The sequence below is a fragment of the Beta vulgaris genome, chromosome 1 (genome assembly GCF_026745355.1).
Source record: "Beta vulgaris subsp. vulgaris cultivar EL10 chromosome 1, EL10.2, whole genome shotgun sequence".
Classification (NCBI taxonomy): Eukaryota; Viridiplantae; Streptophyta; class Magnoliopsida; order Caryophyllales; family Amaranthaceae; genus Beta; species Beta vulgaris.
This window is the reverse complement of record NC_079202.1, coordinates 59687274-59743129: the sequence shown is the minus strand read 5'-3', so window position 1 is coordinate 59743129 and position 55856 is coordinate 59687274. Positions and strand designations below refer to the sequence as shown.

The window sequence follows — 55856 nt, the reverse complement described above, 5'->3', positions numbered from 1 at the left end:
GAACGAAGAGGGGGTAGGGGTGGTGAACGAACAGGCGGTGGGGGACGGGGAGGGGGAGGGGCTGGGGTTTGGGTGGAGGGGTGGTGGGCTGGGTGGGTTAGGGTAAAGGTAAGGGTAAGGTTTAAGATTAGGGTAAGGGGAAGGGTTAGATTCGGGTTAGAATTAGGGATTAGGGGTTAATGATGGCAATATTGTAAATAATGCTACGGTGAGATAACGGCAGTTAAGAAAAAGGGTATTTGGTGAACGTTTTTGAAAACTTAGGGGTATATGGTGCATTTCTGGAACATTGAGGGTATATTGTGAATTTGTTGATTTGTCAGGGGTATTTGGTGAAATAACCGTTTTTTTTTTGGTTTTTTACTCCTATTGTTTTTCAAAATTCATGGGGTATCCTTCTTTTCTTTTAATGCACCAGATACTCTTATTTTGGGGGTAAAATATACGAAATGTCCTTGATAACTAACGCGGTCAAGTTTCCATTAGTTAGTAGGGTTAATTAACCCCTTTAATCCTAATTAACTAACTAAACCCTAACTTCTAACCCTACCCTATCCCCATAACTTCAAACCCTAACCTCACCACCACCACTCTTTGACCACCCAACCACCACCACCACTCCCTCACGCCCTGCAGCACCCCTCCCCCGTCGATTTTCCCAACCCACCCCCACGGCCCCACCACCACCCTCGGTAGCATCCCCCCTCCCCTGTCAATTTTCTCAAAACCCCACTACCTCACCTCCTCTCACACTCCCGTCGCATCAGACCGTCACTACTGCGCTGTTCATCGACATCACGACACCATACCATCCACTATCTCACCTCCTCTCACCTTCCCCAATCAATTTTCGAAGATAATTTTCCAAATCATTTTCGGAAATAATTTTCGAAATTCATGAAATCACTTTTCGAAATCCATGAAGGAGGAGAGAGAGATTAAGAACAACAACAAAGGGAAAGGGAAATCGACGGGGGTGGGGGTGGGGAGGGGGAATTCGACGGGGGTAGGGGTGGGGGTGGGGAATTCGACGGGGGTGGTGGGGGAGGGGTGGGGGAAGGTGGTGGTTGGGTGGTTAAGGTTGGGGTTAGATGTTAGGTGTTAGGGTGTTAAGATTAGGGTTAGAGAGTTAATTAGGATTATAGGATTAATTAGGGTTAATGACTAACGAAAAGTTAACATCGTTAGTCATCAAGAGCATTTCGTGATTTTTATTGAAATAGTAAGGGTACTTGATGCATTAAAAAAAAAAGGAGGAGTACCCCATGAATTTTGAAAAACCACAGGGGTACCTGATGAAAAAACCTTTTTTTAAAAAAATTTGGCGATATAGTTGTACATGTACCTAGTTGAGTCCGTGAGTACTGTCCGTCGTTATAGGGATGACAATGCTTGTTGGACGGCTCATGACAAAACGTTTAGCCTAATATTGGGGGAAGAGTTCGATCCAATCTAAATTTGATAATTAGGTTTGAACTCAACATATTAAAAATTTGATACGTGTTGTCTTCCTTTGAAGAAATGCAATTATATATTTACGAAGATTTTTACAATTGAAATCGAACTACTATTACAAGGATAGAAGAAAAGGTATTCAACTAACTTAATCCGTTTTTATTCTTTCTAGGGGTCCTATTGTTGATGCTACTTGAGTATAAAGATTATTAATACATTTAATTACTTTAAATGGCTTACAAGAAAAAACCTATAATTCTAATGTTCACAACAAATGTTAGTTTTTACTTTTATTTTTGAGGGAAGCTAGTTGTGTTGGTTTTAGTTGTATGTTTGTAGAAGCTAAGGCAACCATGGAGAAAAAACATTGAAGGCATCAAGATGATTAAAACAGTTCATCATTTTTTTTCTATTTTAGTTCGATGAATTTAGTTGATGGTAAATAACCAATGCTTTTTTACAATTTCAATAAATCGCATAATCATCATCTTAAAAGGATTAAATTTGTAGAATTATCTTCTAATAATTTAATAATAAAAAAGTTATCAAATAATATAATTGACTCAATCCAATCCATATGGATCGAATAGCTAAACCTCCTAGACCTAAGCCCAAACTTCCTTCTCTCACATCCTTGTTGCTCCTAGAGATGGCAATATCCAGTGGATCACCCGACCACCCGCTCCACCCGTTTTATTAAGTGGGTGAAAAACCCGGTTTAAATGGATGATAGCCGGGTGACGGATAATCGGGTGATGGATGCGGGTCGGGTTCGGGTGATATTTTTTCATCCATCATCCGTTTACCACCCGACCCGTCACCCGTTTAAAGTAAAAAGTATATAATTTTTTTAATTTTTGGCTTTTAAAAATATTTTTATGTTAATAATGCGGATAAGAGTTAATTTGGAGACGATTTTACATAGTAAGTAGAATTATATAAATTGATTAGTGGTTCTTGTTAGTAATTTTTCTTTCTTCTCCTAATATTTGATTTCACCCGTTAATCACCCGATCCATCCGTTAACCCGGTTACAAATGGATGGATGGATTCGGGTGGAGATGGATGCGGGTGATGGATGGATCGGGTGAAGTGGGTGGATGCGGGTGATGGATGCGGGTGACGCTCCACCCGCCCCGAACCCGATCCATTTACATCTCTAGTTGCTCCCAAGGATGGAACACATGATTGCCCTTGGAAGACAACAAGGGATTTCACTGGAGCAAAACTCATGTGGCTATTGGTGCTAGTTGTTTTAAAAAAATTGATTTATACCTAAAAACACACAAAAAAAAATCACAAATGACACTTTAGGCATCTTTGTCATATTAGATATTTATACCGCAAAACAAATGTACATAATAAATTAACCAAATTAATTGAGACAATAAAGTACTACTTATTTGGAACTCAAACCTATATCAATCTATTCAAAGATTACTTCCTAATGTCTAAACTCTCAATAGTCTATATACCCACACGACCACACCATCCCTATTTGTATACATTCACAACATTAACTCTTATACGTATACCCAATACAACAAATAATAAGATTTGGCAATGCATATCGTTTCACTAAGAGTTGGGATTGACTCATATGGCGAGCTTTTTCATCTTTTCTACCAAATTTAGGTTTCTATTTCTACCCAAATATTTATTTGAAATTTGGGGGGGTTGGGAGTGCATGGTTATAATGGGTCTTTGGGTGAAGGCCCTGTGCAAGGACAGCTCATATAATTTTTTTATGAGTTAAGTATTCTATTGAGTATTGAACTTTTACTAAAATTGCAAATAAAGTACCTAGTTGTAAAAGTACAAATAAGTTACTCGACATAAGTACATAACTTTTGTTAACTTATCCGTTTAAGCCTTAGTATTCAATATCATGTTTTTCACTTCTTTTTCTTTCTCACTTAAGCCAGTTAGAGTATATTACCAAAAGCATAGGTGCATTACAAGTGAGATCTAAGTATTTTATAGAAAATCTATTAGAGTTGTGCATTTATAGTTACATGCAATTTATCGTGGAATCTAATACTTCCTCCGATCTTTTTTAATTACAAGATTTACATTTTCCCACTTGTCGGCTAGTAATTTTGACCATTTATAACATTAATCATGTATTTGTTTATCCTTGTGTATAGATCATCACACATACACGCTGTCAAAGTCTAGACCGTGAATCGTAGAAAAGTTAAAACGTTGTAATTAAAAAAGAATAGAGAAGGTAACTTATTGTGTTTCACCAAAAATATTTTTTTTTACTAGTATATCCTTTTTCCTTTCTATTATAAAAACATAATTATTAAACAAGGATTTTAATTAAAGCTTTTTTTTACAAATGATTCACAAAGGCAATAAAAATTATAAATAGAAAACTGAGGATTCGAACTTGTCACATGTCCTTCATAAGACGATAGTCTTAATCAATAGGCTATCTGTTTTAAACCATTAGATCAAGATTTCAATTATAGGATTATAAATCTATAGTTAAAACTTAAAACGGGACAGGAAGTATATGGTTTCACACTTTCATTGTTTTCATTCTTTTGAATTTACTTAAATATTTTTTTGAGGAGAATTAGCATTTTTTTTCTTGGTAAGAAGAAGTGGTCCGGACCTTATTCTTACTCTTCTCCTTTACTCTCAAAATGTCTGGCCCATTAAGATCCGAGCCTCTAGTGTAGGGATGGCAATGGGTCCAGGACCCGACCCATTTATATAAGGGTCTGGGTCCAGAAATTTTAGACCCAATGGGTCCGGGTCGGGTCTAGGTCCCGAAGAACGTGGGTCGGGCCTGGGTCCGGGTCCACATATGCTAGACCCAGACCCGCCCCGCGGACCCATTTACATATTAGAATTTTTTTTTTTACCTAAACTCTAACTTTATAAGTTGTAACATTTTAATATTTTCTGAGTTAATTCTTAAAATTTTATTTAGAGAATGCTTTAACCATGGATACAAAAACCTATATATATTAGGGCGAAATTTTTTAATTACATATATTAAAAAATGTGATGAAAACTTAAAACTAAGAAGGACCCATTTAGGACCCAGTAAGGACCCATGGACCCGGATCTGGGCGGGTCTGGGTCTATGAAAAATAAACGGGTCTGGGTCCAGGTGGACCCGACCCAGACCCACCCAATTGTCATCCCTACTCTAGTGGGGATTAGACCCCAACCTTGAAGTTGGAAGTCTGGAAAGGTGCTCTCTTTACCACTAAATCAATTACTACTTGGTTTTGAGAGAATTACATGAGATATCGGATTATTAACAATAACCAGAAAATAAAGCATTATTATCCTATACATATGAGTCGATGACCAATCAGCAACTCTGATCTATGTTACGCAACTTCTCCCTAAACTCAAACACCTGATATAAAATCTCCCTAGATTTCTGCGCTTTCATTCTCTCTCTCTCCATATCTCTTCTTCTCATCTTCTATCTTTCTTTTCCTCCCAACTGAAGAGAGAGAAAACAATGCCATTCTTTTCTCCTTAATAAATCTCCCCTTCTTTCTCCTCCTCAACCAAAAAAAAAAAAAAGCAGCCATGAAACAACACTCAAAAGACTACTACTCAGATTCCACCTTCATCAACTATATCCCAAAACTCACTTTCTCTCTCTTCATTTGTCTACTAATCTCTCTCTTCCTCACTCTTTTCTCTCTTAAATCTTTGTATTACTCTCCTAATATTACTCTCCAAACCCAAAATCACATCTCTCTACCCGAACCTGCTCCCCAACCTCATCCCGAACCTACAAATCTTCGACACGTCGTATTCGGTATCGGTGCGGCCGCCAACAAGTGGGGCCGCCGTAAAGACTTTATTAAGCTATGGTGGCGCCCTAATATCACACGTGGCTTCGTCTTCCTTGACCGCCACGTTAACCTCTCGGAAAACGAGGGTCTTGATGATTACCCGATCCTAGAGGTGTCCGAGGACACCTCTAGGTTCGGGTACTCGTATCGAAGGGGATCTAGGTCCGCCCTTCGAATGACGAGGATTGTATCGGAGATGGTTCGGATGGACCTAGAGGATGTACGGTGGTTCGTCATGGGAGACGATGACACCGTATTTTTTCCGGATAATTTGGTGAAAGTTTTACAAAAATATGACCATAATAACATGTATTATATTGGTAGTAATTCCGAGACACATATACAAAATATTTATTTTACATATGATATGGCTTTTGGAGGTGGTGGTTTTGCTATAAGTTATCCTTTAGCTTTGGCTATTGAAAAAATGCAAGATACTTGTATCCAAAGGTATACGGGTTTATACGGGTCGGATGATCGGATTCAAGCTTGTTTGGCGGAGCTTGGTGTTCCTCTCACTAAAGAACCCGGTTTTCATCAGGTTCGATTTCGTATTATACCACCCCTTTTATTTTATTCGGATTTAGTTGTTACATTACTAAGGGTCTGTTTTTCTCAGCATAAAACATTTGAACTGAAATGAATAGTATTGTCCCCTAAGTTTATTCGGATTTAGTAGAGATTCGAACATGTGACCTATCATTCATAACACTTAAATCTTAACTATTAGGTCAAAACATCCTTGATTTATTCGAATTTAGTTGTTACATTACTAAGTTTATTTACATGTTGTTAATGGTAATCAATAATAATGATTGTCATTAATGTACTATCTTCTCAACACAGTGCATGTTTATTATTTTTGAATGAAATTACAAATTGTCACGTTATCTTTGCAAGTTTCTTTTTCTGAAAATTGTTACTGTTATTCTTTTCTCAGTTTCACGTTCTAGGGTGTTTATATGATCAATATCTATTAAAGGTAAAAATATGTTACAAAAGTGAGTGCAATTCAGTTTCTGTTTGGATTTTATGGTGTTTAATAAATGAGCGCAATGCTGTAAATATCGCACTTTTAGATAGTATGAATGAATGTTGGTTTCTAAAAATCCTACCATAACAACTCAACTTTAGTGGAATTGTATTTTGTTACTAACTAGTCAAAATTTGTAGTCCGTCAAATTCAATCCTTAACACTTTACTAGTAAGTTATGTTTTTTTAACAAACTTTCCCGGGTCAAATGAATTTCCGAAGTGAATACATAATTTCTCCTAAATAATAGGAGTGATTAGTGCTAACAATATAGGAACAGAATAGAAATGTTTTTTTTGGTGCTATAGTAGAATAGAAATATCAATTGTTAATTATTTGAATAGATTAAAAGTTGTAATCGAAATACCCTAACGGCCCATTTGGTAGTTAGTTAACAAATTGTGGTAATGAGAATGCATTTTAAGTTCAATTTTATTAGGGAACCAACCTTAAAATCTCCATGGGATGGCATCTTTTCTCTATTAGCAATCAATCTCACCTCTAAACTTGTGTTTTTGTCTCCAAGGGGAAGCAATTTTCATTACCACTCATTACCACCTGTGGTATTGGATGGGAATGAAAATTCAAGAAGGAAAGTGGACACTTTACGATAAATTAGCATTACCATGAGAATGGATAATGATATTTTTCACAAATTTACACACAAATTCATTCCCATTACCACCATTTATAACCAACTACCAAACGAGCTGTAAATGTTGTTTTTTTGGTGGTTAAGGTTAAGGATCATGTGTAACCTCATGTGTGTGAGAGCGACATGATACACTTATTTATAAATTAAGGATATTCGCTCTTCATTTGCATAGGAGTTGTGCACGCACTCTGAATAAATTTAATTTTAGATATATGTATAAAATAAATTTGAAGTTTCAGTATAACTTTAATCACCCTATTTTCTCTTTATTAATCGGTTACGAATTGTTTCATCTCCTATATGCAAATAGTGTGAGATTTATTCCTTAGTGAATATTTGGATTAATTAACTCATCTCATTTTTATTGTTTTTTTGAAATTAACATTAATTCATTGATTCAAAGTCATACGACATCTACAATAAAAGTCAAAACTAAACAAATACATATCAAAATGAAATAAATACAATTCTAATATGATAAAATCACGATCGTTGAGTAGATCTAACACTTCTAAAAAATTAACTCATCCCATTTACTTGTGAAGGAATTTGGTGATCTAAGCTTTGTCACTTCATTCATTAAACAAAATTAAAAAGCTTTCATTTTACAATTTTTAAGGTTTTTTTTTCCTGCTTGTGTAATTTATTAATTTACCACCCTATATATTTTTTTTTTATGAATGTAGCTAGACGCTAGTTGCGCACATGTGAATATGTGATACATACGTACACAATGTTATATAAGGGGCTAAGGCCCAATTACAAACAAATTTTGCAGTGTTAGGCACAAATTTTTTTTTGATAAGTTTTCTCATTCATTCAACAAGAGAATCAATACAGCTTTATCTCAGAATCTCAACAAAATTCCACTAAACCTAAGGCTAGCAAAAGATGAGGTTAAAACCAAGCGACAAATTCTGAATTCCTGTTAAGCCCTTGTTTTGCAAGTGCATCTGCCACTGCATTTGAGTTTCTGCTTCTGTGATGAATTTGGATTTTTAGTCCTCTCATTGATGCAGATCTGATGAAGTTGAGAATGAAGGATAAATTCCATGGACCCCCTTTATTGCTGTTGCACCATAGGACTGCATTTCTTGAGTCTGATTCTATTTCAATGGGGTGGGATTTGAAGGTTGGGTTGTTGAGAGATATTTGAATTGCCCTATGTATTGCCAAGACTTCGGCCTTATTGATATCCATAGGGGGAATGGGGCAGGAGAAGATGCAAAGAAAGTTCCCGGAATTGTTTCTTAGGACTCCTCCGATGGCGGCGCGAGCGGTTGCGGGGTTAAGTGATGCATCAACGTTCCATTTTAGTGTGGATTGGGGAGGTGGAGACCAGTTTTGCGGAGGTATTCGGGATGAAGGGTTTGGGGTTTTCAATTGATTCCATTTGAGGCATAATGGGTTCCTTCTGACTTCATCTGATGAAAAGGGGAAGTTACATTCCCAAGTTTTAATCCACCACGACATTCTCAAGGATATCATCTCTTTGATTTCGTTCATGGAGCTAGGGGCATTCTTGAATACTCTTGAGTTCCTTTCTTTCCAGATCGACCAAGAGATAATGAGAAAGCTTGAGGCCCACACTTTCTTGAAGAATTCGTTCTTAGTGGGATAGAACCATTGTACAAAAGATGCCTCTAGTGAAGATGCACAGACCCAGTTTAGTCCCCAGGTCCTGCACCACCAAGACCAAATGGACCATGAGAGCGGGCAGTGGAGGAGAAGGTGGTTCGAGCTTTCCGGGGCTGCAGTGCATAGTGGGCAAATGTTTTCAGATTGGGCAATTATGTTGAGGTGGGCTAGTTTCGCCCTTGTGTTTAGTTTTTCTAATATTGCTAGCCATGTGAATATCTCAACTCTATGGGGGACCAAGTTCTTCCATAGTTTTTTTGCAGCTTCCAGAAGGATTGGGGAGGCGCATTTTGAGAGCTCTTGATAGAAGGATCTGACAGTGAAGACACCTGCAGAGCTGGGAGTCCAGACCATGCGGTCTTCTTTTGCCGGGTCAATATGGACTTGCCGGAGCAGATTTTCCATTTCGGCCCATTCTTCGATGTCTCGTGGTCTGAAATTTCTAGCCCAATAGAAGTTCCATTTCCACGAATTACCTAGCCAGTAGCCCAATGATTCCACCGTGGCCAAAGGTGACGATGAGATTGAGAATAACCTGGGAAATGAAATTTTTAAAGGGGAGTTAGTCAACCAAATATCAAACCAAAATAATGTACCTGCACCATTGCCAATATCTTTTCTTAAGGCTGAATTAGCTAACGCTTTTGCCTCTTTGTTTCTTATAATTGAGTTACATATATTCTTCCAGGGCCCTCCTTTTTTTGTAACCATGAAATCTGAAACAGTGAGATAGGAAGGGTAGTTGTATTTTGATTGGATGATTTGACGCCAAAGGGATTTTGGTTCAGTTAGGAATCTCCACCACCACTTGAATAATAGGCCCACATTTCGCCGGGAGAGGTTGCTGACATTCAACCCCCCAAGCGATTTTGGTAACAAGATTGAGTCCCATTTGATCAAGGGAAAGGCTTTTTTTCCCCCTTCATCTGACCAAAGAAAGTTTCGTTGTATTTTGTTAATCTTTTCTATGACCCCTTGGGGTATTGGGAAGAGTGACATGAAATAGAGGGGGAGGTTAGAGAGGGAGGATTTAATTAAGGTGAGCCTTCCACCGATTGACAAGAGTTTACTTTTCCAAGTTGCCAGTTTAGATTGGATGCGTGTGATTATGGGTTCCCAAGTAATGAGTCGGGAGGGGCTACCCCCGATTGGCAGACCAAGATAAACAAATGGGAAGTGTCCGACCTTGCATTGGATTTCTTTGGCTGCCATGGACAGCCAATTTGAGCATACATTAATACCATAGAGGGCACTTTTATGGAAGTTGACTTTAAGGCCGGATGCAAGGTTGAAGAGGATGAGAGTGTTTCGGATATTTGTGAGGGATTGGAGGGAGGGATGGCAGAAGATTATAGTATCATCTGCATACTGGAGGTGAGAGAGGGTTGGGCCATTTTGTGATGTTTGGAGTCCTTCCCATAGTTTAAGAGAGGTAGCTTTTTTCATAAGGAGGTTTAGGGCTTCCACCACTAGAACGAAGAGAAAGGGGGATAGAGGGTCTCCTTGCCGGAGGCCTTTATGTAGTTTGAATGGTGGGGATGGTGAACCATTTAGCAAGATGGAAGCGGCTGCCGAGGATACACAAGATGAAATCCACATTCTCCATCTATCCGGAAATCCCATTTGAGAAAGAATCCAATCAAGAAATTTCCAAGAGATGCTATCAAAAGCTTTATGGAAGTCAATTTTCATGAAAATTGCACCTTTATTTCTTTTTTTAACTGTGTCTAACAACTCCCCCGCAATAAGGGCGCCATCAAGAATTTGGCGTCCTTGGATGAACGCGGATTGGTAGGGTCCGACTAGATCATCCATCACCGATTTTAATCGATTGACAAGTAATTTCGCAATGATCTTGTATATACTACCGACCATGCTAATGGGCCGGTAGTCTTTGAAACCACAAGGATTTTCAATTTTGGCAATGAGGGCAATGAAGGCAACATTGCTGCCTTTTGGTAATTTTCCGGATTTCCAAAACTCATCAATTATTGTGTAGACGTCAGATCTGATGGTCTCCCACGCAGCTTTGATATAAGAACCCAAATTAAACTACTCATATAAGAACCCAACGTGATTTATAAGCCTTAGTTCGTTTTGTAGGGGTTATGATGTAACATCATCCTTTGAGCTTGTCGTACAAGTTGTTCTTGCATGTGAGACAACTAACTTTTCTAAGTTTCCAATGTACAAAACAAAGTACAGTGACTTCCATGGAAATAACGAAATCTAAGTCAAAGAAATACCAAGATTGACGGACTCCATTAGAACTTTATCAGGGCCTACTAGATTGTACTAAGTGAACTTCTGATTCACTTCAAATAATAAGTTTGGTTTGCATAGACTAAATTCTTGTTAAGGTCTTCAAATTCCAAAATTCAGTTGCAAATCATGGATCTTGTGACATAATACCTAATTTCTTTGGACATGTGGCTTGAAACATTGGAAGTATGCCCTTAGTTTGTGTTTGAAATTCTAATAGACCAAAATAAGTGCCAAAGAAGATTTTATCATTGCCTTACTATTCAAAAGATTTGGTACTTGGAGAATTTTTATATTGACTCAAGTCTCCCACACCTTTGTCATGGTTGTTTTGTCTACCTACTTAAGTCTCTAATAATCAAGCATACTACACATTCTACTTCACTACATAAAATTGGACTCACAGTACAAATAGTGAGAAGAAGAAAATACTAATATTATGACATGGATATATTTATGAGTAATACAACATAAAAAATTGGGCATCTGGTAGGGGCTCTGTGCGAGGTCTGCCCAGAGGAATTCTTCTTACCATTTTTTTTTAAAAATAATATATTTATGAGTAATACAACACATATCGTATAACTAATTCATCTACACTCACAATGGTAAAATGGTAAGTTTTTATGATCTAATCGAATATGATTGTACATCAATTATAAGATACTTGTTTGCTATTACATTTATGGTCTAAACATAGATTGCTTAAGCCTTGATGATCATATATTTTCACAATATGAGCAAATTACATGTCAATCAATTTTTCATGTTTTCAAAATTCTTCGACTCGCTATAACTTCCGTTGACTAATAATAAAAGGCTTACTCCATTACAATACTACTATATACTTTATTGGTACTGAAAGCAGTGAAACACTTCTAGCTATTATGTGAGAACTTTTTAAGAGAAGTGTTTCACTTATTTTATGATGAAGAAAGTACATTATTACAATATATCATCTTTGAACACCGTACCTCATATTGTCATATTGGTCTAAGACTTCTTGACTTGTTCCACTCGTGTGTGAATTGCTAGCTACTAAGGATAACTGTTATATCAAGGATGTTTTGGCCTAATGGTTATGATTGAGGTGATGTGAACTATAAGTCATAGGTTCGAATCCCTTCTCCCCTTCTTTAAACTTTGTACAGCATTCGTGGCTCATATGTTATGTGATTTATATCTATTTTGGCAGTGTGATGTCTATGGCAGCCTATTTGGACTCTTAACAGCACATCCAGTGGCACCATTAGTTTCACTACACCACATAGAAATAGTGGATCCTTTATTTCCCTACATGGGGCGCCTAGAATCCCTTCAACATCTTGAAGCTCCCATGAAACTGGACTCGGAAGCTCTAATGCAACAATCCATTTGCTACGACCGGAGCCGAAATTGGACCATCTCCGTCTCCTGGGGTTACGCGGTCCAAATAATCCGTGGTTTCGTTACACCCCGAGACATGCAACGAGCAACTCGAACATTTCTCAATTGGCACAAGAGAGATGAGCCTACAGGGTTTTCTTTCAATACAAGATCATTTAGCAAGCACCCTTGTCAAAAGCCCTACATTTATTATCTTTCTAATGTGCTGCTTAATTCCAACGCAAATGTTACCGTGAGTGATTATGTGCACCAACGAATGCCTCATCCTTGGTGCTGGTGGAAGGTTGAGAATCCTGAGAAAATTCATAGGGTTGAGGTTTATAAGAAGCTTAATCCTCACAAGTGGGATCAGGTAAACTTTGACTTTTTTATATACGACTTTCATTTTACATTTGTCTTTTGGTACGTAAGTATATTAAAATAATCAAATATAAAGGAAGTACTATATTTAGACGTAAAAAAAAAAACTCTAGGTTTGGTGCTCAGTGTTGTATTTAAAATGATTTTTTTATTGTCGTGTTTAATGTGACAGGCTCCAAGGAGGGACTGTTGTAAGGTGCTAAATACAGACAAGGAAAGTACAGTGGCAATTGATGTAGGGGAATGCACAGAAGGGGAAGTCATTGAACCACATTACAATAATAAAACTCCATAAAAGTTGCAGATTTGTAATTTTTTGTGAGCATTTTTCTCATGCTTATTAGTTCCATCCTAATGTAGTGAAGAGGTAATTATAGACGGGGCAAATAGAAGCAAATTTAGTCATTTACCCTTTTAGAAGTTCAACTTTTGGCGTTTTACCAATGTATATATGAGATTAATAGATAGCATTTCACACCCCAAAATATGGTCTTGTTACTTTTCATTGTTGATACCATTGATTTTTTTTTTTTCTTTTAATCTATTAGTTTGTTTCATACATGTAATCTTATTTCATTATAATCTATAGTACTCGTTTATAGCTAGACTCCAAAAATTAATTAGCCTAAAAACGAGTAATATACTATAGTACTAGTAGATTATCATGTAGTGAAAATAAACGCTCCGAACTTTTATCTTATATTACGCCCAACCTCAACAATGAACAGGTGTGAAAGGAAAACAATCAATCTCTTCACTTGATTACAAATATGCAGTATGAAACAAAGTAATTGATTGAATCCAATGAGTTAAGATAGATTATAGATTTTCTCAGAAAGACTCTTTTTTTATATATAAAAAAAATAATCAAAATACAAACTATATAATAGATGGAAATCATATTGGAATTTCATAGTTTTCATTCAGTTTAGACAAATTAAATTAAGAGTCAGTTTGATTCAGACAAATTCAATTCAGTCCAAAAGAACAAAGCCTTAATTAATTAGTCACAGTCTCATGTGTCTTTTTAAGTTTGACTCTGAAATTGTAATATTACACTATTTGAGTTGTTTGATGGAAAAAAAAAACTGAAGGGACGAGATCACGAGACTAATGTATTATTCTATTAGGCAACTCAAAACTGATAGAGTATAAATCTATTCTTGGGGCCTCAACCATCAGCTTAAACTTTTGGTTGAATTGGTCCTAACATAGTACCAGAACCAGCGTGACAAAAAGGTCACGGGTTAGAATCTCATCCACCCCTCCTTTCTCATTGGAATATTGGCTCTTGCGTGAGGGAGTGTATAGAGTATAGATCTATTCCTAGGGCTTCAACCATCAGCTTAAACTTTTGGTGTGACATAAAGGTCACGGGTTCAAATCTCATCCACCCCTCATTTCTAAGTGGAATATTTAGTGTCAGGTATGAAGGAGCTTGTGCTGCATCCACACCTCAAGCCCAAATGGGCTCTCGCGTGAGGGGGCGTGATAGAGTATAAATCTATTCTTGGGGCCTCAACCATCAGCTTAAACTTTTGTCTCGAAAAGCCTCTAAACCCCCCCTTTGTTCATTTCTCATGAAATCCAAAATTGCATCGAAATGAATGTAAAGACATCCATATATTCATTCCAAGCCACATGACTCCTTTACAATGACCTCCCATGGCCCTAGGAGACATCCCGTGGCGTTCGGAGCTCGGTCCCCGAGAAAGTGCAATATCGTGTATTATAACCTTTCATTTTTGCTGTTTTTGGGATATTTTTGGACTTTTTCGGGCCTGGTCATATTTTCTCCCGAATTATTCCTTGGAGTGGCAACGTGATTTGAAACGTTGCACAAGTCATTGGCACAATTTGCATTGCATCGAAAAGCCTCTAACACCCCATTCATTCATTTCTCGTGAATCCCAAAGTGCCTCGAATAGAGCGTAAAGCCATCAACATATTCGTTCCAAGCCACATGACTCCTTTCAAATGACCTACCATGTCTCTAGGAGGAATCCCGTGGCGTTCGGAGCTCGGACCCCGGGAAAGTCCAAAAGCGTGTATTATAACCTTCCATTTTTGCTGTTTTTGGGATATTTTTGGACTTTTTCGGGCCTGGTCATATTTTCTCCGGAAATGTTCAGAGGAAAGCCGAAGTGATTTGTAATGTTGCACGGGTGCTTGGCACCATTTGTGTTGCCTCGAAAAGCCTCTAAAGACCCCATTTGTTCATTTCTTATTGTGAAACCTAAAATTGCCTCGAAATGAACGTAAATTCATCCATATATTCGTTCCAATCCGCATGACTCCTTTCCAATGACATCCCATGGCCCTAGGAGACATCCCCTGGCGTTTGGAGCTTGGACCTCGGGAAAGTCCGAAAGCATGTATTATAACCTTCAATTTTGACTGTTTTCGGGACATTTTTTTGACTTCTCCGGACCTGGTCATATTTTCTCCCGAAACATTCCTAGGAGTGCCGAGGTGACTTGTAACATTGCACGGGTTCTCGGCACAATTTGCATTGCCTCGAAAAGTCTCTAAATACCTCATTTGTTCATTTCTCGTGAAACCCAAATTGTCTCGAAATGAACTTAAAGACACCCACATAATCGTTCCAGGTCAAATGACTCCTTTCCAATGACCTACAATGTCTCTAGGAGGAATCCCATGGCGTTCATAGCTTAGACCCAGGAAAAGTCCGAAATCGTGTATTATAACCTTCAATTTTGGCTGTTTTTGAGACATTTTTGGACATCTTCGGGCCTGATGATCTTTTCTCCCGAAATGTTCCTAGGAAAGCCGATGTGACTTGTAACATTGCGCGGGTACTTAGCAACATTTGCATTGCCTCGAAAAGCATATGAACACCGCATTTGTTCATTTCTCGTGAAATCCAAAATTGTCTCAAAATGAACGTAAAAACATCCATATATTCATTCCAAGCCACTTGACTCCTTTACAATGATCTCTTATGTCCCTAGGAGGCACCCCGTGGCGTTCGGAGCTTGGTCCCCGGGAAAGTCCGAAAGCGTGTAGAATAACCTTCAATTTTGTTGTTTTTGGGACATTTTTGGATTTCTACGAGGTTGGTCACATTTTCTCCCGAAAAGTTCCCTAGAAAGCCGACGTGACTTGTATCGTTGCGCGGGTGCTTGGCACCATTTGTGTTGCCTGGAAAAGCCTCTGTACACCAATATGTTCATTTCTCGTGAAATCCATAATTGTCATGAAATGAACATAAAGGGATCCACATATTTGTTCCAAGTTATATGACTCCTTTCCAATGATCTCCCATGTCCCAAGGAGGCATCCTATGGCATTCAAAGCTCGGGCACCAGGAAAGTCTAAAAGCGTGTATTATAACCTTCAATTTTGGCTATTTTTGGGACATTTTAAGAATTTTCGGACTTGGTCATATTTTCTCCCTAAACGTTCCTAGGAAACCTGATGTGACTTGTAGTGTTGTGCGGGTACTTGGCACTATTTGCATTGCCTCGAAAAGACTAGGAACACCGCATTTTTTCATTTCTCGTGAAACCCAAAGTTGCCTCAAAAATAAACGTAAAAGCATCCATATATTCATTCTTAGCCACTTATCTCCTTTCCAATGACCTCCTATGTCCCTAGGAGGCACCCCGTAGCGTTCGGAGCTTGGTCCCCGGGAAAGTCTGAAAGCGCGTATTATACTTTCAATTTTGGCTATGTTTGGGACATTTTTGGATTTCTCTGAGTCTGGTCATTATTTTCTCCAGAAACGTTCCTAGGAGTGTCGACATCACTTGTAACATTGCCCGGTCCGAGTGCTTGACACCATTAGTGTTGCCTCGAAAAGCCTCTGAACATGCCATTTGTTCATTTCTCGTGAAACCTAAAATTTCCTCGAAATGAACGTAAAGGCATCCATATATTTGTTCCAAGCCACATGACTCATTTCCAATGACCTCCCATGTCCCTAGGAGGCATCCTGCTGCATTCGGAGCTTGGACCCCGAGAAAGTCTGAAAGCGCGTATTATAAACTTCAATTTTGGTTGTTTTTTTTTTTTGGAGATTTTCGGACTTCTCTAGGCCTGACCATATTTTCTCCCGAAACATTCCTATGAGTGTCGACGTGACTTGTAACGTTGCGCGGGTGTTTGGCACCATTAGTGTTGCCTCGAAAAGCCTTAAAACACCCTATTTGTACGTTCATTTCTCGTGAAACCTAAAACTGTCTCAAAATTACCGTAAAGGCATCCACATATTCGTTCCAAGACACATGACTCCTTTCTAATGACCTCCCATGCTTCTAAGAGTCATCCTGCGGCGTTCGGAGCTTGGGCCCTGGAAAAGTCTGAAAGCGTGTATTATAACCTTGAATTTTGGCTGTTTATGAGACATTTTTTTACTTCTTTAGGCCTGGTCATATTTTATCCCGAAACATTCCTAGGATTGCTGACATGACTTGTAACGTTGCGCGGGTGCTTGACACCATTAGTGTTGCCTCGAAAAGCCTTTAAACGTCCCATTTGTTCATTTCTCGTAAAATCTAAAATTTTTCTCAAAATGAACGTAAAGGCATCCACATATTCGTTACAAGCCACATGACTCCTTTCCAATGACCTCCCATGTCCCTTGGAGGCATCCCGTGGCGTTAGGAGCTCAAGCTCCGGGAAAGTCCAAAAGCGTGTATAATAACCTTCAATTATTGCTATTTTTGGAACATTTATGGACTTCTCCGGGCCTAGCCATATTTTCTCCCGAAACATTTCTAGGAAAGCCAATGTGACTTGTAACATTGCGCGGGTGCTTGGCACATTTGTGTTGCATCGAAAAAATCTCTAAACAGCCTATTTGATCATTTCTGGTGAAATCCAAAATTTAGGATTAAATAACCATTGTTGCATTAAAAAAATGTTGTAATTTTGTTTATTACTGAAAAAATATGTATATAATAGGGCATAGACTATAGAGTTAGCTAAGAGATTTTTAGTTGGAAAAATATCATTTTGTGACTGAAGATCATTGAGGTAGGAAACTCGCTGGTCTTTCGAATAAATTTTGTCCTCTCGAGTTTCAGAAATGGGAAACATGATCTTCATGAGAGTTTTCATGCTAAATAGATTTTTAGATTTTTTTAATATTTATTGATTTACACATCCCTACTTCCACTTCTGTAGTTCTATAAGTGAAGTTTTCTTTTCTCATAATGCAAAGTGATGGCCCCCAGGTTTATTATTACCAAGATGGTTGATTCTTTGGTGACTTTTTATTGTATTATGTCTTTCCTAAATGGTAATTTGAATTTTTATTGTGGATACTTAAAGTATGAATAAACAATAAAAGTTGGTTGAGAAGATAATTGTATCATGTTATAATAGCAAGAGGTCACAAGTTCAAATCTTGTTGCAAGCTAATTTTACTTTTGTTTTAGTTAGATACTAACAGTGATTAGACCAGGTTAATTGTTGTCCACCGGCTCCAAAGCTCTATCCAAATTCCAGCGTTTCACTAAAATTCTAGAGGATCCGGACTCGATTCCACCAGTCCAGCCATAAGTTCATAACATAACTCAGTAGCTGTCAGCCTGTCTGTCGGACGCGTAAAAACCAACCTAACACAATTTCCTTAAACTAATCTTCAAAGTACAAACCTCCATTTCACCCCCAAATTCCTTCCTTTTTCTCCCGCTACCAGATCCGTGTTTTCTGAAACATTTGCTCTTCAACAATTTCCTTCACAAATCTCTCTATCTCTCTGACTTGGTCTCTGTTTCCTGTCTCTCTACCATGGGGAATCCCCCAAACTTCACCATTTTCTCTCTCCTCTCTCTTGTCCTCCTCCTCTCTTCACAAGTTTCTTCTTCTTTCACTCCCACCGACCATTATCTAATCAATTGTGGTTCAACATCTCCTCTCACCGTTGACTCCGATAAGCGCAAGTTTTCCGGCGACGAATCGTCGCTTTCTGACTCAGTTTGTCTATCTGCATCTCGGACGATTTCACTCAGTGACTCGGACACATCTGACCCGCTTTACAACTCGGCAAGAATCTTCAAAAAACATTCAAAGTATACTTTTAAGATCAAAGAGAAAGGTGCTCATTTGGTACGTCTTCATTTTCACCGCTTTGATTCCTCAAAATTCGATCTTTCTGATGCTCAATTTCATGTTTTAGCTGATGGGTATTTGTTGTTGAATGATTTTAGTGGGTTGACTATGAAAACAATTGAAATTAAGGAGTATATTTTGTGGGTTGATAGTGATAAGCTTGAAATTTCGTTTAAACCTTCGAAGAAATCGAAATTTGGTTTCATTAATGCAATAGAAGTTATTTCTGCTCCAAAAGACTTGATTTCAGACATTGCCCAGGTTATTGATTCTAATGGGGTGGTTAAAATTGATGGAATTTCTAAAAATGCATATGAAACTATGTTTAGGGTTAATGTTGGAGGTGTTAAAGTGACCCCTTTTAATGATTCTTTGTGGAGAACATGGGTTACTGATGATGGGTTTTTAGAATCAAATCAAGAGTCTAAGAAAGTTCATTTTAGTGGTAGAATTAAGTATCGAATGGGTGGAGCTAGCCGTGAGGTTGCTCCTGATAATGTTTATAATAGTGCAAGGGTTATTAGTGCTTCGAATTCTGGTGTTGCTAAGTATGAATTGACATGGGGTTTCCCCATTGTTGATGGGTACAAGTATCTAGTGAGGTTTCATTTTTGTGATATTGCTAGTTCTGTGTTGCTGGGATCATTATACTTCAATGTGCGTGTTAATGGGCGTATGGCTATTGAAGATTTGGATCTATCGACGATTACAAATAGTTTAGCCTCCCCTTACTACGCTGATTTCGTGGTCAGTGGAGAAAATGGGGTTATTACAGTTAGTATAGGGCCTTCGAATTCGAGCTCATCTTCAGGGGTTGATGCATTACTCAATGGTATAGAAGTCTTTAAAATGAGCAACTCAATGGATAGTCTTGATGGAATGGTATCTGTTAGATCAATCATGAAAGAATGTAGGGGAAGAACTGGTGGTTTTCTAGTTCCCCTTGTTGCTGCTGTAGGGTTGTTGGTTGCTGCATCTATGGTCTTGCGTAAAAGATTAATGGGTGCGCGTGATTCTGTGGCATGGTCCCCATTGCCCGTGGATGTTTCTGAAGTTAGTTTAAAGTCGAGCTATTAGTAATTTTCTGAACCAGAATTGTCTCCAAGCTCAAATTTATGTTGCTAAGTTTTTAATTTGGCAAGTCTCGGTCTTTTTTGTGGTATAAAATGGGACCTCGGAGAACTTTGAGTTAGGCACTGCTAGATGTGAAAGGGCTTGAATTCTTGGAGGAAGTCTCTTTCAGCTATGTAAGTAACTTGTATCTGTGAAGGTTTTCCGAGTAGATATATTTATTCTTTGTTGATATAATAATGTTAACACACATTTCTTCTAAGGTTTGATTTTGTTGTTTGATTGTAATATATGGTGAAGGCATATAGAAATGAAAACCAAGTGTAATGGATATGGTTTTATTAATTTTTCGGTTTGGTGTGATTGCTATGAGTTCTTTTTTTGCATCTGGGCAAGCCTCTGCTGTTGTGTTGTCGTCGTTCTTTGGAAAGAAAGAACTCTCCCTCTCTTCATTCTCAGAGGATGAGCATTGTCTTCATATTGAAAATGATGTTCATCTATGTAGTTTACCTGGAAATTGAAGATCAAGGATCATTATTAGTTCCCTTATTTTCTGTTGTTTGATTATCATTTCAAAGTGAGCATACCCCCGCTAGCGTGTTTTATCTCATAGCAAAGGTAATAATGAATTATTAATCAAAAATCTGAGAGTATAAGGTAATGTTGTTCCAGTTTTTTTTGACTGTCATATAGATGTTGCTAAATTGTGGAAGCATCATATATGAAAAGTAAATAATTTGAATTTTGTGAGAAGTTCTGCTCTGGCTGGTTAAATATAAAGTTGGTTGCTTGTTAATGAGTACTGTGAACACTCGAGCTGTCGAAACTTTCCAGATATCTTCATTTTGAAATAGTACTTAACATACTACTGGGCACTGGCTAGTTTGATGGAAGGCATAAGATTTATGCATATTTGCTCGTTTATTGTTCACTTCATAGTTCATGTACATACAGGAAGGAAATAGTGTTGCTTACAATTTATTCCCACAAAACGGCTTGTTACAGGACATATTTAGCTACTTTAGTTAACTACAGGAGATCTTGTTTTCCAGCAATCCATTTTGACAAAATCTGAGTTTGTGAGGGAGTATAGTGTATCAGTTTAAAGCTGACACGATGGATTCGTTGGTAACTTGAAAGTGATTGCTATCACGGAAGGAATGCCGCATTTTCCTCTATGATGTCTACAATTGTGTTTTTCCCTTATCGAAAATGTATTATATCCAACCAAACGGAGTCTAAGATCAGTAGAATATTGAGACAGAGATATTAGCTAGCTTTTACGCTTTGCATCGTTCAATTGACTATCAGGTAATTCTCTTAGCTGCTGAGTGTTGAGTAAGTTGAGCAGAATATCTTCTGTTTCAGTTTTCTGTCTTGTTTTGCAAGGCATTTATCCATGCCTTGCATATGTTATTCAACTTTCATTTAGCCGGTTGATTAACCCAAAATATGACCATGTCTTGTGGAAATGGTTCAGAGTGAGAGTCCGTTGGCCGTTGGCTGGTGGACTCTTCACAGCGCACGCCAAGTCATCGATCCGTTCGGCTGCCTCTCAGACACTTGCCGCCACCATTTGTAGGCACAACAATAGCCATGCTTTTGCTGTTTAAGTGCAAATTCAAAATTCATGATAAATGAATTTGTTATTAGACAATGAAGCATTAATTGTGCCTTATATTGAGTCTGTAACAAGTTATACTCTTAGAAACTAGTGGTTTGACCCGGGCGTTGCTCCGGTGTTACTTTTTTTTATTCTTCACAATTGATATGTATTTTTAACATTTTTGTAAAAATTAATTTTAAAAAGAATCTAACATTTAATTTACTTTATGTTTGCAATGAATAAATAACATTATGTGGATTTATGAAGCACTAAAAAAAGTTGGTTGAGATGGTAAGGACAATCTTCTCTTTGCAAGAGGTCACATGTTCAAATCTAGTAAAAGCAATATTTATTTTGTAACGTTATGTAACGATCTACATGGCACATAAGATGACGTGGTGAAGTTATGTGGCGCATATATAGTGAATAATGCCACATGTCACCGTTCCTTTGATAGGTACGCCTTTTAATATATAGTATAGATGTTGCGAACTTTCATTCAAAGTTAGTTGCACGACCGCACGAGTCACAAAATTTTGGGAAAAATGAAGGTAGCTTTTCACGTAAATCTATTTCGGGTAATATTACGAAATTTCCTTCAAAGTCACTTTCTTATGTTTGGAAACCCTCATCACAAGAAAGCACATAGTTACCTAGTGTGCATGGAGAAGTGTGTCAATTATTTTGTAACAGAAGCAGTATAAGGTAATCAATTAAGTTCAATAATCATAAATATTTCATAAAGAAAAATACCTCACAGAATGTAAAGTTTACCAAGCTGACATATACTTACTCCATAATAAGATAAAATAGATTAGTATAAAAATTCATTAAACTAGTGTTTCTGAAGGTGTATTCGCTATACTTTATTGGTCTTAAATTTATTTTGACTTGTATAAATTTATTGGAATTTATTGAATTTTATTTTATAAGTTTTTAGAACTTCTCGGAGCGAATTCAAACCTCCTAAATTTATTTGAATTTATTAAACCTGAAACTTATTTTTGAGGTATAAGGAACACACCCTTAAATAACAACTTAACAGAAACTGATAATTTTACGTTCTAATGATGTGGTTTCAATCCGACATCACGAAGTTCTTCCGCTTCTAATTAATGATGTGGTTTTGAGCCCCCACGTTATGGAGTCCAAAAGGACGATTTTTATAAAATTGTGTTGTTCTTATTGTGATATCATTTTATGCATCACCTAATATTTATTTCTAAATTTTGAACGCTTGCACCGACACATCACACAAGTTTAGATATTGGCAGTTGGTCGTTTGGCACATATAAAGTTGAGAAAAATGAAAAAAAAAATTCTCCTTTTTTCAAGATTAATATAAAGTGCTTGATTTAATTAAAACATTCGTTTTTATGTATAATTGTTTGGTTGATAATGAAAAATTACCACATATACATGAAGGTGAACTTCATGAAAAGTACAAATTAAATATGTAAACTTGTTACTTAGTTGACAATAACACAAGAGCAACACAAAAACCTCAAAAATGATACATAAATAGTAAGCTTAGATAGTCTTCTAAATTTAGATAGTTAATACACTGTTTACAATAATTTATTTGGGAGAGAAATTAAAAATCTAATTTTAATTTTTTTAAGAAAGTTTAAAAGGCACAAGACGACACACATCAAACTATGGTCCACCACGCATAAAAACGAAATTGACACAAGAAGACACACGATTACAACAATTCACAACATTCCCTCATCTAAGTAAATGGAGCCACTAATCTCACCAATAACTATTAGATTAAATGTATCAATAGAATAATAGTTAAAAGTCAAACATAAATTTGCGCCACTTTTTGATATCAAGCATAAGATATGTTTTACCAAAATTAGAGAGTATCTCGGCATAAAAAGTCAAATCATATTTAATGAATGCCCTAATTTAGAAATCGCTGTTTACTACTCTAATTATCCCAGTGGTTACTGTCCAGTGCCAAGCATCTCTGGATTTCATATATATATATATATATATATATATATATAATATATATATATATATATATATATATATATATATATATATAGGAATAGGATCTTGTGAAAACCACCTCTTAATCTAAAAACTGAAAACAGACAATCCTAACCATTGGATTACATTTAACGGACGCGATCTATTCTTATAGGTAAACAGTTGAAACGTCGCTCCTCCCCTTCTCTCCTCTCTCTCTCCTCCTTCTCTTTTCTCTACAGCATTTCACTGACTTCACCTCTTCCTGCAACACCATCTTTTCCGGTCTCCAATCCCTAACTCAACAAACTTCCCACAACAACATTTTCGCCTACCAACTCTCCGACGCTTCCATCCGCCTCCACACCTCCCTCCGAAATTCTCTCTCCTCCCCTATCCTCAAAACGTGGCGTCCCTCACCGCCCTCACGCGCGCAAGTCGACGGTGCGTATCAATCACTTCGAAAGAGTTCTCCGGCGAAAGGAACGCTGAGTTCCGACGAGTTTGCTATAGTTTTGTTCGCGGATGTTGTTGTTTCGAATGCGTCGAGAATTGTGGCGAGTAGGGTTTGTGTTGGAGTTGCGGGGATTGGTGGAGTTGGAATGGCAGCTCGCCGCCGTTAACGTCGCCGTTCATGGCCTCGACGGAATTCTCGTTTCCTCAAATGAAGAAATATCTCTGTTTTGATTATTGATTGATGAGGTTGAATAATTTTAAATTTCTCTGTTTTCTGGTTTGAGAGTTATGTGATTTGATGAGTAATTGTTAATTTTATTAAAATTTTGAGCTCATTTTGTTCATCATTTTCAGATCTTCAACTGAAATTTTGAATCTAGTAATTTTCGATTGAAATTGCGAAGAGATCTTCATTTTTCGTTCAATTATGCAAAGAATCTCCAGATTGTGTACATGTATGCAGAAGTAATACCGACTGTAACGGTATGAAACCCTAATTTGTCAACTGCAAAAACAATAAGCCTGAATTACAACGAAGTTATATTATAGTTACCTCATTGCAACTTCTTTAATCGATAATGAAAGACAACCACAACACAACAATAGTTCGAAGACCGCAAGATCGACAGTTGAAAGCGAAGACAATTACAGCGAAGAAAAAATCGTAGTTCGGAAACAGCGAAATCGAAGAATGCAAACTGAGAGTGATGAAAATGGGAAGTTGTAGGTGATTTAGTTGCCAAAGTATTGTTATTAGTTGCTGTTTTAAAGCTATTTGTTACCCCTCTCACTAACATATATTTGGCGAAATTCATACAAAGTGTTGTTATTAGTTGTCAAAGTATTGTGATTAGTTGCTGTTTTAAAGCTATTTGTTACCCCCCTCTCACTAACATATATTTCAAGGTAAAAAGTTACCTTAAAAGTGGTAATAGTTACTCTTATAATAAATAAAGTTACCCTTGAAATACATAGAACTATCCTTAATATAATAAAGTTACCCCAAAACTGACAAAAGTTACCCTAAAAGTGTTAAAAGTTACCCCTAAGGGGTTAAAAGTTACTTTGTTTTCAGTTTTCAGCCTAAGAGTGGTTTTCAGCGGATCCTTACCCTATATATATATATATATATATATATATATTTAGTTAACTATCATAAACTAGGATAACTATTATTCGCAGAAAAATATATACAGTTTGAACTTCAACTACCTTTTCTTAATATAAGTACTATATTATGACATAATATCATTTAGTTTAAAACTAAAATTAATTCATTAATTACAAGTCATAATAAACCACAACATACTACAACAAAAAATTCAACAAAAAATTATCAATTAATCGAATAAATTAAAACTTCCCTCCGACAAAAGTATTTTTGTCGTTGTATATGAGAATTGACACTTCTAGATGTTTTATATCATACTATTGGTTCATTATATTAAGAATTTATGCATGTCTATATGAAGGACAATTGAATAATTGTAGTTTCGGATATGATTCAGCTTGTTGTTTATGAATATTTGATCTTTGATGTAAAACCATAATGATGTCAATCAACGAACCAATTCATATAGTTTACTAGTCAGTACCAAAAGAAAAACCAAACATGGCTATACAAACATACATTCAACCAGCAACTTTCACGGCCCGTTTGGTAGTTGGTCATAAATGGTGGTAATGGGAATGAATTTGTGTGTAAATTTGTGAAAAATATCATTGTCCATTCCCATGGTAATGCTAATTTATTCTAAAGTGTCTACTTTCCTTCTTGAATTTTCATTTCCATCCAATACCACCTTGTTAGGTGGTAATGAGTGGTAATGAAAATTGCTTCCTCTTGGAGGCAAAAATACAAGTTTAGGGGTGAGATTGCTTGTCCATGGAGAAAATATGCCTCCCCATGGAGATTTTAAGGGTGCTTCCCTAATAAAACTATACTTAAAATTCATTCCCATTACCGCAATTTATTAACGACTACCAAACGGGCCGTCAAAGTTATAGTTAACTCTTTCAATCAGGTTCGCCAAATGAAATAGAAGTATACTCCCCCGTTTCATTTTAATTGTTACACTTTAACATTTTACACTATTTACAAATTGCATTTTGACCTTCGTTTGTAATTTATACCTGAATAAAAATATAGTCATGTGAGAGATCTTGTTAGATTTGTCTTATTATGTAATTTTATTAATATGTACTTTTTATAATTTTTACAAATTTAAAACTATAGATATATATCGTCAAAGTTTTACATTAATATACGTAAAAAGTGTAAGTGTAATAACCATTAAAAAGTTGTAGTTAACTCTTGCAATCAGTTTCACCATATGAAATAGAGTAACACAAACTCATGCAAATTGAAGAGGTACACTAGCACTAGCTAAGCCCTAAGGTCATATCTCACCCAAAAATAATGGCCGCATGACCGCATGGTTCTTGCACTTTTAGATTGCTTGCTAATCTACGATATGAGATCAGATAATGAAATAGAAAGGAGCACTTTCTTTTTCTTATTTAGTTTCCTAGTGGGAAATTAAAAGCCCACCAAACAAAATTCAATTAGTATGAAAGTGTTGACTCAAAGAGAATGTCAAAACTATGCCTCTTAAATTCTACCACGTAAGCTTGAAGCTTACATATAAGGAATGTCTTGATACATGAAGCATGCTTTTCAATCTAGCATACGCCATACACTATTCCCACTTCACTCTCAACGTCCCCCCTAAAAGATGTAAGTGGAAAAAAAAAATTAGATAAAAGAAATTATTCGGAATTATTGTGAGTTTTCTATTATTTATATATTTAGAAATTATAACAACCATTTTTTTTTTTTTTGAGGGGAAACGCTAAATAGTGCATTAATCAAGGGACTAAAAGTCCGAGAGTACATAGGGGGAAACCTCTTGAGGACAGTGGTTCTCCCATACTTGTTCAACACCAAAAGGCACTAATTTAGCAAGATGATGGGCGACACAATTCCCATCTCTTATAACATGAGACCATACAACTGAATTAAAACCTGATGAAATTATAAAAGCCATTTAATATACTAGTTCGTCCTTTTTCTGAATACATTCAACATTTTCTTTTTATATGTTATTTTCAAGTAAAATTATAAAAGGTTAATATTATGAAAGTATATGCATTAATACTAATTAAATAAAGTCACATTTAATTATATTTTTTCTTATATATTTGTAAGAGAATATGTGACAAGGTTGGTAGACGAGTAATGGTTACTATACTAATGTTGCATGTATTTAAAAATGAATGAAGTATGTTATAATATAACTTTAAAACTAATCATATTAGTATTAATTATCTGAATACCGTTAGCTAAAAACAATTTTATTTCAAAATTATTGAAAGCAGAAAAAATAATCCAACGTAAACTATTAACTATTACAAGTATTTTATTCAAAAAAGAGAATGTTTCAACTGAATTAAAGTATTACACCGTATCTCAATCTTCCCTCGTCCTCTCATCCTATATAAGTGGATCTTCTACCCTACGTTTTAGCACACACAACTACACAAGTAGAGAAAATCTAAAAGAAAAAAAAAAAAAAGAGAAGAAAATCTTAAAGAGAGTAAGGTTGAAGAGTGAAAAATGGACGCAAGTGCAGAGAGAGAAGCGCCACCGCGGCACGGCGGCGGAGGAGGAGGAGGAGAAGTAAAAGAAGTTAAGAAAGTGATAAAGGTGGTAGTGATGGTGGTAATGTTGGGGTACTTATTCATGTGGTTTATTATGCCCACTAATATGTACAAAACTAATTGGAAGACAAAATTAACAGCTAACTTAAGCTCCACTTATTTTGGTACTCAAGGTACATATTATCACTAAACGTTACATTTTTTTTTGTTGTTCATGTAATTTAACTCCTTAAGTGAGATATATTTTCGTAGTGTTCTAATTTGGTAAGATTCGACCACCTGACCTCATGCTCGAAAATCGAGTAGCTTGGCAGACCGTCCTAGAGCCCTGAGCTAGCTAGCTCCCTTCCTATGTTACATTACATTTACATACTTTTATGTTGCATGCATAAGTTTGTTATGAAGGATTTAATTGATTTAACCAAGTTTTGTATTTTGCAGGTCTACCGTTGTTGATTTTCACATTTCCTGTTCTCTTCATTGCTGTTCTAGGATCCGTGTACCTCCATTTAGGAAAAAAGTGTCCTGATTATGAACTAAGAAGGTAAGATATTGTTGTTATGTTTTCACTATCATTTCCTTGTCACTTGGAAGTAAAATATACTAGAAATCTATATAGCATGGGTATTTCTTCTAAGTCACATACTCGTACCCGCACCCGATACGATACGTATCCTGTATGGGTACGCGTACCCTTTCCTAAAATTTCAAAATCTTGTCATTTTCTGTCCCATACCCGAATCTACACCTGTACTCGTATACATCTATGTGCAACCTAGCTAGAAATGATAGTGAAAACATACTTGTACTTAAGGAAATGTGTAGTATATACAAATTACAAAGTACGTACTTGTGTGCTAGTAGTACTATCGATATGGGAAATGTGAACAATTAGACTCTCCGTTCCTTAATGTTCTTCTAGGTTGTTTTTCCACAGTTTTCAATATAAACTCTTGCCATTAGTAACTTTTAGTTATGTATTTGTAACTTTGTGAAAACTACTTATGTACATCCAAAACAAATTTTTTATATAACGTTTTCTTATATATTAATGAGATTATATAATCAAAAATTGTTTTATAATTGAAATACTCCATCTATTTTTTTTATTTGTAATAAATGACTTTTTAATGAGTGTATTAAAATAATGTAAAAAAAAACAAAGGTGGTATATGGAGGGGTAAATTACGAGAAACGATAATGTTTATACCTAAAATTTAGGATAATCCGTAATCCGTATGTTTTCTTGTTTTTGGTTTTGAACTGATTCATTTAAATTAGAAAAAGAAATTACGAATGTATGTATCTTAATATAAATAATGTGTATTTAGTAAGTGATGGTGATTAATTTGAACAGGAAAGAAGAGAAAAGTAGTACTACAAGGTGGTTAGCGACATGGAGAAGGCCAGTGCTGGTGAAAGGACCGTTGGGGATAGTCTCAGGGATAGAATTGTCATTTCTTATGATGTTCATCGCCTTTCTCGCTTGGTCATTGACTGTGTACTTGCATGTTGGTTATTCTAAAATTAAGGTCCAAGGTTATGGTGGTGGAAGGTAAATCATATACTCATCATTAATCAACTTTTTCTTTCTTTGGTTAAATATAAATACATAAAGGAGATCACCATTAGGTTATGATGAGTATCTTTATTAAAGATGATTAATATATACAACTAGTTATTAAAAATGGTTAGTATAAATATAACTATCTTAAATTTGTCGAACGGATGTGCCACGTGTTTATGATTTTATATTAGGAATTGAATTCATGGTTTTTGGAAATAAATGTAAAAGTTTAACCTTTAATTTACTACAATTTCAATATTTACCGTTTCAAAGTAAAATAGAATAAATCTTATAATTATATGTAACTATAAAGACATAGACAATATTTTTTATCTCTGGCATTTTAATTAAGGTAATAACATTCGCTTACCTCAATTTCATTGAAATAGTAGTTATCTTTATCCCCAATTCCTATGAAATTGTTATATTTATCCGTAATTATTTAGAAATTCTTTTTTTAAAAAATAATATGTCATAACGTCTATTTCGTAATTTTGCACTAGATAGACAATTATGTAGAGCTAATAAAATCAATTATAAAAATAATATTTTTGATAATTGTAACTACTCCAGACATCGTACGGGCCAAAATACTAAATTTTTTTGAAAAGTTGTTAAAAAATTAAAATCTGCCAGTATTATCGAACTAACTATACTTACCTCTTTATGGGTTTTTCTTTTGTAATATGAAGCATATACACGCATGTTTGAATATAGAAGAGTATTTCTTAAACTAAGGATTCAAAACCCTTAAAAAGGTTTATCATCATAAAATTGATATACTCTTAAAATCTCAATATTAAACATCTAGGTTTTTTAAGTGTTTATGTTTATTTTCAAAAGAGTACTATATAATATGTGTGTACATATATATACATTGCAGATGGTTGTATAAGTGGGAAGCAACCGTATTTAGGTTAGGGTTGACCGGTAACATATGCTTGTCATTGTTATTCTACCCGGTAACTCGTGGATCGTCAATATTGCCATTACTAGGGTTAACCTCAGAAGGAAGCATTAAATATCACATTTGGCTTGGCCACTTGACCATGGCACTTTTTACTGCTCATGGCCTTGGCTACATCCCTCTTTGGGCTGTCGCCGGTGAAATTTCCGAGGTAATTTTTACACTATATTCATTTTAGTCGAAGTATAATTATTACGCGTATATTAACACTTATAAGTTACAATAATGAATGTTTCACGTTTTCAGCCGATATATAAAACTAAATTTACCAAGTCTATTCACAAAAAGTTATACTAATATATTACTAGAGCTAACATACTTAAACAGTCAATACATACAACCAATAATATTACCAACACGTCATATAAATCAACTAAATTAGACGACAATCAATAACCAATTGACGAACAAGACCATGATCAACCTTCGTAATCGTTTAACTGTACCACCTTCATCATGCATCCCTGTAGAAACTCAAAAGTACAGGTACATGAACTAGGTCAAAATTTCATTAATGGTAGGACCTCTAAGGCAGTATATTGTGAACGTGTATGGTATTGGTAAAATTTGGATACCTTAGATTAGATTCATTCAACAAGTGATGAACTTTGTTTCTTTCTTTTGATTGGGACAAGTGAAGAACTTAAGACTGCCAAAATAGTAATGATGAGAATCATGTACAAATCATAATCTTAGGCAAAAGTCCAACAACCTAAACTTAGTGGAGCATCAACATAAAATCGGCCCAAAAAAGATAATGCATTTTTAGTGGTGGGCTTTTAAAGACCACACTCCATCTTTCTTGGACTATTAGGAGTGCCATTGTGGGCCCTTTATTTTTATATGTATTTTATATGATGTCAATAACATATTTTGTGGTCCATATTTTCCCATCACATGGGCCGGTGAATTTTTTTTAATTTTTTAACATTTTCTATCATTTTAGCAATTATCTTTGGATAGAAATTCCTGTTTTCCTTTGTTCTTAACAAGAAACCAAAAAAAGCCTCAAGTACTTGGTTACATTGTGATGGTTGTTAGATTACAACTTACAAGTAGACATGACATGAGCATGACAATAGAACCTTAATCCAACATAAACTTAGTATGAAAATATTAGACCTAATAAGATGTTATGGTAATGGCCCATTTAATCCATGTATAATATTTATTCCATCTCAACATAGAATTAAACATAAAGATAGGATTTAAAGTTCGAAGAAGAAAAGAAGTGCATGGAAAATAGCCTAATAGGTAGGTAGATATGGTTGTCTCACTGCGTGTTTGTTCCAACTTTTGATAACAACGTAGGAATTAGGAAAACGTAGAATGTTAACTTTTTAATTGAGACATATATTTTTCTATCGATATTATTAATAGAGTTAAAGAATTTTCATGTAATTCAAACAATTGAATAACTTCATATTTTACGAAAATTTAATATCTATTTGAATCCAAAGTTCGCACAAAGTTACAAAAAAACACAATTTCTTTACCCATATGCTAGCTTTAATTATAAGCCAACTTGAATAAAAAGTAAGAAACTACCATAACATCATTGCTTGAAAGTTCAACCAACTTTGTAGATGAAATCTAGTTTTGCATATCAATTTTCTTCAAGGAAAAACATGATAAAATAGTTGTTCTATTTTGAACTACATAAAGTATAGCAAACTTAATAGTAATGTATGATCTAAAACAACATTTTAAAACTTATGCAGGCACTAAATTGGGATAAAACAGGAGTATCTAATGTAGCAGGAGAAATATCCTTATTCTTTGGACTAATCTTATGGGCAGCAACATACCCTGGCATCAGAAGAAAGTTTTTTGAAGTCTTCTTTTACACTCACTACCTATACATTCTCTTCATTGTATTCTTCTTCTTCCATGTGGGAATTGGCTATGCATTCTTCATGCTTCCTGGCTTCTACCTCTTCATGATCGATCGTTACTTGCGATTCCTCCAATCGAGCCAACGTGTTCGTTTGCTCTCTGCTAGAGTCTTGTCTTGTGAAGCACTTGAGCTTAACTTCGCCAAAAACTCGAGTTTGAGTTATAATCCTACAAGCATAATGTTTGTCAATGTTCCAAGCATTTCCAAGCTACAATGGCACCCTTTTACTGTTACTTCTAGTAGTAACTTGGAGGAAGATAAGGTTAGTGTTGTGATTAAGGTTGAAGGAAGTTGGACTAGGAAACTTTATCAAATGGTTTCGTCTTCGTCTATTGATCGTCTTCAAGTCTCAGTTGAAGGACCTTATGGACCTGCCAATAACCATTTTCTAAGGTAAAGCTATCATACTGTTTTACAGTTTCAGGATATATGCTCTGTTGTCTTCACTTTTCACCTTAAAAACAAAGTAGACTGAACTGTGTAGATCATCATATAATTATAGATTGAGCTAAGGAAATGTACAGAAAAGAATAGTGAACTGATAGAGTATAAATCTATTCCTGGGGCCTCAACCATTAGCTTAAGCTTTTTCTTGAGTTGGTCCTTTGACATGGTATCAAGAGCCACCATGACAAAAAGGTCACGGGTTCGAATCTCATCCACCCCTCCTTTCTCAGTGGAATATTTAGCGCCAGTGTGTGAGGGGGCGTGATAGACAAAAATGATCACATTGAAATTCCTGGCATAATAAGCATTGTAAGGAATGAAAAAGAATTGATATTTCTATGTGAATTTTGCACCTGAATATCATTAGAAAGTTCTTGATATGAATGCCTAGATTTCCAAGTCTGATATCGCTAAATCTATATTTGTGCAACAGTTCATAGTCTATATTGTACATTTTCTTAGTTCAGTGTATATTTGTTTGATGAAGTATAATCTAATCTATGTTAGTTTTTCCAAAAAAACTAAGACTTCATTCATTAACAATCTGTTTTCATCAGTTGATCTTATGTTAATTTTGATTATATTTGTGATAACAGGCATGATACACTTGTATTGGTGAGTGGAGGCAGTGGAATAACACCATTCTTCTCTATTATCCAAGAGCTTCTCTATGCTAGCACCACTATGAAATGTCAAACCCCGAAAATTCTCCTTATTTCCTCATTTAAGAAATCCTCAAATCTCTCCATGTTAAATCTCCTCCTTCCACTCTCTGGCACCACTTCTGATCTTTCTAACCTTAACCTACAAATCAAGGCCTATGTAACAAAAGAGAAAGAACAAACCGAAGACTACCTAACACAACCGCGAACCATATGGTTCAAGCCGAATGCAACTGATTCACCCATCTCACCTAGCCTAGGCAATAATGGTTGGCTTTGGCTTGGTGCCATAATCGCGTCATCCTTCATTGGATTCCTAATCTTCATTGGCTTACTTACAAAATACTACATTTACCCTATTGATCATAACACAAATAAAATCTATCCTCAAGCCGCAAAAACAATCTATTATGTCTTGATCCTATGTGGTTGTATGATGGTGGCAGCTAGTGGTGCATTTTTGTGGAATAAGAAAAGGAATGCCATGGAAACTAAGCAGATTATGAGCATGGAAGGGATCACACCGCAAGCGACACCAGAATCAAGGTTCTATAATGCTGATAGAGAGCTTGAAAGTCTCCCTCATCAGTCTATTCTTGAGTCCACAGAAGTTCACTATGGTGGAAGGCCTGATCTCAAGAGTAAGCCAACTTTGATAGTGCACATTATTTATAGTACTAACCCTCATGTCTTATCCTACCACCAAACTTTTGACTCCATGCTTTTCCTAGAAATGCAACACTTTGACTTTCACTGTTTTCAACGCACATTTTTGAACACTAATAGCTTTAACTAAAGTTGATATTTTGAAAATACCCGTTGAAACAAATATATATATTGAAACAAATCTCGTTTTCCTTTGCAGAATTGTTGTTCGATTGTAAGGGATCGAGTGTTGGGGTACTTGTTAGCGGTCCTGCTGGGCTGCGACACGAAGTTGCAGCCATATGTGGATCAGGTTTGGTAGAGAACTTGCATTTTGAGTCAATCAGTTTTAGTTGGTAAGGTGCTAATCACGACTCAGTACACTGTACACGGCAACAACTGATGAAACAACAGAGTTTGAGCCAGGTTTATTTCTAGTGACGTAAAATCGTTCACTTTCTACGTGGAGCTTGAGAGCCTGATGTATTTCTTTTACAGTTTAAACCCCCTTGATTTTTCCAGCGTGACTTTTCTAATCAATACCAATGTATAAAAAACTTTGTACTTCTTGTAAAACTACAAAATGGAAGGCTGGAGTAATCTTCCATGGTTTGAGTGTGTAATTATAATCTTCTTAACATAGTTAATGAGAACAAAGTTATGTTTGTCTTTCCTTTGTCATTCTTCCTTCTACTCAGAACTTGTTACAATAATTTAGCAAGAGTAATTGTGCTACGAAATTCAGATTTACTATGTACTCCTCCAGTCCTCCTTATCCCAACTCAACGTTGGTGAATATTCGTCCTAATTTTGTTCAAGACAACACTCCAAAAAAATGAAGAGGAAAAAATAATCTTAGGTAGACGAGGCTTCTAACCGGAAGTCTAATCGTGTAATGTAGGTTGAATTTATATAATTCCTCCGTTTCAATTTAGTTGTGACACTTTTTATTTCAGGAAATTTCAATTTCATTTTGAGCAATAACTTCTCTTTATCTCTCTCCTATCACATGAGACTCTTTTATTTTCTTTCTCTATCTCTCTCCTTTCCAAAAATTGCCTAGGAGTCCATGATTTTAAAAGTGTCACAACTAAATTGAAACAAAAAAAATATATTTTTCCGATAAGAATGTAACTTGAATTATATGCAAAATAAATGTAGTTTTTTTTTATTCCTTTTCAACCATGCAAAGAAAATGGAATCACATTGCCAAACCAAGAAATTAAAACAACACCATTGATGAACTACCAACTCTTTATCTGATGGGATAATTTTTTTTAAAATATGTACATTGTTGTTAAATTGTTCTCAATATATACTTTTGAGTACATTTTCTTTCTACTATTCTCACTACTAAAAGAGTTGAACATACTAACGGTCCAATTTGACGGTTACCATTTCGGAAGTATAAACTGCTAAAACAGCCTGTATCTTAAATGAAAGAGGAGTTTGTGTTGTGACAATGTGACTTGAAAACCTTCTATTTTATTTGGGACATACATATCCTTCAATTGATACAAAAACAGGGGTATACTGTATACAAACTATATATTGACCCAGGCTTCTAAACTGCCGGCCGCAACCACGGTTTCACGGCTGCATCCTAGACTCTAGCTTCTATGTACAACCGGAAAAGATGCTATCAATCTAATTGAAATGGTAAAATAATGTTACAAAGTAAAAAAGAATGGTACACTTTTGCTGCTCATACACATAATAAACAGGTAAAACCCTATCAAGTGGAAGAATGATCATTCAAGGTTAACAGAGCTTTTTGCCTAGGTAGCATACCAATTCAAGCTGATAACAGTCAGAAGCCTGCAAACCATGTTGGAATGAAAGCCAACGACTATGCTATTTTGATGTCATATCTCTTGAAATTTTGTAACAGATGAAAGTCTTTCTTCGAGGTCTTCGAGCAAATCATGATACTCAGCAAATGCTGGTTGTGACTACATAAACAAAGGAAACAGAAGGGTATTAAATTGGTAAAGGATATCAATAAGCAATATAGAGCCGGTTCATAGGCTGTACAAGTTGCACGATCACACAGAACCCTGAAATATTAAAAGTTGGTAGCAGGCTTCGACCATTGATATCTTTAGTTTTTGTTCGTCATGGTTGGTTTTTCATAGTGTCCAAGACAAACTTAAATCATTATTATCTAAAATTACATATTTGTAGAAGTATAAGAAAGTCGATACTGCTGGGAATTTGTGAACATTGACTCGATAATAGAGGCATTCCGTTCAAGAAGAACAAATAGGACAGTAGGTATTTTTATATCATATTATATGTGCACATATTAACTCTGTAAATATTTAAGAGCCTCTTATAGACATCTATAAATTTAAGACAAACTTTGGCAACAATTTTCCCCATTGAAAACTCAGTATAAATATAAGAGCCTCTTATAACAGTTCAAGGTTCATTAATGATATAATCAGTATTCTGTACCATCTCCGTTTTACTGTACATGAAACGTATTCTTTTTTTGGAACGTTTTGATGTTATGATTTTATAGAGTTTTACCCCACTGCTTATATGCTAAAAAGGATGTTATGGTGCTCTTAGGAGCCATTTTGTACTAACATTCTACATCTAGTTTTGGTTTGTTGTTTTGTGTCGAATTGCAGGTTTTAAGGATTTATTCCTTATTTTCTACTGTTATATTACCGCAAGACTAGATTGGAGAGGTTTGATACTGAGTCTCAAGGGTCCCGGAAAGTGTCCTCGGGACTCAGTATCAAACCTTTCCAATCTAGTGTAGCGGTCATATAACAGTAGAAAATCGGGCGCCCATGAAGATGCTGATGTGTGCACTGTTGGGATAGTACCCGCCCGATTGCATGGCCCTTGTGGTTTTTGTGCTGCTTCCATTTTAGTGAGCCCGATTACGGGAATAACTTGGCCCGATTGGGCGGTGACTCGACACGCACTTTTTATGAATTCCGGGCTATATAAGACTTTTTCCTAATTGTTTAAAGACTAGTATAAATAGCCAAATTAGAATTTCTTTAATTCATCTTTGTTTTTAACCATTAGTTTTCACAGTTTTCTCTAGAGAGTGATTTAAGAACCCTAGTTTATTGCTTTTCGCTTTGAATTCAAGATCAAACCTTTGGATTATTCACAAGTTCAATACAATTCTTCAATTTGATAATCTTTCTTTATTGCTTTCTCTATTGTTGATTAGATTACTTTCTTAGTTATTTGCAATGTTTCAAAGTATGAGTTTTTATATTGATTTTGTTATTGTTTTCATAAATATGAGTGAGTAATTCTATTTCTAGGATTGTGGGGATCTATGATTAGATAATCTATTTTGATTGTCATGAAGCAGCATACCTGGAGAGTAATGCAATATGCTTTCCATAGACGCGCATCATGCCGAAATAGATCAAAGAGTACCTGCAGGACGTTTAAAAGAATTTTTTCAGATGACATGATGATAACTCATAAGTTCATGTTGCCTCATCCTTTCCTAGGGCAGAATCCGTGCTTCAAAACAGGAACAAGAAAAAGTAAATACATTTCACTATCATATGCCATCAAATGCAATTCAGCTATATGAATGCAATTACAGGTACTTGATAACACTTGCAGCATATTTGATGTCACATTTGTAAGTGTTGGAAACACAAGAATAAGAAACCATTTTCTTCACATACTTCTTTGGTATGAGGCGTAGGGTAATAGTTTCCGATTTTTTAGGTGACTATTTCCACACAATTATTATCATCCCGCAACCCTAGAGTAACACATTACATTATCATCATCAATCCCTACCTAAAAGTTTTTATCCATAGTGGAACCAAACACCTTTAATATCATTCCTTTCCATTCCATAAGTTGAATCAAAAATGCACTTGAAGTGTTTTGAGCCACTTCCATGCGTCAGGTGGAGATGATTTTGAACCAAGTCAACATTGATATCAAAGTACTAAAACTAATTCCAAGTACTACTTTAAGTTTAGTTTTATACCTCGGATCTTCTCAAGAGAGTGGCCAAGACAACAATCCATTCTTTAAATTTGACAGAGCACATGTGAGCCAAGAGAAATTCTGCGTCCAACCGACTCTGAAGTGTACCCATTTGAAGCTAAACATGCCGAATCAAATTCAGGAACAATTAGGATATAAAGGTTAAACATACTAAAATAACCAATCAAGAAAGGAAGGTGAAGCACGGGAAATTAAATCATTAAACCAGCAGTAAAAGACGATAACATCAAAGTAATAAATTGCAGAAACTTAGCACATGTGTGAGTTGCAGATCAGCAGAAGAAAGAAAAGAAAACGAAAGTACCTTTTGCCCAATAAGTTCAAGACCTGAAGCAAAATTTTCTAAATGAGCACATCCATATCTTTCTCGTTGGAGGAAGTCCTGTTCAGATGCAAGTTATAAATCACTTATGATAAAAGCCATAACATAATTGCCTTAAACAGAATATGGCGACAGCATGATTGAATCAGTCATTAAGTAGTCTGGGGAAGTAAGGATGTATGTTATAAGCAGCCTTCAACACTAGCAATGCATTATTAATGATAAGAGTAATTAACAAGAAATATACACTAAAGTTCACTTACCACTACATCAAATTGAGTGCCCTTCACAAACGCAACAAGTTTCGACAGCTCCTTCCCTGACATTAAATAGCTAGCATGGCTTTCCAAAATGCTTCTAACAGAAGCAATATGCGCACTCTGCTCTTTATGAGTGCTGCTGCACCAAAGACAATATGGTCTTGTTACCATCACTTAGAATTTCAGAAGGCTCAGCAGCAAACCTTAAACTGCAAGGAAGCAGAATAAGTACATTACCTCTTGGAATCAAAAGGCTGCTTCTTTGAAGAGAACAAAAAATAACCCAAAAATCTAGGTGAAATTCCATCTGATTCTGTCGGTGCCTGCTCATACTCTCTTCCAGATCTCATCAGAAACCTCACCTGAAAATGCAGGTTTTTTGTTTATGTGAAAATGGGTAAAAGGTGAGATGAACCCACTAAAAGTAACACCTAATCTAAACTACTTACTAGTTCCCCAGCAAGTTCATACAAAGAATCATCAAGAGTTGCCTGCAAAACATAGAGGCTCCTGGTGAGTCAGAGGGATGACAGCAAAATGAAGATATAAAATTAGCCTAGCGACACGGTCCACTTCAAGTACCTGTAACAAGCGCAAAGCACAGTACTGGCTGACTGCAGGACCTTCAAGTTTGGCAATAACCTGGGAAGATTTGACATATATGAGCTTAACATTGAACGAGAGAACATCTTGATCCCACAACAAAAAGATTTTTAAGACCGAATAGTTCCTCGAAAACCACAGCACCATCCAAAAAAAGCAAATAGATATCATATAAAACTAAGAACGCACTTACTAGGATGTAGCAAGCTGCAGTTTGGTACCATCTTCTCTGAAAGCACTCCTCAAACAACCTGTTGCAAGTGCAGATGTGCAATATAACAAATTAAACTTATAGTCAATGTACTCAAGAAGTGATCGCAGATACAGCCGTACAGGCAATAACTTATGTATGGCAAAAAACGAAACCACCAAAGTATTCAGGACAAACAGCATGCCTGAGCATCAATGTACTCAAGAAGTGATGTGGAATGTTTGTAATAGATTTGCTACATATCCCAGGTTGCAGGAGGTTCGTATATCTATGCAATTATCTAAGCTTTTGATGAAGCACTAAAAACCAATCTAAACATTTGCAAGAGTAGAATGAGATGCAAACGACACCTTGGTGCTTGGTCATCTTGATATCTCTAAAGCAGATTAAGGAAGAAGCTTACGAAAGAAAGCTGATTTTTAATTGATAATATGGACATCAACAGAAATTGTAAGATAGATTGTCAACTTTTCGAGTGACTTGACACACTCTGAAAGCAAACACTAATACAAGTCTCCAATATTTTCATCATCCCCTTCCTATCACTTATCTCTTCTATATATAGAGTTAACTTTCTTGCTTTCTCTCCAAGCTAACCTAATTATATTGTACTTCCCATATTACCCCTAAACCCAATGTATAACATCATCATTATCTAATTTATGTAATGAAGCCTGTACTTTGGTTTTAAATTATTATTAACAACTTCTTATGTATAAACAAAAAGATCACACTGAATGTTAGCCAAAGGATATTTAAACAATAATGAAAGGTGCATACTCTGTTGATCTACCAGCTGCAGGAAACAAATCTGCCCAATGTCGACCATCCGTTTTCCTAGCAACGCTCACGACAACATTGTGATATTCAGGGAAATTTCTGATCAAGTCGCATGTTTTCTCCAGGAGTGTTTTACTAGGCTTGTGAATGGTGACAGCCTTCTGATTTTTATTCATGCTTAACCTGCAAAGAGAAGTTCAACACGGTTTAAACAGCAAATCAGTAAATCGAATCCAGCACAGATAGAATTAGGTTTTAACCATTTAGGAAAGAAACACAGTTCCCTCCCCTCCCGTCCCCAACCACCCCCAACCCCACCAAAAAAAACTATACAGCATAGGGAGTCATATTGAATTACTCCCTCCATTCCTGATTAATAGGCCACATTTTATTGGTGTCATTATTTAGAAAATTGAGACGAAGTACCACGACTATCTTTCACTATTTGAATTTTTACATATTCAGTCCATACCAATGTAATTTTTCTATAAAATGTTCAGGGTAACTGGGTAATATAAGAAACTTCACTGCTCTAGCTTATCTAAAATTAAAATTTGGCCTATTACTTTGAGATTACCTAATATAAAAATATGGCCTATTAAATAAGGACAGAGCTAATGTATTTCATATACCAGAAACATGTTGACCAGGAAGAAAGAGAGCAATACGTAGTTACTTGAGCTATTCAATTCTTTCTAGTACTTTTCACTCTAATGGCGCAAGGTCTGCATGCATTAGAAGTTAGTATGAGCAAGTAAAACAGGTTAATTAATAGGTGGAATCGGAGAAGTAGCTGGGCACGCATGAGTAGGAAGTACGAATATAAAAAAACACATGCATAAGATTATGCTTGGCCTGAAGCCCTTGAATGCGTCCACAACAAAGCTCATACAAGAAACAATAGTGCAAATTGAGATTATATGGCAGAGCAGAAAATCTACAGCTTAAGAAGAGAAGAAAAGAGACCAGAAAACTTGAATTAAAGAACTCATGTAAGGGACAATAGTGCAAAAGGATCAAGTTAGTACCTCTGACTCCCTGACAGCACAATTAGGGGAGGGGGATGTTGATTATTATCACAAAGTGGTCTTAATTAGGCAGTGGAGTAAAAATATAACCAACTGTTTAATCAGGTGAAGAAGTTACATAGCTACTGCATCCAATATGAAGACACATGTGCAACAAACAATCGACACTATTTTCTTGTTACAGACTAAATACCTTGCAATTTCAGCTTCAAATACTGTAAAGAGGAGCCACTCAAGACAATGGGAGAAATGGAGCTTTTCTGCTGATAATTGTGCCAGCTTCAAAGCTTCCTCAATCTTGTCCCTCTAGAGAAGTAGGAGATAAATTGATGAGACAGGGCCCGGAAAGAATTAAGTTTAAGAAACATGATCCAAAGGGGGAAAGAAAAATCCAACAAAACAAGGGAAGAAACCACAAGCCGACATTTTAACTATATGGTGCAAGCGATTGAGGAAAGAAATGATACTATGATCACCATATATAAGTCAGACAAGGACAAGTAGTTATCAGTCTTATCACAATTTATCAAGTGTTACTAAAAGGAAGAAGTAAATTCAACACTCTAAAAACTTGCAGCGTACCACTTTGCCCACTATAACTGTCAGTATTTCAGCTATCATGATCTAAAACTAAAACCTTTATAAAACAAAAGCGCCACGAGTACAATATTACAATGCTAGTGCATTTGCTGTTTTACCATAAAGTTCCCAGACGACGGTTGGGTCGGGGAGGGGGGGGGGGTAGTAAGAGCAAATTCTGGAGCAGTACATTAAGGGAAGAGTATAGTGCCTTAGTGGATATAGTCAGCCAATTGGAAATAGGTCAGTACAGAAAGAACAGGAATGACAAGACACAGAACCATGTAATAACTAATAAGTGCAAAATTTTCTCAACAGGTCAAACTTTTAAGTTACATATTTTTAGTGAGGGACCCAAATTATATGGACACCCCCACCATCTTACCATATAACCATTATTCCCACAGATTAACTAAGGAAGAGGAGAATTAGAGATAGCAGCATGGAACTTTAAAAGCAGGATCTTGAACTACATCCAGTAGAACTGATAAACAAGTTTATAGAATAAGAGATCACACAATTTGAAAAGCAAAGTAATTTATGGCTAGGAAGAACAGAGACAATCTAGAGACAGTGATGGGTCATAGAGAGACAGCATATCAAAAGGATTGTCAACAACTATAGAGGCTTGTAGCTATCTTCTCAAAAGTCCATGCACTATTGAAGCAATTAAGTAATCGGAAAGCTCAATCCGAAGCCTGCCTTCTTCATTAGCTGTAGGAAATGCCATATCGGTAAAACTTATAGCGCCTAAGGAGTCTGACAAAGCCCTTTGGCCAAAATTCTTGTCTCCGGTGATTTGGACTCTGTTTGACATTTTAGAGCAGGGGCATGGCTCTTACTAGAATCGTCACTATTAATAGGAATATGAGAAAGATAAACAAAAAGCGCATGTTCCAGATGTTATTAGACTGACTTCTCCAATCAGTTCATATAATTGCAGAGAGTGGAAACACACACTCTGAAGCACCTTAATTCAAACAATCAAGAACTTCCTCCATTCCATATAAAATTGCAACATTTCTCTTATTTGAAAGTTTCAAATTATTGCAATATACTTTATTCGGGATTGTGATCTCTCTATCTCTCTTATTTCACGTGGGTCCCTCTTTTTATCTATCTCTCTATCTTTGTCCTCTTCACATGGCTTCCTTAAAAAGTGTGTCAACTTCATATGGAACGGATGAAGTAATTAATTTTGCCATTAGACATTTTGGAGTTGAAACCGACCAATTGTCAACACTCGACAGCATCTGGTCTGTGTTGATGTTGTGATTAGATAATTTTCACATAAACTACTAAATGCTTCCTATTTTTGTCATGGTCACAATCATTATACACAATTTTACAACTGCAAAGAGAAGAGGGGCAAACAGAAGTAAAAAAATAGACAGCTACTCGAAAAGTCCATCACATATGAATGAAGAGAAGTGAGGTATACCTGAAGGAGATGACGAAGCAAGCAATGCAATATTGTTTGTGCTTGGGGAGATGGCTCAAAACATGGAAACTCTGTACAAGCAGAAAATGACATTCTCTGGCAAACACCAACCACTACTCCAGCATTTGGAAGAAGTCCCAATGGATAAATTTCACGATCAAATTCCAGATCAGGATCCAGCTAAAGGAATTTGTATATATTTGCATCAGTAGCAGAGAGAAGAAACAGGCAGATCTAACTTCCAACATTTTTTATCTCATACTTTCTGAATGAAAAAAAGATAATGCAACAAAACAAACTAGAAGGAGAATGAATGAACACAAATTCTCAAAGTAATACTATAACATATGCCATTGATGCTAGCAACTAATCGGTATCTCTCTGCTTTCTAGTCACTGCCTAACTTTATATCTATGTGACTATCCCAAACGCTCTCAATTGCTCACAGACACACAGTAAAATCATTATGACAGTTCTTTTTGATACTTCTTTTTTTTATTGTTTGAAAAGCCAACTATGACTGTCATTTTGAAAGAGAGAGTTCCAGGTAAATTCAAATATGATGTATAGCATAAGTACTATAATTCCACGCAATGATACAGGTGTTAGTATTACAAAGAAGAACAAACGCCTACTCATTCCCCTAGTAGTAAATTCTGAGTAGGCATAAAACAAAGCTGTCAAAAGTAAAACTTGTCAAATTCAGAAACGACAATCATGCATCCAGTGACTTAGTAACTGTCATAATGTGCATTATCAGTATTCTTTTGATCCCCTTTCAATTTTCCTCCAGGAAAGGCACATATAACACAGAATTCAAATATAACTCTTCTTTTTACTTCTCATGACCTTATTGTGGATCCCAAAAGGTGCAAGGCTCTCTTTGTACTAATTGTTCCACAGAATGTCATTCTGTAATGTGTGTTTCAATGCTCTGACATCCATTATAGACCATTTTTCAACGTATTAGCTGTAATACCATTATATTCACATACAAGATAAAATAATTCAAAATCTCCTATAATCCATACAAAATAGCAAGATGAGTTTCAAAAACAATATTTTTCCAAAACTATTTTATTACAATAACAAAATGGATAATCCCAATATGTCAAGTCACATTGTGAGTGTGAAGTGTATTCCAACTGAATCTGAGATAGCGACACATAACATGACCGGTTGAAGGTAATTCCACGAAATGAAAATGGATTGTGGGTCGGAGTTGTCTCCATGTATGGCCTGTAAACAGAGAAAACTTTTGGCTGCAAAAAAAATTATGGTCCCTCCAGCCTTAAGAGTTAGCACCTTAGTTAAGGCGCACAACTATAGGCCCAAAACAATTTGTTCACATTTGCGAACCCTCAACTCTCACCCTAAATGAGCATATGCTTCAATAGGAAAAACAATATGGGATATTGACCTTAAAAAAAAAAACATCTCTTAAGATGGTAGCCTATTATAGAACTCAACACATACATAAAAGTATGTTTTAGAAGTTGACAAATTGTTGCAAACTTAACCAGGTTGCTCAAACGCATGCAAATGATGTGGAGGGATCAAACAAGAAGACTAGCCCAACGCCGCCAAAGCAGGGTTCTCACCCACTGCGAAGTAAGAAGGGTTGGACGTACATAGCTTATATATCAAGCATATGATATTAATGGATTATAGCAAGGTGAAAACTCTTGTTCATTGGAGAGTCGAGCGCAAAGAATGAGCTCATCATCATAGAGGGCTACAAGGAACCACACTCAGTCACTTATCAAGGATTTATCTGTTTTCTCCTCCTACTCCATAATAAATAAAAGCACAAACAATTTAGGGTGTATTCGACGAATACTTTTTTGGAGTAGCTTCTATTATGTTGACAACATCATAAGACTCAAAACATTACAGTAGCTTTTCCTTCACCACTTTAGCAACTAGTTATGCAGAAACCCTACATAACACAAGTATTTTGGCAGCTAATCTCTAGACTCTATCCAACAATGACAGTTTGTAGAGCAACTAACAGCTACCATTTCTGAACAAGCCCTTACACTGTCATTCTGGTTTAGTATGTCACAGACCAAAACCAAAGCATAGTCACTCTTTCAACTCCATTAGAAACAGAAAGATAAGAGTTACGGCTAAAACACCAATGAACCACAACTTCGACTTCAATTCACATACATTGTAAAGAGAATTCTAAATGCACAAGGTTCGCAAAACAAAGGCTATTAACAGAACCGAATGACAACTGACAAACATCAGCGGCAAAGAATAGATTCATGAGTACATCAAAAAGACAATCAGAAACTTTTTCATATTCTGTCCCAAATTTAGAATCTTAGGTAATGAACATAAACTGTCAATACCTGCAAGAAGTCTTCCTGCTTAAAAGGGTCAGCACCTGGCGATGGATACCAGACCTGTAAAAGTTAACTTCCACAATACTCTTCTCAGACATCTAAATAAAAGAGGGCCCAAAAGCAAGGAGCCCAAGACTAAAGTTGTTAACAAGAATGAACAGCTTATATGAAAGGATCACACAGAAATGGGAAATTATCACCTGCATTCCCCGATGACCATAATCCAACCAAGAAATTTCTTCAATGAGATTTTCTTTGTCATCTGCTTGGCCACATGTAACCCAAAACAGTTCAACAGAATCTGTTAGCTCCAGCTCATGCCCATCATCCATATCTAGAAGGGACAGATCCCCGTTTGCACGCAATATCAAACATCTACCAATCAAAAAGGACATCATAAGCATTGTCATTGTAAACTACAAATTTTGTGATTTAACGTGGCAGTATTTTCATTTTCAAACACAAACCTGACAGGCTCTTGGGGTGACTTTTGATTCACTGAAGCATAGTCCTTATAAAATCGATCTGGTATGAAGCGCATAGATGCTGGAGGGCTCTTTGCGGTCATGATGGAGAGCTCTCGTACTGTAGAAAGCTGTTTGTCATTTTATCACTTGAAAATGCATGAAATTTTTTGGATTCTATAGGACTTCAAATGCAAATAACAATACAATATATGAACAGGAGTACAAAGAGAACAAATGAAGGCAATTTTACCTGTAAATCTGGATTACTTGTAGGGGTCAGTTCACCAGATAATTTCACATGGTAGATGTGTACATCAAATGGGCGATAGGCAACAAGTATATAATCTTGATAGACATCCATCACTATCGGCTTTGTCAGCAACGATTTTTTACACAATAGTGAGCTTTGATCAAGGTGGTATCTAGGATAAAATAGCAACTCATACCTGCAATTTATAAATGCACAATAAAGCTGCTTTAAAATAATATTCCAAGCATGTACACCATGCCAATTTCATAAGAAAAGGATAGACAACAGATCAACAGTTCGACCCAATTATATATATATATATATATATATATATATATATATTATACACACACACACACACACACACACACACACATATATATATATATATATATATAAATGATCACAAATTAAGTGAAGTGATAATCTAGTCAATCAGTTTCTGATACCAATTCAGAAGTGCAACACTTCCGAGTACTAGCCTATGTCTTCATCCAACAGAAAGAAAGGTAAGAATAGAGCAAGAAAAACGAGAACATGACAACTTATCCAGAAAAAAAGAGTATGGCATGCAATTCCAAGATAATTCTATCAGCCAAAATGACAGCGTCAATACTCCGAGACAAGTTGGTATACACCAGGAATTGTTGTGTAAAGACTTGAGAGCTTCTTAAGATCATACATCGTTTCTTATCAATCATCACGACATAACCTTCTAACCAACATCAATGTGTTTAATTGATTATAACTATTTGGTATAAGACCAGCTCACCAAATATAGGTTGAATCCAGGACTCGTACACAAAGCTGAATATCAGTTGACACAATTTTATTAACCATAAGAAAATTATTAAGGATCTATATATAATTATTTCTAATCTTTCAATCAGTAAGGACCTCATAAGATTTGGATCTCTTGTCCTTTTCCAAGTCCAAAATTGTCCTCATTTCTAATAAGCAGTAGTAAATCACTAACAGAATCTGCAAGTAGGGATAAAGATATGCTCTCACGTGTTGGAGGAATCGACATAATTGCAGACAACAACAATTTTCCCCAGCCACAACAAACCCTTGCAGTTGATCTTCTGTTCTTGTGTAATATCTCCAAAGAACCGCCATTTTTTAAGACGTATGTCATACAATATCAACCCATGAAGACCAGCAACTGCCAAGAATGTTCCATCGATGCTAGCAGCCACATGTAATACTGGCCAATTCTGTGAAATGTAAGAGACCTGAACAAATAAAATATGTCAGAGAGAGCCATGCTTTAGGCAAATGATAAAGGTCAAATTAAAGGGCAAGAAAAGCACGTAACTGGAAGATTAAGATGCAACATTTTAAGCTCGTCTGTCTCCTCAGACTGCACAAGAAGAACGCGATCTTCACCATAGATCACTTGACGAACATGTGTTGAGCCTGAAACTCCTCTGTTTAAGCAACATTTACCAAAGGAGAACGCAAGAATTCTCTCTGATGAATTCTCCTCCACCGCATACAACCTGTATCCATACTCATCCCAGTGTAGTGTTGCAGCACCAGCCATTAACGGTTCATATTTCCAATCTGGGTTTGGCTTAGCTACTGGAGAAGAGACAGACCCCAAACCAACTTGACGTATAGTAGACATTAAACGACATCCTGAGACAGACCAAACCGTAAGTCCTCTAAGCTTCCATCCAACAGCAAAGGCTGAATTATCAGGCGTCCATGCAATACAACTAACAGGACCAGTATCCTCGGTAGAATACCTACAGAAAAGACCAGAAGTTAAAGCCATTGTCATCTTATCAGTGCAAAAAAAAAATGCTTCTCCAATCCGAAGTGAAAAATGACCCGCATCCAGTCCATTGCCAACCAATTAGCTATCTTACTAACCACGAAATCCAGCACTATCCTCAAATAATACAAATATAGGATGTCCGGATCTAGCCATCAAAGACTTAAAAACATTAGTGTAGCCAAATTTGAAAAGGTCCACAACAAGCAAGTCTTACCCCCAATCATACAAGGAAACAGTACGCATTAGTGAAGCAGAATCAGCCAGGTCATACAACTCAACAACCCCTCTTCTAGTACCAACAGCAAGAATTTGCTGATCCGAAGCTACTGAAACACATACAGCATCACCCGAACCAAGTATTTTTTCAGGTTTAATAGACTCGGCTTGCCTGAGTCCCCTCTTGCTTACAGAGCAGAGTACAAGCTTCCCATCAGAGAAGATAACAAATAGTATCCTCAATAATAGTGAAAGCTCCAGCCTCACAATAGAAGAAAACTCATATAGTGTTGGGCCTAGTTGATGTTCCTCAACACTTCTTCCTGTTGCAGTACCATTTTCATAGGAATAAGGTGCCGTGAGGTTCTCATTACTCTCACCAATGTGGAAGTCAATACCAGAAGCACCACAGAACTACACAAACAAAAACAGAAGTTAGAGTAGATGGTGATTTTAAGTATTAATGAACAAAACACAAGGTTCCATGACAAATCGAGGTATTAAATCTTTGACAGTCACAATCATGACATTAGTCATGGAACCTGCAATTGCAGATGGCTTGCGGCTATTGCAGCCTAACATTATATTTGCGAATAACCCCTGAGACCTCTACAATTTATCGCCGCGAAGCACTGAATCGACCGATTTTTAATACACTATGGCAATAGAGTACAGGACTAACACAATGAATAATAAAGAAGAATTTATTCCATAGTCATGAACAGATAGCGTACCTCCCCTTTCCATGATATAGTATATAAAGATCCATTAGAGAGTCCGATCAGCAAATGCTTACTATCACATACAATATTACTCCTGGGAAGGATTAAATCTAATCAGAAACCGAATGGAAAATGTGTCAATGAAACAACTATGAGTGACTTCCAAGTAGTTCCAACTATCATTGTTCTGCAGGAAACACTTTCTACAATTATATGGCAGACAGATACCAGCACAATTCTGAATTCTTACATAAACTTCGGAGATGTCCTCATATTATGAGAAATGAGCAAATAAGAAGAAAATTTCATCTACTAAAATCCCATTTACTGACCTTAGAACCCAGAACGGAAGAAAATTATTTGTAAAAAGTAAGAGGTGGAAGCAAAATTATGTCCAAGCCTAGCACTAAAGATTGGTGCTTACACTGTTAAGTCCTTGACAGAAAAAGGGACCTGCTCATTCAGAACAAGATTAATGTTTGCAAGAAACAACGCTGATGGCTGCTTTCCCCCCATGTTTATAGCTTTGTCAGAAAATTGCACCTTAAATATGTGAAGGTGGAAAGAAGAAGTCTGCAACAAAAGAAAGAAGAGTTAAAAGAAATCTATATCACGTACTTCTTAATCTCAAAATCTAATAAATGTAAAAATAGAACTTGGCACCAAACCATGGATACAACTATACAAGCAAAGCACATACACCACCACACTTAAAACCAACTGTAATTCTGCTTCTTAACAGACAGGCCACAGAACACAGGAATCTCGCGCTCCTTGATCACTGATCAGATTTGATCAGTAGTGCCTACTTCACCTCTTCACGGCTTATGTTTTTCAGAAGAGAACATATTTACCCTTTCTAAGGAGGCATAGCAAAAGTCAAGAATTTCAGATACGCATGCACTGCCCATTGTTGTACTGGAAAAAAGCTTTTCTTTAAGGCCATTATAATAAAGAGCACTCAAGTGCTATTAACTCTTTGGTGCCTCTTTCTCATGCACAAATACTCCCTGCTGCTTCCATATGTAAATGCTTTTTAAACTAATAGTAGGATTTTCCATATATCTATCCCACTTATCTCTCCTAACCTTTTTTTCTTTGAATCTATCTTCTGTGTAATTACTTTGTGCTGAAATATAGCAGCTACCCTCCACTCTTCTTTGAGCTGATAATAATAATAACATTGTACTACACTCATAAAAAAGAGGGGGAAAAAACCTAGCTATTGTGAAGTCTTCTTCAAGTACCACTATCACTATAAGAAAATTCCCTATCTATCCTCAATAGGCAAGTACCACTTGCAACCATAATCTAGTAATTAAAATTCTTTGTTGCTTCTCTTCAGAATACAGTCACTACTCAAAAAAAAATGATCTCAACTACCTAGAAGGCTCCAACCAATTGATTTTAGCTCTACAAACCTAAAAGCAATCACTGAAACCCATTAAGGCAGCTTGTTTGATCTTACAATTACAAATTTGTATTTCTACAACACTCTGATCTAAAAGTTCAGAGGAAAAAATCAATATCATGCTTACAATTTCACCACAAAACACATTTTGTTGCAGATAAAACAAATGCTTTTGTATATCTCTGGAGTTGAGGTGCAAGATAAGGACTGTGACTATTATGCAGTATGCACACTGCTATTGTCATACAACTGTTACAATGTTATGCATCTCATTATCAGCTCGTTAGCAACATGTAAACTGCAGATGTCATCAAAGATTTCATCTGTATAAACCACAGATCCATGGAAAAACCAGCTGTAGGTACCAAACTTCTACAAATACTTCTGTGGACATCACATAAAGTGCAAATCATATTCTACTCTCAATAAGAAAATCACAAAAATATATTTCATCAAAGAGAGAAGCAAAGAATGAGAAGGACAGATCAAACTCACAAGAACAGCAACCAATTTTGCATCTGGACTCCACACAGCCTGTACATTCTCACCTTCTGTCTGGATTGACCTCGAATCCCTTTTGTACTTCCCCAGCCTTACCTTATGCTAATCAACCAAAAGAAAGGGAGAAAAAGTGTTTTAGGCACATTCAAGTACATATAACCAAATCACATAGCAATATAGGATATTAACTAAAACAGCAATGGTCAATAAGCATAGAATTCCAACAAACACTGTGAGAAAGGAAAATAAACAGGCCAGATTTCATGACTCAACTACATCCCAGGTCCTCATCCATCAATAAGCAGGATAAGAGCAATGAATCTAACCTAATGCAATTATTTCATAAGGAATCTTCATGCAATTACTTGAACAGACTGCACTCAGCTCACCAAGTCACTTGAGTATCTTTATGCCAATAGATCATTGCAGCAATAGCATCGAAGAAGGCACCTGCCCTTATATATGTTATAGCCTATAGATACAAAACTTGATCTTAGTAGCCTTACCAACAGACAGAACTAATACCACACTGGCCCAAAAACAGCAGGATGCACGTAACTGTAAGTATACAACCCTTTTTAAATCCCATTATATTAGAAAATGACTAAAAATCGAGATATAAAAAGTCAAATTGGATAAAAGGAAAATTTTGGTTCAAAGTTTTGGGGCGCATTTGGCGCTTCAAATCAGAAATTGTGTTTTTTGTTCAAGCTAGATACCATTTCAAAAAAAGGAAATATTGACACCACCAACCCCACCTTTACCTCACTATCGCTTAACTCTAAATAGTCCTCTAGGTGGGGATATCTTCCCAAGGTAGTCTCGCATGACTTAAAAGTCGTCGAACATATACAAAAATCAAGGCATTGATAGACAAAAATTAGAGAAATGTGGAATTCCTCAAACAAGAAATCTCTTTACATGTTTCACAAGTTGTAAGTTGTCTGGAACTCTTTTGAGAAGACAATCCTAAAGTTGACTATATTAAGATTATCAGTAGTTCGGGTTATTGAAAAGAAGAGGGGACATGATTGACAGGTTTTTGTGCCAATTTTCCTTCAAAAAAGTAAAGATTGATTTGGGATAACATGAAGAGGGTATTAGGGAGGTTTTGGGGACATAAAGCAAACTGCACCCTGTCACGCATTTGATCACGACCATTGAGCGGGTGGAGAACTGGATTGATGTATACCCACCCAATAACCATCCCTTCACCGAAGTCCAGGTCAAGTTGTTGCACAGAAACAATATGGAAGGAACATCTCTAATCAGCTCCAGGTCAAAAGCAAGATACCTATCCACATTTCACTCATCAATGTGGAACTAAATTTGAACTGTAAGTGGCAAAATTAACCATAAAACATGAACGCTCTAGCTCAACCAACTTAATTAACAATTCAAACTATAAACATCATGAATATTCACTGCAAAATACAAACACACATGCTACAAAAACTGAATAGACATCCACGAGATGTTTCCGGCACTCGAAAAATAAAAAATCCTACACTTAAAAGACACAAGGATTGAATAACATAATTTCACCACAATGCCATGATATAGTGAAACTACGATTACACTAACTAATTTCCAAACACTGGAAATTCAACTATATCACTTTAAAAACTCATAAAATTACTTCCAAACAACATTTCAATTCAAAATCGGCAAAAACACAACAAAAAAAAATGCCAGAAACAACAAATAAATTACTGAATTAACTAAATATACACAAAAACGGATTGAATCACACAATTTCGACACAATGCCATGATATAGTAAAACTACGATTATACCACTAACTAATTTATAAACACTGAAAATTTCAACTAGATCACTAAAAAAATCATAAAATTACTTCCAAACAACATTTCAATTCAAAATCAGCGAAACACAACAAAAACAATGCCGAGAACAGCAAATAAATAACTGAATTAACTAAAAACAATTGACAAATTCACAAAAAAAATGAACAAAATGATAGAGCAATTTAGAGAAAGAAAAAAGAACCTGAGAAGAACTCCATAGCTCCAAATGAGAAGGAGCAACAACGAGCAATAAATGATTAATAACTTTAAGATATATAATTCGTTGAGAAGAAGGACAAAGTCCTGATTCAATTGGCATAACATACGGCCATCCATACGGCATATACATTTTCGATCGACGCTGAAAAAATTTGCAGACAGATGAATAATTTAAGAGAGAGAAAGAAAGAGGATAAAATTAGGGTTTTAATGGAGAAATTCGACGCATAATTTCAGTGCAGAAGATGATGAGGAGACAATGATCTCGTTCTCGTCGGTTGAATCCTAGAGATGGATCTGAATCTCCTGACACTATCAAAATCTTGCATTTCTCTTCTTCTTTTTTTCTTTTCTTTGAGTAGTATAATATGGGCTCACGTAATTAGTCGGGTCGGATGAAGGTGTGGTTTGGGCTTAAGGGTAGTTGAACTACTTGAGGGTTTGGTTTATAGGGATGGTTGAGAGACAAGTTGGACATCCTAGTTGTGCATCACAATGGGCTTACCTTAGTGTTTAATGTGCACCTAGGTAGAGAATACTATTTTTTGGGTTGTAAATGAGCGATTAAGTGTAATAATGTAGACGGGATTAGGGGTGTAAGTGAATTGAATTAGAATTGACTTTGTCAAATTCAAATTCAGTTCAAAGTTTTTTGGACTCGAGAAATTAGATCCAAGTCCGTTCTAAATATTTTTTGAGTCCTGTTCGATAATTTTTCTTTGAGTCTGAATCCAGTTTATTCCAGTCCGATTATTATATTATTTTTTTCTTCGATTTAGATTCAGTGATTCACAATATTTTCTCTTAATTGGATTTGAAAAATTAAGCTCATCATATTCATTCTATAAAATAAGGCACATACATCTTTTATAGTATTATATATGAAATATATATACATTATATATATAAATATTAAATATATATTAATATATCCCCTCTTTTCTTCATGTACAAAGTGTTTGTCAAATTACCACGTGCTTGGTGCGTTAGTGATATTACTCCTATGAAAATGGCACTAAAAATATGGTGCCTGTCAAAGTGGACGATGTAGCTTTAGAAGAAGATTACACATACATAAACTACGCTTTTGCACTAGACTAGGACAAAAGGTTGCATGTTGTTTAGAGGACCACGCTACCAAATTGGCACTAAAGGACACTCATAGTCAAAAGTATACTTGCGAATAAATACGGATTATTGTCCCAATCAACGTCCATGTAGGCTATGAGTTTGGTCACTGTTTTTTTTTTTATTCATATGAGTCACGAAGGCAGTCCGAAGTATAAAGAATGGGAGGGGGAATTCAAACCTGTGACCTATTGTTCACAATACCTCAATCTTAACCACTGGGCCAAGACATACTTGTTATGAGTTTGGTCATTGTAGAGGAACATAAATCGCATTCCATGATCCATACTCCTCTCATATTGCGGAATACTACACAGTTGGACACACATAGATTCCCAAACTATGGGCAATTTCGTAGTAGAAAATAGAATAATATAACTGTAATCTTAGCATTGAAATAGAAAATCAAAACTGTTTTCTTCGTAACTTTCACATTCAAATTGATTTATTTTTAAAAAATACGCTTGTTCATAGTATATATTTAGTTGCCAACTTCTAGTATTATAATAATTAATCAATTAAAAATAAGTTTCTTGATATATAAATTATTGATATTTTGTTGTGAATAACAATAATTCGGCAAATAAAGTAATATGGGTTCATCCCCTCAAAAAAAAAAAAAAGTAATATGGGTTCATTAAGGGCAGAAAAATGATCTAAGCAAAGATGGATGATTAGAAGTAAAAGTTGGCGAGATTTAACAGCACCATATACTCTTGTGTAGTTGCACAGGCAAATGGATCAAATTATTTCATATGTTGTTTTACCTTAAAAGGAACCCATAAAGTTAACCTCACATTAACACAAAATAAGTATTAACATGTGCTATCCATTTGATATCATTAACTATTCGTGGCAAATATTAAGAAGCAAACAATAGAAAAAGCATGCTACTCAATTAAAGAAGTAAAGAAGGAACAACTTTTTCTATGTAGAAACAGTAGAATCACATGAAATGCAGAGTACAAAAAGAAAGACTAACAGTTGTTCAGTTTAATGGATGAAAATTGGTAAGAGGTTTACATCATTGGACCATGCGTTGCATTTGATGTTAAAATACTACTAGATGGATTGGGATGTCATAACATGCTTTGTGTTTACAGCTTCCACTGCCTTTCAGGTGCTACTTTTCAGTTTTTTCACAGAAAAACATGTTGATTAAAGTTTCAATTGGAAGGACATTCGGCCTGATCATCAAAGGTATATACTACACTGTATGTATGAGTTTGTCTATGCAACCAACCGTTTGAGTCTCTTAGGAAACTCAAACAGGGGCAATTTGGTCATTTTAAGCCTTGGAAATTTCACGCGCGTGTTGTTTAGTACCAATGCTAGGTTAGATTGGTACCATTGTCCGAAAATTTTGATACCAAAGTAAGGTTGCTTGGTACCAATCCTGATAACAATGTGATACCAATACCAGGTTATAATGGTACCAATGTGTAACTTTTTGAGTGTTTGAGTCTTTTTTGGACTCAAACAGTTGGTTACCAATGCTTTCTCCTGTATATATAGCGGGTAAAAGTTAACCGAAGTTGATAGGTAGATTATCTAATTTGAAACTTAAAAAACTTTCGCAAAAGATTAGTCCACTTATCGAAACGGTGGGAAATTCCTTGCAGTAGGATTAAAAAAATTGAAACTTAAGCGGTTAGGGACTTAGGGTTGAGAATTTTATACACTATAAATCAACGTGATTAATGAAGTTGTTACGAGAAATATTGTCTACACATGAAACTAAAAGCTACCTAGAAAAAAGGCGTGTACTTTGAAAATATGATGCATAAATCAGATAATCTATGAAGCATATATATTACTCTGTATACGACAATTGATACAAACTCCGTACATTGCTTGAAAAATCGATCCTTGTTTACCAACTACACATTGTCTAGCCAAATTTAATTTTCTCTCAATACTTTCCTCGAGAAAGAGAAATACAATCAAATAATTCTCGATCATGGTCATTGCGAATAGGATCATCTATAAAAAAAAATACAAAAGAAAACTCAAGATATTTAATGTGTTTCTCTTTGAATGAGATATTAATTTCAGCGACGTTTCTATTAGATTTCTTACAAAACCAATCATAGTGTAAAAGCCAAAATAACTG

The 55856-nt window shown here is 35.9% G+C and overlaps 4 protein-coding genes across 5 annotated transcripts; 3 read left to right on the top strand and 1 right to left on the bottom strand.

The window, feature by feature from the left end:
- The first annotated feature begins 4819 nt into the window (after positions 1–4819).
- Positions 4820–13490, top strand: LOC104890362 (hypothetical protein). The gene is made up of 3 exons (XM_010675820.3): positions 4820–5829; positions 12072–12614; positions 12795–13490. Exons 1-3 carry the CDS (start codon positions 5017–5019, stop codon positions 12915–12917), a joined length of 1479 nt encoding a protein of 492 aa, XP_010674122.2. The 5' UTR covers positions 4820–5016; the 3' UTR covers positions 12918–13490.
- A 5318-nt stretch (positions 13491–18808) lies between these two features.
- On the top strand, positions 18809–19777 carry LOC104887083 (probable receptor-like protein kinase At5g24010). Its single transcript, XM_010671670.3, has one exon. It carries the CDS (start codon positions 18809–18811, stop codon positions 19775–19777), a length of 969 nt encoding a protein of 322 aa, XP_010669972.2.
- Positions 19778–27052: 7275 nt separating this feature from the next.
- Positions 27053–34339, top strand: LOC104887088 (ferric reduction oxidase 2). Its single transcript, XM_010671676.4, has 7 exons — positions 27053–27646; positions 27915–28017; positions 28831–29028; positions 29924–30158; positions 31729–32297; positions 32948–33654; positions 33879–34339. Exons 1-7 carry the CDS (start codon positions 27430–27432, stop codon positions 34016–34018), a joined length of 2169 nt encoding a protein of 722 aa, XP_010669978.1. The 5' UTR covers positions 27053–27429; the 3' UTR covers positions 34019–34339.
- Positions 34340–35127: 788 nt separating this feature from the next.
- LOC104887097 (uncharacterized) lies at positions 35128–53010 on the bottom strand. 2 transcript variants are annotated; one of them, XM_010671687.4, is made up of 23 exons: positions 52599–53010; positions 50583–50690; positions 49101–49249; positions 48689–48770; positions 47953–48368; positions 47274–47706; positions 46967–47190; positions 45956–46151; positions 45706–45833; positions 45439–45613; positions 45245–45298; positions 42888–43067; positions 41061–41173; positions 39840–40022; positions 39042–39099; positions 38828–38887; positions 38695–38736; positions 38483–38607; positions 38249–38384; positions 37968–38045; positions 37644–37760; positions 37007–37069; positions 35128–35610 (listed from the first exon to the last, which is right to left on the bottom strand). In XM_010671687.4, exons 1-23 carry the CDS (start codon positions 52743–52745, stop codon positions 35524–35526), a joined length of 3354 nt encoding a protein of 1117 aa, XP_010669989.3. In that variant the 5' UTR covers positions 52746–53010; the 3' UTR covers positions 35128–35523. The 2 variants fall into 2 exon arrangements, with proteins under 2 accessions (XP_010669989.3, XP_010669998.3); XM_010671696.4 differs by having other exon boundaries at positions 38249–38381; positions 52599–53009.
- Positions 53011–55856: the final 2846 nt, after the last annotated feature.

Excerpts from the sequence above, each read along its gene's own strand:
- LOC104890362 (XM_010675820.3), top strand. The coding sequence starts at position 5,017 with ATGAAACAACACTCAAAAGACTACTACTCAGATTCCACCTTCATCAAC. Across the intron at positions 5,830-12,071 it reads AAGAACCCGGTTTTCATCAG|TGTGATGTCTATGGCAGCCT; the intron begins GTTCGATTTCGT and ends CTATTTTGGCAG. Across the intron at positions 12,615-12,794 it reads ATCCTCACAAGTGGGATCAG|GCTCCAAGGAGGGACTGTTG; the intron begins GTAAACTTTGAC and ends TTAATGTGACAG.
- LOC104887083 (XM_010671670.3), top strand. The coding sequence starts at position 18,809 with ATGAAAACAATTGAAATTAAGGAGTATATTTTGTGGGTTGATAGTGAT.
- LOC104887088 (XM_010671676.4), top strand. The coding sequence starts at position 27,430 with ATGGACGCAAGTGCAGAGAGAGAAGCGCCACCGCGGCACGGCGGCGGA. Across the intron at positions 28,018-28,830 it reads CCTGATTATGAACTAAGAAG|GAAAGAAGAGAAAAGTAGTA; the intron begins GTAAGATATTGT and ends TAATTTGAACAG. Across the intron at positions 29,029-29,923 it reads CAAGGTTATGGTGGTGGAAG|ATGGTTGTATAAGTGGGAAG; the intron begins GTAAATCATATA and ends TATACATTGCAG.
- LOC104887097 (XM_010671687.4), bottom strand. The coding sequence starts at position 52,745 with ATGTATATGCCGTATGGATGGCCGTATGTTATGCCAATTGAATCAGGA. Across the intron at positions 48,771-49,100 it reads TCTGTCAAGGACTTAACAGT|GAGTAATATTGTATGTGATA; the intron begins GTAAGCACCAAT and ends AATCCTTCCCAG. Across the intron at positions 35,611-37,006 it reads CATATTGCATTACTCTCCAG|TCACAACCAGCATTTGCTGA; the intron begins GTATGCTGCTTC and ends TTGTTTATGTAG.